Here is a 72,089-nt window from a genome sequence, read left to right on the forward strand (position 1 = left end):
CAGGCTTATCTGCATTAGGCGTTGATAAAATCTGTTCCCTGCCAAGCAATTTGCACATTATTTCCCATATATCTTTGGCCAAATTTGGATTATTTCTAATCTGCTGCATACGTATGGCTCTACAGCTGATAATTTTTTTTTTATTTCGATTAGAGCTGGCCGTGTTGGATTAGCTGAGCGGTCCGGTCTCAGGCGCGGCAGTCCTGAACTTTGAGGCTGTTCCCGGCGGAGGTTCGAGTCCTCCCTTGGGCATGGGTGTGTGTGTGTTTGTCCTTAGGCTAATTTAGGTTAAGTAGTGTGTAAGCTTAGGGACTGATTACCTTAGCAGTTAAGTCCCATAAGATTTCACACTCATTTGAACATTTTTGTTTTAATCAGAGCTGACCCAAAAACATATCAGTTAGCAATAGAAATATTCAGCATAGCAACGGAGATTGCATTCGGCCATCTCCTTGTTCTACGTGAACATTAATAATTTCAGCATTTCCAGTCTATGGCGTCAACTCCGCCTTTAGTTTCACTGAAAAAAATCTATAATTTCAGGTGTTTTCGATTTTTGATTCACAGACACTTCGTGATGCATAGAAGATAGTAAAACTACACTTTTATAATTCCTTGGAACGTATTACACCAAGGTCTTGTCTCGTAAAAATCCGAACACTTTCTGAGATACCACCATTTTAACCATTCTGTGACTCCCTGATCCATTGGTTGGATAAGTGTCCCCTTTCGCTAAATCCTCCTCAGCTCGATGAACACTAACAGGAAACTTTTTTTCCAAGTCTTTTTCAACATATCGGACGAACTCGTCCAAAAACCAGGATCAGAAAAGATTGCAGATTTTTGATTGCAGCAATAAACCGGGAAGTGAGACAAGTTACTAATGTCTTTTACTGTCATGGGCTCCTTACATTTGCCAGTAACGAACAGCGAAAGCTTGTGTTGCTGCAATAATCAACGTTTAGCCTAGCTTTTTTAAGTTTCGTTCCTGCCACGGTTTCATTTGACACTGCGAGCGTGTTGTTTGGCAGCATTTTATATTTTATACCTGTCTCGTCTAGGTTATAGCCGTGGCCATGTAGCAGTTTACTTTTTTCGATAATTTCCCGAAACTTCGCAGAAAACTCCTTAGCCGCCTCGGCATCAGCAGATAGTTTTTCACCATCAATTGACACAAACCGTTAGCCATGACTGGTTTTCCAGCGATGAATCCAGCCTTCACTAGCTGCGAATTCACTTCCAGCTTCTAGTTTTTTGTGCAACCCTATTTCCTTTTCTTTTATAATGGGCCTTTCCATATTGCTTGCTGGAACCACAGCCACAGTGTGTTCTCAAGCAGTACAAGTTTAGGTTTTTGAAAGTTTTGCGATTAAGAGCGTCTTAACCATCTATCGTCACTGTACATGATTCATTTGGAACCACAGCCATAATGTGTTCTCAAGCAGTTCAAGTTTAGGCTTTTTCAAAGTTTTGCGATTTAGAGCGTCTTAATCATCTATCGTCACTGAACATGATTCATTGTCTTTCATATTTTTTCTACGATCTTTTACTGTCGTAACTCCAACATTGAATTCCCAAGCAATTTTATGGAGTGATTTTCTTTGGACCAGTCTTCGTAGCACTGCTAATTTTTCATTTAATGACAGACGCAACTGTACATGACACACGATGTAAAACACATACTTAGAATAACGTAAAGTAAAATCACCGAACAACAGTCTCTAAAAACTTCACAGTGCGGTACAACGATCAGGTCAACCGGAGTGGCGGACCATCTGAGGTCAGGCGAGAGGGATTTTACCGTACGTCAGTTTGGTGATTCAACCTGTTGTTCTCCAATTAATGAAAAGCATTCCAAGAGTTGTTCTCCAACAGGATAACGCTTGTCCACATACCGCTGTTGTAACGCTGAATGTTCTACATGCTCTACAGAGTGTTGACATGTTGCCCTGGTCTGCTCCCATCGACCTCATATCTGACATCATCGGGGCGACAATCCCAGTATCAGCCACATCCACAAACAGCATTAACCAACCGTTGGTTCGATTCCCAGCCGGTTCGGAGGTTTCATCTGCCTGGGGGGCTGGGTGTTGTATTGTCCTAGTCATCATTTCATCATCATGGACGTGTAACTCGCCGGAGTGGCGTCAAGTAGAAAGACTTGCATCAGGCGGCGGAACAATCCAAGTTCAAATTCCATTTGAATTGGTGTTAAGGAAACCGCGAGTTTTGTAGAATTCATTGCATCTTTAAAAGAATTACAAGGTCATTTTCTAAACGATTTGAATGCACTAACAATCTTACATCTGTTTCCGAATTCTTTCCGATGCCGCTTGCCATTTCAGTTTAAAGCGCTCCTGTGCATCTACAGGTGAAACTGGTTGATGTTCAATGTAATTCCCACTTTAAACACTAATCCATTTACTTTAAGACCCAAATCCCTTTACTTTAAAACTGCATAGGGCGTCTACATTGTTTTCCTCAGGTAGGATTTCCAAGTCTCCATAATGAGGTTGCAAAAGTGTTACAACATTTCGATAAAAATGGCTGTGTTGGAGACCTTTTCCGATTGTGGAACCAAATAAGTCACAAGTAGATTGCAACTTGAGTCCAAAAATCTGTGAAATTGTCCGCATCTGTCCGTATGCTGACAGTTTATACCAGAAAAAGCTGACATTGTCTCTAACACAATAAAAATAATTCAGTAGTACTGAAAATGGTTTTGTATGTGGTCTATGTTATTGAGAAATATGGAATATAAAAGCAAGTATTGCTCACCACACTTGCATTGCCATGTAAATACAGTGCGTTGGCAGTTTCTCCCTCTCCCCCCTCCTTAAGCTCTGACAATGCAGCGCGGCGGTGGGAGAAGTCTGCTATGACATGTATGCCGAATTTTTGCCTGCCTCTGAACTAGTAATGTGGAGTCATTGTGCGATGTCCTAAAACACGTTCTATCGTCGTGTTCCTTCTTACTGTCAGTGTTTTCAATGTGTTCCTTTCTCCAACGATTCTTTGGAGAACCTACGTATTTCTTATCGCTTCACCAAATTTTCTACGTGTTTCTATAACATTACATTTTAACGCTAGGATTCGCTTCTTTTCCGGTATTTCCAATGTTGATGATTTACTTCCATAAAATGCTGTACTACATACCTTCATTGTCAGAAATTTCTTCCTCAAATTAAGAGAGAGATCTCCGATACTAATAGACTTCTTTTGGCTATGAATGCCATCTTTGCCTGTTCTAGTCCGCTTTTTGCGTCATTCTTGTTTCTTCCGTCACGGTAGAATGATTCCTTCACATTGTCTACTTCGTCGTCGCTAATTTTCAAGTTGAAGTTTATCGTTATTCTCACTTCTGCCACTCCTCATTACATTCGTCTGTCTTCGGTTCATTATTGGTCCATAGTGTTGTATCGGACTTTTGATAAAACCACAGAAGGAGATTTCAGTCGTCGCCACCACCAGCTAATATTTATTGTGCGATGAGGGAAACACTATGGGACGAGAAAGAGGAGAACACTGAAACACAGATAATGATTAGTGACAAGAACACATACATTTATTGACGAACACTCAACCTTGTACAGATCGGCTCAGGCAGCAGATTCTGAAGTCCAACTACTATTCCAGAAGCTAAGGGTAGATGGTAAACAGTTCTTGTCCCACTAGAATGTCCGCTATGGGACGAGAAACAGGAGAACACTGAAACACAGATAATGATTAGTGACAAGAACACATACATTTATTGACGAACACTCAACCTTGTACAGATCGGCTCAGGCAGCAGATTCTAAAGTTCAACTACTATTCCAGAAGCTAAGGGTAGATGGTAAACAGTTCTTGTCCCACTAGAATGTCCGCTATGGGACGAGAAACAGGAGAACACTGAAACACAGATAATGATTAGTGACAAGAACACATACATTTATTGACGAACACTCAACCTTGTACAGATCGGCTCAGGCAGCAGATTCTGAAGTTCAACTACTATTCCAGAAGCTAAGGGTGGATGGTAAACAGTTCTTGTCCCACTAGAATGTCCGCTATGGGACGAGAAAGAGGAGAACACTGAAACACAGATAATGATTAGTGACAAGAACACATACATTTATTGACGAACACTCAACCTTGTACAGATCGGCTCAGGCAGCAGATTCTGAAGTCCAACTACTATTCCAGAAGCTAAGGGTAGATGGTAAACAGTTCTTGTCCCACTAGAATGTCCGCTATGGGACGAGAAACAGGAGAACACTGAAACACAGATAATGATTAGTGACAAGAACACATACATTTATTTACGAACACTCAACCTTGTACAGATCGGCTCAGGCAGCAGATTCTGAAGTCCAACTACTATTCCAGAAGCTAAGGGTAGATGGTAAACAGTTCTTGTCCCACTAGAATGTCCGCTATGGGACGAGAAAGAGGAGAACACTGAAACACAGATAATGATTAGTGACAAGAACACATACATTTATTGACGAACACTCAACCTTGTACAGATCGGCTCAGGCAGCAGATTCTGAAGTTTAACTACTATTCCAGAAGCTAAGGGTAGATGGTAAACAGTTCTTGTCCCACTAGAATGTCCGCTATGGGACGAGAAACAGGAGAACACTGAAACACAGATAATGATTAGTGACAAGAATACATACATTTATTGACGAACACTCAACCTTGTACAGATCGGCTCAGGCAGCAGATTCTGAAGTTCAACTACTATTCCAGAAGCTAAGGGTGGATGGTAAACAGTTCTTGTCCCACTAGAATGTCCGCTATGGGACGAGAAAGAGGAGAACACTGAAACACAGATAATGATTAGTGACAAGAACACATACATTTATTGACGAACACTCAACCTTGTACAGATCGGCTCAGGCAGCAGATTCTGAAGTCCAACTACTATTCCAGAAGCTAAGGGTAGATGGTAAACAGTTCTTGTCCCACTAGAATGTCCGCTATGGGACGAGAAAGAGGAGAACACTGAAACACAGATAATGATTAGTGACAAGAACACATACATTTATTGACGAACACTCAACCTTGTACAGATCGGCTCAGGCAGCAGATTCTGAAGTCCAACTACTATTCCAGAAGCTAAGGGTAGATGGTAAACAGTTCTTGTCCCACTAGAATGTCCGCTATGGGACGAGAAACAGGAGAACACTGAAACACAGATAATGATTAGTGACAAGAACACATACATTTATTGACGAACACTCAACCTTGTACAGATCGGCTCAGGCAGCAGATTCTGAAGTTCAACTACTATTCCAGAAGCTAAGGGTAGATGGTAAACAGTTCTTGTCCCACTAGAATGTCCGCTATGGGACGAGAAACAGGAGAACACTGAAACACAGATAATGATTAGTGACAAGAACACATACATTTATTGACGAACACTCAACCTTGTACAGATCGGCTCAGGCAGCAGATTCTGAAGTTCAACTACTATTCCAGAAGCTAAGGGTAGATGGTAAACAGTTCTTGTCCCACTAGAATGTCCGCTATGGGACGAGAAACAGGAGAACACTGAAACACAGATAATGATTAGTGACAAGAACACATACATTTATTGACGAACACTCAACCTTGTACAGATCGGCTCAGGCAGCAGATTCTGAAGTTCAACTACTATTCCAGAAGCTAAGGGTGGATGGTAAACAGTTCTTGTCCCACTAGAATGTCCGCTATGGGACGAGAAAGAGGAGAACACTGAAACACAGATAATGATTAGTGACAAGAACACATACATTTATTGACGAACACTCAACCTTGTACAGATCGGCTCAGGCAGCAGATTCTGAAGTCCAACTACTATTCCAGAATCTAAGGGTAGATGGTAAACAGTTCTTGTCCCACTAGAATGTCCGCTATGGGACGAGAAAGAGGAGAACCCTGAAACACAGATAATGATTAGTGACAAGAACACATACATTTATTGACGAACACTCAACCTTGTACAGATCGGCTCAGGCAGCAGATTCTGAAGTCCAACTACTATTCCAGAAGCTAAGGGTAGATGGTAAACAGTTCTTGTCCCACTAGAATGTCCGCTATGGGACGAGATACAGGAGAACACTGAAACACAGATAATGATTAGTGACAAGAACACATACATTTATTGACGAACACTCAACCTTGTACAGATCGGCTCAGGCAGCAGATTCTGAAGTTCAACTACTATTCCAGAAGCTAAGGGTAGATGGTAAACAGTTCTTGTCCCACTAGAATGTCCGCTATGGGACGAGAAACAGAAGAACACTGAAACACAGATAATGATTAGTGACAAGAACACATACATTTATTGACGAACACTCAACCTTGTACAGATCGGCTCAGGCAGCAGATTCTGAAGTTCAACTACTATTCCAGAAGCTAAGGGTAGATGGTAAACAGTTCTTGTCCCACTAGAATGTCCGCTATGGGACGAGAAACAGGAGAACACTGAAACACAGATAATGATTAGTGACAAGAACACATACATTTATTGACGAACACTCAACCTTGTACAGATCGGCTCAGGCAGCAGATTCTGAAGTTCAACTACTATTCCAGAAGCTAAGGGTGGATGGTAAACAGTTCTTGTCCCACTAGAATGTCCGCTATGGGACGAGAAAGAGGAGAACACTGAAACACAGATAATGATTAGTGACAAGAACACATACATTTATTGACGAACACTCAACCTTGTACAGATCGGCTCAGGCAGCAGATTCTGAAGTCCAACTACTATTCCAGAAGCTAAGGGTAGATGGTAAACAGTTCTTGTCCCACTAGAATGTCCGCTATGGGACGAGAAACAGGAGAACACTGAAACACAGATAATGATTAGTGACAAGAACACATACATTTATTTACGAACACTCAACCTTGTACAGATCGGCTCAGGCAGCAGATTCTGAAGTCCAACTACTATTCCAGAAGCTAAGGGTAGATGGTAAACAGTTCTTGTCCCACTAGAATGTCCGCTATGGGACGAGAAAGAGGAGAACACTGAAACACAGATAATGATTAGTGACAAGAACACATACATTTATTGACGAACACTCAACCTTGTACAGATCGGCTCAGGCAGCAGATTCTGAAGTTTAACTACTATTCCAGAAGCTAAGGGTAGATGGTAAACAGTTCTTGTCCCACTAGAATGTCCGCTATGGGACGAGAAACAGGAGAACACTGAAACACAGATAATGATTAGTGACAAGAATACATACATTTATTGACGAACACTCAACCTTGTACAGATCGGCTCAGGCAGCAGATTCTGAAGTTCAACTACTATTCCAGAAGCTAAGGGTGGATGGTAAACAGTTCTTGTCCCACTAGAATGTCCGCTATGGGACGAGAAAGAGGAGAACACTGAAACACAGATAATGATTAGTGACAAGAACACATACATTTATTGACGAACACTCAACCTTGTACAGATCGGCTCAGGCAGCAGATTCTGAAGTCCAACTACTATTCCAGAAGCTAAGGGTAGATGGTAAACAGTTCTTGTCCCACTAGAATGTCCGCTATGGGACGAGAAAGAGGAGAACACTGAAACACAGATAATGATTAGTGACAAGAACACATACATTTATTGACGAACACTCAACCTTGTACAGATCGGCTCAGGCAGCAGATTCTGAAGTCCAACTACTATTCCAGAAGCTAAGGGTAGATGGTAAACAGTTCTTGTCCCACTAGAATGTCCGCTATGGGACGAGAAACAGGAGAACACTGAAACACAGATAATGATTAGTGACAAGAACACATACATTTATTGACGAACACTCAACCTTGTACAGATCGGCTCAGGCAGCAGATTCTGAAGTTCAACTACTATTCCAGAAGCTAAGGGTAGATGGTAAACAGTTCTTGTCCCACTAGAATGTCCGCTATGGGACGAGAAACAGGAGAACACTGAAACACAGATAATGATTAGTGACAAGAACACATACATTTATTGACGAACACTCAACCTTGTACAGATCGGCTCAGGCAGCAGATTCTGAAGTTCAACTACTATTCCAGAAGCTAAGGGTAGATGGTAAACAGTTCTTGTCCCACTAGAATGTCCGCTATGGGACGAGAAACAGGAGAACACTGAAACACAGATAATGATTAGTGACAAGAACACATACATTTATTGACGAACACTCAACCTTGTACAGATCGGCTCAGGCAGCAGATTCTGAAGTTCAACTACTATTCCAGAAGCTAAGGGTGGATGGTAAACAGTTCTTGTCCCACTAGAATGTCCGCTATGGGACGAGAAAGAGGAGAACACTGAAACACAGATAATGATTAGTGACAAGAACACATACATTTATTGACGAACACTCAACCTTGTACAGATCGGCTCAGGCAGCAGATTCTGAAGTCCAACTACTATTCCAGAATCTAAGGGTAGATGGTAAACAGTTCTTGTCCCACTAGAATGTCCGCTATGGGACGAGAAAGAGGAGAACCCTGAAACACAGATAATGATTAGTGACAAGAACACATACATTTATTGACGAACACTCAACCTTGTACAGATCGGCTCAGGCAGCAGATTCTGAAGTCCAACTACTATTCCAGAAGCTAAGGGTAGATGGTAAACAGTTCTTGTCCCACTAGAATGTCCGCTATGGGACGAGATACAGGAGAACACTGAAACACAGATAATGATTAGTGACAAGAACACATACATTTATTGACGAACACTCAACCTTGTACAGATCGGCTCAGGCAGCAGATTCTGAAGTTCAACTACTATTCCAGAAGCTAAGGGTAGATGGTAAACAGTTCTTGTCCCACTAGAATGTCCGCTATGGGACGAGAAACAGAAGAACACTGAAACACAGATAATGATTAGTGACAAGAACACATACATTTATTGACGAACACTCAACCTTGTACAGATCGGCTCAGGCAGCAGATTCTGAAGTTCAACTACTATTCCAGAAGCTAACGGTAGATGGTAAACAGTTCTTGTTCCACTAGAATGTCCGCTATGGGACGAGAAACAGGAGAACACTGAAACACAGATAATGATTAGTGACAAGAACACATACATTTATTGACGAACACTCAACCTTGTACAGATCGGCTCAGGCAGCAGATTCTGAAGTTCAACTACTATTCCAGAAGCTAAGGGTAGATGGTAAACAGTTCTTGTCCCACTAGAATGTCCGCTATGGGACGAGAAACAGGAGAACACTGAAACACAGATAATGATTAGTGACAAGAACACATACATTTATTTACGAACACTCAACCTTGTACAGATCGGCTCAGGCAGCAGATTCTGAAGTCCAACTACTATTCCAGAAGCTAAGGGTAGATGGTAAACAGTTCTTGTCCCACTAGAATGTCCGCTGTGGGACGAGAAAGAGGAGAACAGTGAAACACAGATAATGATTAGTGACAAGAACACATACATTTATTGACGAACACTCAACCTTGTACAGATCGGCTCAGGCAGCAGATTCTGAAGTCCAACTACTATTCCAGAAGCTAAGGGTAGATGGTAAACAGTTCTTGTCCCACTAGAATGTCCGCTATGGGACGAGAAAGAGGAGAACACTGAAACACAGATAATGATTAGTGACAAGAACACATACATTTATTGACGAACACTCAACCTTGTACAGATCGGCTCAGGCAGCAGATTCTGAAGTTCAACTACTATTCCAGAAGCTAAGGGTAGATGGTAAACAGTTCTTGTCCCACTAGAATGTCCGCTGTGGGACGAGAAATAGGAGAACACTGAAACACAGATAATGATTAGTGACAAGAACACATACATTTATTGACGAACACTCAACCTTGTACAGATCGGCTCAGGCAGCAGATTCTGCAGTCCAACTACTATTCCAGAAGCTAAGGGTAGATGGTAAACAGTTCTTGTCCCACTAGAATGTCCGCTATGGGACGAGAAAGAGGAGAACACTGAAACACAGATAATGATTAGTGACAAGAACACATACATTTATTGACGAACACTCAACCTTGTACAGATCGGCTCAGGCAGCAGATTCTGAAGTTCAACTACTATTCCAGAAGCTAAGGGTAGATGGTAAACAGTTCTTGTCCCACTAGAATGTCCGCTATGGGACGAGAAAGAGGAGAACACTGAAACACAGATAATGATTAGTGACAAGAACACATACATTTATTGACGAACACTCAACCTTGTACAGATCGGCTCAGGCAGCAGATTCTGAAGTCCAACTACTATTCCAGAAGCTAAGGGTAGATGGTAAACAGTTCTTGTCCCACTAGAATGTCCGCTATGGGACGAGAAAGAGGAGAACACTGAAACACAGATAATGATTAGTGACAAGAACACATACATTTATTGACGAACACTCAACCTTGTACAGATCGGCTCAGGCAGCAGATTCTGAAGTTCAACTACTATTCCAGAAGCTAAGGGTAGATGGTAAACAGTTCTTGTCCCACTAGAATGTCCGCTGTGGGACGAGAAATAGGAGAACACTGAAACACAGATAATGATTAGTGACAAGAACACATACATTTATTGACGAACACTCAACCTTGTACAGATCGGCTCAGGCAGCAGATTCTGAAGTCCAACTACTATTCCAGAAGCTAAGGGTAGATGGTAAACAGTTCTTGTCCCACTAGAATGTCCGCTATGGGACGAGAAAGAGGAGAACACTGAAACACAGATAATGATTAGTGACAAGAACACATACATTTATTGACGAACACTCAACCTTGTACAGATCGGCTCAGGCAGCAGATTCTGAAGTCCAACTACTATTCCAGAAGCTAAGGGTAGATGGTAAACAGTTCTTGTCCCACTAGAATGTCCGCTATGGGACGAGAAACAGGAGAACACTGAAACACAGATAATGATTAGTGACAAGAACACATACATTTATTGACGAACACTCAATCTTGTACAGATCGGCTCAGGCAGCAGATTCTGAAGTTCAACTACTATTCCAGAAGCTAAGGGTAGATGGTAAACAGTTCATGTCCCACTAGAATGTCCGCTATGGGACGAGAAACAGGAGAACACTGAAACACAGATAATGATTAGTGACAAGAACACATACATTTATTGACGAACATTCAACCTTGTACAGATCGGCTCAGGCAGCAGATTCTGAAGTTCAACTACTATTCCAGAAGCTAAGGGTAGATGGTAAACAGTTCTTGTCCCACTAGAATGTCCGCTATGGGACGAGAAAGAGGAGAACACTGAAACACAGATAATGATTAGTGACAAGAACACATACATTTATTGACGAACACTCAACCTTGTACAGATCGGCTCAGGCAGCAGATTCTGAAGTTCAACTACTATTCCAGAAGCTAAGGGTAGATGGTAAACAGTTCTTGTCCCACTAGAATGTCCGCTATGGGACGAGAAAGAGGAGAACACTGAAACACAGATAATGATTAGTGACAAGAACACATACATTTATTGACGAACACTCAACCTTGTACAGATCGGCTCAGGCAGCAGATTCTGAAGTTCAACTACTATTCCAGAAGCTAAGGGTAGATGGTAAACAGTTCTTGTCCCACTAGAATGTCCGCTATGGGACGAGAAAGAGAACACTGAAACACAGATAATGATTAGTGACAAGAACACATACATTCATTGACGAACACTCAACCTTGTACAGATCGGCTCAGGCAGCAGATTCTGAAGTTCAACTACTATTCCAGAAGCTAAGGGTAGATGGTAAACAGTTCTTGTCCCACTAGAATGTCCGCTATGGGACGAGAAAGAGGAGAACACTGAAACACAGATAATGATTAGTGACAAGAACACATACATTTATTGACGAACACTCAACCTTGTACAGATCGGCTCAGGCAGCAAATTCTGAAGTTCAACTGCTATTCCAGAAGCTAAGGGTAGATGGTAAACAGTTCTTGTCCCACTAGAATGTCCGCTATGGGACGAGAAAGAGGAGAACACTGAAACACAGATAATGATTAGTGACAAGAACACATACATTTATTGACGAACACTCAACCTTGTACAGATCGGCTCAGGCAGCAGATTCTGAAGTTCAACTACTATTCCAGAAGCTAAGGGTAGATGGTAAACAGTTCTTGTCCCACTAGAATGTCCGCTATGGGACGAGAAAGAGGAGAACACTGAAACACAGATAATGATTAGTGACAAGAACACATACATTTATTGACGAACACTCAACCTTGTACAGATCGGCTCCATCAGCAGATTCTGAAGTTCAACTACTATTCCAGAAGCTAAGGGTAGATGGTAAACAGTTCTTGTCCCACTAGAATGTCCGCTATGGGACGAGAAAGAGGAGAACACTGAAACACAGATAATGATTAGTGACAAGAACACATACATTTATTGACGAACACTCAACCTTGTACAGATCGGCTCAGGCAGCAGATTCTGAAGTTCAACTACTATTCCAGAAGCTAAGGGTAGATGGTAAACAGTTCTTGTCCCACTAGAACGTCCGCTATGGGACGAGAAAGAGGAGAACACTGAAACACAGATAATGATTAGTGACAAGAACACATACATTTATTGACGAACACTCAACCTTGTACAGATCGGCTCAGGCAGCAAATTCTGAAGTTCAACTGCTATTCCAGAAGCTAAGGGTAGATGGTAAACAGTTCATGTCCCACTAGAATGTCCGCTATGGGACGAGAATGAGGAGAACACTGAAACAGAGATAATGATTAGTGACAAGAACACATACATTTATTGACGAACACTCAACCTTGTACAGATCGGCTCAGGCAGCAGATTCTGAAGTTCAACTACTATTCCAGAAGCTAAGGGTAGATGGTAAACAGTTCTTGTCCCACTAGAATGTCCGCTGAAGATGGTCTGGTGTCGCTAGAAGTCCGGTGCTGCTGCCTGGTGATGCGTTCTCTGCTTACGACACGACACATGCTACGTGCTGATAGGAGTGTTAATTTCACTCTACAAGTCCTGCAAATTAATTATCACGTTGAAAAATTATCATTGTGTAATTATTATTTTTTTGTTTACTTGCCTGTCTACTGACGTGGCACACATGTAAGTCCTCCACAGAACCGCAGCACGACGCTAGGGGACTAGCAACGTTGTGGCACCATCGGTAAAGGAATGAAGACATGAACAGAATGATGATTTCTTGCAGCCGCGTGTCTGCATGCGTGTGGGCTTGTCGTGGTAATGGAACGAACGCTGCTACAGCAGGACAGTAGGACCACCTGTTACGGCGCTTTCGCCGGCTGCAGTGGCGAGTAGCCTGTCGGGAGCGTGCATTATTGACGACGCCGGCGTCCGAGCAGGCAGCTGTCGGCGCCGCCGCGCCGCTTACGCTAATTGCGCGCTGATGTGTGATTACTGACTGGCCCGTGTGCGGGTGCCTGCGTGACGTGTAAATGGTTATTGCTGAACCGACGGAGGTGATGAACCCGCCACTAGCAGCACTGCGGTAGAAGCGACTGTTTACTCTGACGCTCTATTACGTACGAAATGAACAACAGTGGCCGCTTTTGGCTAACGGCGATATATAGGAGAGAATGTTGTACTTAGAGGATAATGTACCTCTACATTGAGGAATGTGCATAAGAACAGTGTCGCGCATTTCCTACAGCGTTTATTTTTGCCAGTCATGAGCGTGTGCTTTGTTCGGTATTTGTATATGTTTCAAATTCTACATATTTAAATGCGGTATAATATATGAAAGCTATTTTAAATACATTGTTAACTTTTCAGTTACAGAATTTTGTGGCTATTAGAATTATATATGCATTGAAGAGAAAAAAAAGTAAGCGCAACACCAAGAAGCAGTAATGCGACATGAACGAAAGTTCCTTGAAATGTATTCGCAGTTGTTAATATGGATAACCATTAGCTGTATAATGGAATGACGACATTGTCCGAGCACGTCTCACTGCCAGACCCAAACTTCTATACGTCGTCAACCATGTGTCTACAACCTGCACTCGGCCGAAGGACCATTGCACCCTATCTCTGAAAAAATGGACAATACACATTAGATTCAACACAATGAGTAACCGCCGTGGCTCCTTGAGAACGAAAATTACTCCACGGGTTACAAATTGCAAATACTTAGGGTCATTCATTAAAACTCTGTTAAATGTTATATGCAGGGTGATTACTATTAAACTTTCGCTAACTGAGAGAGCCACCATGAGAAACGAGTCATCGTACGACAATGAAACTTTGTGGAAACATTGATGCTTCGGGGTGGCCGCGCTGGTTTTAGGCGTCATGTCATGGATTGCGTGGCCCCTCCAGCCGGGGTTTCGGCTCCACCTTCGCGCTTGTGTGTGTGTGTGTGTGTGTGTTGTTCTTAGCACAAGTTAGTTTAAATAGTGTATAACTCTATGGACCGATGACCTCAGCAGTTTGGTCCCACAGGAATTAAAACATTTTGAAACATTGATAAATAAAAAACTGGTTCAAATGATTATGAGCGCTATCGGACATAACAGCTAAGGTCATTAGTCCTCTAGAACTTAGAACTACTTAAACCTAACTAACCTAAGGACATCACACACAGCCATACCCGAGGCACGATTCGAATCTACGACCGCAGCGGTCGCGCCGTTCCGACTGAAGCTCCTAGAACCCCTCGGCCACTCCGGCCGGCATTGATAACTACATGCGGAAGACAAATAGCGAATAAACCACCGAAAGAAACATATTTTAAATTCCAGACAGAGACAGAGATTTAGGAACCAGGTATTAAATTACATTTCCAGGGGCAGATGTGAACTCTGCCCACAATCTATCGGTTATTAGCTGTAGATTAAAACTGCAGCAACTGCAAAAAGGTGGGAAGTTAAGGAGATGGGATCTGGACAAACTGATTAAACGAGAGGTTGTACATAGTTTCAGGGAGAGCATAAGGGAACAATAGTCACAAATGGGGGAAAGAAATACAGTAGCAGAACAATGGGTAGCTCTGAGGGATCAAGTAGTGATGGCAGCAGAGGATCAAGTAGGTAAAAAGACGAGGGCTAGAAGAAATCATTGGGTAACAGACGAAATATTGAATTTAATTGATGAAAGGAGAAAATATGAACATTCAGTAAATGAAGTAGGCAAAAAAGGAATACAAACGTCTCAAAAAAGAGATCGACAGGAAGTGCAAAATGGCTAAGCAGGGATGGCTAAGGGACAAATGTAAGGATGTAGAGGCTTATCTCACTAGGGGTAAGACAGATACTGCCCACAGGAAAATTAAAGAGACCTTTGGAGATAAGGGAACCACTTGCATGAATATCAAGAGTTCAGATGGAAACCCAGTTCTAAGCAAAGAAGGAAAGGCAGAAAGGTGGAAGGAGTATGTAGAGGGTCTATACAAGGGCGATGTACTTCAGGACAATATTATGGAAATGGAAGAGAATGTAGATGAAGACGAAATGGGAGATATGATACTGCGTGAAGAGTTTGACAGAGCACTGAAGACCTGAGTCGAATCAAGGCCCCGGCTAAGCAGTAGACAACGTTCCATTAGAACTACTGACGGCCTTGGGAGATCCAGTCCTGACAAAGCTCGACCATCTGGTGAGCAAGATGTATGAGACAGGCGAAATACCCTCAGACTTCAAGAAGAATATAATAATTCCAATCCCAAAGAATGCAGGTGTTGACAGATGTGAAAATTACCGAACAATCAGTTAAATAAGCCACAGCTGCAAAACACTAACGCCAATTCTTTAGAGACAAATGGAAAAACTAGTAGAAGCCAATCTTGGGGAAAACAAGTTTGGATTCCGTAGAAATATTAGAACACGTGAGACAATACTGACCTTACGTCTTGTCTTAGTGGAAAGATTAAGGAAAGGGAAACTTTCGTTTCTAGCATTTGTAGACTTAGAGAAAGCTTTTGTCAATGGTGACTGGAATACTCTCTTCCAAAATCTGAAGGTGGCAGGGGTTAAAAACAGGGAGCGAAAGGCTATTTACAGTTTGTGCTGAAACCAGATGGTAGTTATAAGAGTCCGGAGTAGGTATTAAAATCCATGGAGAAGATATAATAACTTTGAGGTTCGCCGATGACATTGTAATTCTGTCAGAGACTGTAAAGGACTTGGAAGAGCAGTTGAATCGAATGAGCCGTGTCTTGAAGGGAGGATATAAGATGAACATCTACAAAGCAAAACGAGGATATTTTGAAATCCATCCCATGTTACAATGTTTGTCCCCAATGGTGATGATTTATTCCAAGTTAACAGGTACCTGTTCATACAACACGCTATTGTGAGCAAGAGAATGAATTGGCGCATCTCGGTTGGGTACCACATTCAACAGGTCTCAATGTTATTGAGCTTTTGTGTTCTACTCTGGAGAGGAGGGTACATGATCGCTATCTACCTCCAACGTTTTGCGGGACCTGTGTTTATCGAGTCCGGGATGACTGGAAGCAGTTTTGAATGCCAACGGTTTTCCTTCACTTTGTTAAGCATGGTAATGTGTTGTGTTTTCATATTTTTGTCCATCCCCTGCGCCTGGCTAGCCTGATTTAGATTTTCCGTGATTACCCTAAATCGCTTCTGGTTGATGCCAGGATGTTTCCTTTGAAAGGGCACGGCCGATTTTCATGACCTCGTTACGTACGGCACGTTAGCACTTATCTCCTCCTCCTACGACAGACCGCAGACTGAGATTCATTGGAAGAATCCTCAGGAAGCGTGGTCACTCCTCGAAGGAGACAGCTTACAGATCCATCGTTTGACCGATACTTGAATATTTATCATCAGTCTGGAATAAGTTGCAGATAGGACTTGTAAAGGAACTGAAAATATTGTGATTTAATCGCAGAGGTGCTGAAAAATTGTTCCAGTGACACACCAGAGAAATATCTGGTAAACTTTTTATCTTTGAGAGACATAGGAACAATTTCGCCCTTCGTTTTTTATTTCTTGTATGAACGACTACTTTTTGTTCTGATGGGCTGGTGGGATGTCGTACTGTCTAATTACTAGTGTGTGTGTGTGTGGTAAATGAATGAGTTAAAAGACGCAAGATGTGTTTTATATTGTTTTCATCGCACAACAAGCCTTATTCCCATGCCTATGGAGTATTTATGTTAAGCAGAGAAGGCGAGTTTTAGATGGAACCGAAGATCTTCAAAACGGCGCTGCTCAACAATAGAGGTACGTGATTGTGCTCTCTACTTTCCTCTCGTGGCCGCTAAAATTGCTTCCGATTCGTTTTGCCGAGACATTCAGAACCTGCAATCTTCTTTTTCTTATAAAAATACTAGTCCGATGCAAAAGAAATACTCTTAGATTTAAATAATTGCCATTCTTTTACCCAGGCCACGGGGAATGATAGAACGTACGTGCCTCTACTCTGAATGTACGTTCGCAATCTCCGAGTGTGTTACGACGAAATTATTTCACAATGAAAATTTCTCATCAGACCGCAACCACTCGCACGCGAATGTACGTACCCTCTGAATGTATCTAGTCAGTCACGCGCGTTGTTCAAAAGCTTTACTTTTAATATTCAGTGGATTACATTTCCGAAATTAATTTTTGTTTACGCTGCAAATCGTACTTCACGCGAAGTATTTATTACGTAAGTTTCACGCTCAATTTAATAAAAAAAAAGATTCCGAATAATAGAAATAAAGAATAACAATCAAACAAATCAAACCTAAATAAACAGAAAGAGGGAACGTTACAGACTGGGAGAGGAAGTGGAGAAGATCCATAGAAGGATATCGCCTTTCGTCAAAGATTGATACAGTGAGAGCAAAAGCTTCACGGATATGTTCATCCAACTCCAGTGCAGACGCTGCATGAGAGCAAACGTTAAATCCTGCGCGCCTTCTCCCACTCCTCCACCCTTGTAGCAGCCACTGTGGGAAGTGACATCATACTGACGTGGCACTCAATGCGACATCTGTGATACTGGTTTCGTGGCATCTAACATTCTGCGTGGTGCCTGATTGTTATTAGTCGTGTCTCCATACCACTTTCGCGCAACGACGCTCTGAGCGTGTTTTTTAGGGAATTGACTAGTTTGAACCTGGGACCTGTTGCTGGTAAGGAGACGCCAGACCACACATGACATGTAGAGTTCAGAAGAGTTCAATGAGACTAGCGATGATATAACCAAATACTTAATGATTTCAGCTTCAGCTCCACTGCACTCCCTGTAAAAGAATCTTAATACTAACTAAATTTAGTGGAAGGAGTTCAAGGCTTTCCTATTTTTAGTTAGCTGGTAAAATAACGTCGAAAAAGCAGTTAAGTTTACCATTGGAAATTTTATTCTACTCACAAAACATTTTTTATAAGTTGCACTATTGATAAAAGGAAGTGTTTTAATACAGGATGACAAAAACCAACTGCGTTCCACAAAAATGTGAACGAATATTCCCTGAATGGGTTTCCAAGTTCTACAATGGATCGAAGGATGGCCTATGCCATGTCACATCTATAATCTAGGTTTAAATTAAGTTTCACAAAAGAGAAAACTATCAAAATGATCTACAGTGACCCTCGATTATCTTTAGTTACTTATCTAACTTGTCGTAAATTACAGTGGCCGATGTGGCTTCTCAATAATTATATAACAGAAAAATCATCGCGTTTCAGATTTTAACTTATGTAGCAAATGTGAATACCATGAGCTTTGACGATCGACACTAGTATTACGCAAAACGGGGGTGTAACAGATGAGACTTCTGCAGTTCTGAGTGAACCCTTAGGCGCTTAAAAATGCGGCATCGCGTGCTTTCGTTACCTTGTCGGTGTTTAGGCAGCGTCAGGGGGCGGCGGGCGACGCAGCTCCAGTAAGTAGGCTGTTTAGGTTTTCTTATTGGTAACGCCACGTAGCGCTCTGTATGAAAATCACTGGCTGTGCTGTGTGTAGTCTGTGGCTGGTTTGTATTGTTGTTTGCTATTGTAGTGTTGGGCAGCTGGCTGTTAACAGCATGTAGCATTGCGAAGTTGGCCCGCATCTCGTGGTCGTGCAGCAGCGTCCTCGCTTTCCACGCTCGGATTCCCGGGTTCGATTCCCGGCGGGGTCAGGGATTTTCTCTGCATCGCGATGGCTGGGTGTTGTGTGCTGTCCTTAGGTTAGTTAGGTTTAAGTAGTTCTAAGTTCTAGAGGACTGATGACCATAGATGTTAGGGCTAAGTGCTCAGAGCTATTTGAACCATTTCAACCATTACGAAGTTGGAGGTGAGCTGCCAACAGTGGTGGATGTGGGGAGTGAGATGGCGGTGTTTTGAGAGATGATGATCAGGACAGAGACAGTAAATTTGTAAGGCTAGATGTCATGAACTGATATATATAATATGACTTTTGAACAATATTAATGTAAATACATTGTTTTATCTCTGTCAAAATGTTTCATTTGCTAACTATGCCTATCAGTAGTTAGTGCCTTCAGTAGTTTGAATCTTCTATTAGCTGGCAGTAGTGGCGCTTGCTGTATTGCAGTAGCTTGAGTAACGAAGATTTTTGTGAGGTAAGTGATTTGTGAATGGTATAGTTTAATGTTAGTCGGGACCATTCTTTTGTTCTGCTTAGCTGTTTGAAAATCAAATAATGTAACAGGTTAATCAGCACAGTAATTCATTAATTTTCCTAAGGTGACGTTACATATGTCGACCCTTAGCCGAGGATACCTCACTGGAATCTTTTGATTTTTTCTTGTAGTTTGTGTAATTAGTGTAGCTTTTGTTTATTGCTAGCGCGTAATTGTAGAGAGAATCTCCTTTGTAGTTGCAATCTTTCATTGTTTTACAGTAAAACACTTGTGGCTTGCATGTAGATTTGCACCTAGTATTTTTCAGCTGCGCTTGCAATTAATTAGATATTATTTTCTGTGCTATGTTAATGTGTTTTCTTATTTTACTCTTCCAATTGTGCTTTTCTGTGTTATCGTGTGAAACATTGTGAAAAATTATGGCGTGTGAAAAACGAAATACTAGCTTCAAAAGTAAACTGAGAAATGACAGTGAAGACGAAAGCACTGTGTTACCGCCAGCGAGTAATGAATTAACTAATGTTCAAAGTAGTAATGTGGTAGTTGTGCATAGGGAAATGAAGCGGGCGGCAAATAATGGTGTAGACCGTGAAACAATTAGTGAACAGGGAAGCGTTACCGATCGATCGGTCGGCAACAGTTCGCCTCAGGAATCCAAAATGACAGGACACAATATTGCAAATACTGTAGATTTAGGTTTTGCGTCCTTACCGTTTTCTCAAATAAGTCAAGACACATTTTCTGCTCGTCAAAATGTGAATGTTGCTGGTGCAAATGCACTGCCGAAAAGCATAGAGGAACAAATTCCAGACACTAATACTTTATTATTGCAATTAATGCAAAAAATGAAACAAAATCAGCAACAGCTTCAAACGTTAGACACCACACTTGAACAAACACGTGAAGGTTTAACTGCTGAGTTACATAACATCGAATCGAAATGTCAAAAAGTCTGTAACGATGTAGAAACACAAATTTGTGAGCATTTCCAACCTATTTTTTCTCATCATGAAAATGCATTACAGAATCACGAAGCAGCCATAAAAGAACTGCAAACTATAGTTCGTGAAAATCACGACACCTTGCAAGCTAAAATTGACTGAGTTGCATCAACCGATTCGGTTACGCAACTTGGAAAAACTCAGGAAAACTTAAAGGACACAGTAGATACGATTTCAACAGAAATTGACACTCTGAAACTTGGTTCAGAAAATCACACTGAGGAAATCCACTATCGGAGAAAGTAGCCGAATATTCGGATCAGTTCACTAACTTATCTAGAAAGGTAAATGATGATCTTAATGAGACAAGACCAGTAGTCTTCACTGACACAGAAGATTATGAACAAATTAGAAAATTCAAACAACATCAAAATCAAATCAATACAGAGTACAAAAGAGAAATCCGGGAAGTTCAAGATCAGTTGACAGAGGTAATACAAGAATTACATATTTTAGAGGAGACTCGCGCTCCAGCACGGGAAGAGGGACTTAGAAATACGGGAAAGTCACAAAATAATAACACAGGGCATTTCGAAAATCATGAAAGAAGTTGGCAAAGCGCATTGAATTTTGAGATTGAACCGCCGAAACGGAGTAACGATGACCGATATGCGACTCACCGACACGATGATTTTGACTATAAGCTGTTCATTACTACATGTAAATTCAAAACATTTAAGAATTCTGGCAACGACATTCATCCACAAGCATTGCTTCATCAATTGTCTCATTGTTTTCCTCCCAACTGGTCACTGGAGCACAGGTTAGAATTTATGTGTGGCTACTTGAAGAATAAAACAGCTGCAAGAATGCGATCGGTCATTCACGATTGTCACAGTGAAGGAGAATTTTATCATGCCTTCCTCTCAGCATATTGGTCTCAAGCCACACAAGACCGATTAAAACACAGCATCATAATGTTGAAACATTTCGACCAATCGGAATTTTCTAGTCTTGTCAAATATTTCGAAGACATGTTACATAAGAATCAGTATCTTTCAAACCCATACAGCTCCTCAGAACTCATCCGCATTTGCTTAATCAAATTGCCTGAACGTTTACGACATATTATTTTGGCAGGACGTTGCAAAGACGACACTGAAGCTTTTCAGGGACTGTTACAAGAACTGGAAATTGACACTGACAATCGCGGAACGCGAAAACAGGAGCACAACAATTACAGGTCACACCTGTCACAATTCCGCGATGAATGTAATAATAACTGGACACGACAAGGCTATTCTCACAATACAAATCGTGACCAAAACAGACACCATCCGTATGACAACCGTTGGCAGAGTAGTAATAATTACAGGGAAAGATCACCTCTCCGCGGTAATGACTATTACAGAGACAATAAGAGAAACAGACAATATGGGAACCAAAATAGTTATTATCAAGGGAGACAGAATAACAACAGTCGCAACGGTCTAGCGCGCAGTTACGATTCAGGGAGAAATTCTCCACCACATGACCGACAAACAAGAAAGTATGTAAACTACCGACATGACGACAGACGATATAACCCTACCGACAGACCTGAATTTCATCAGAACTGGCGATATTCAAACAGGACAGGGCCCTCTCGACAAGGTGAATTTGTAGAAGTTAGGTCTCCTAATCCTAACGTTGCGTGCCAACAAAGAGACAGACAATGACTTGCACCGCAGGCAGCCACGTGCGCCGGCTGGCTCAGATAAAAATAACATAGACGAAACCCTGAGAAAAATTCCAGTATTCCTTACCGACGCATACCGCATGATAATTGCTTTCAAGTTGATTTGCTGCGTACTGAGGACAGGTAAAGGATTACTCCACATTTCACATGTAAAACCGCTTATTGAGGGATAATCTGCTTTTTAACTTAGTCTTTGCTATAAAATTTTTCACGTCACGTTACAAGTATGTTTTGTCACACATAGAAACTATTAACATGTAACAATGATTTAAAGTTAACTATCCAGCCAAGAAACTGGGCAACTTATTTAGAGAATTATTACAAATGCATTGTTATAGTGAACTGACGACACAGCGTTATTGTGTGTGTACATCCTTGCTTGTTAGTTGTATGATTACGTAACGACTATAGGGCTCACATACCTAGAGCATATACCAGTACTGTTAATGAGATTTTAATGCAACATTTTGGTTTACTTGAGAATACATTCTGGAGTTAAAGTATTTTCTGTGAGATTAAAGATGACTTAGCATTTGGCTTCTTTGACAGCTACACGATTATATCACGACGATTCTGATATGTGACACAATTTACATTGTTGCTTTTGCGCTGTATCTGTTTTATATCTGCACAGTTTTTCTGAATTATTCTGGAAAGTAAAACATGTTTTAGTAGCAACTTTTGTGGTATAGCTACAATGAGACAGCCTTTTCTGTAGCACAACAATACGTTACAGGACAGTACTTACTTCATCACGGCAATAAGCGTAGTAACTACGATATCTATACGCATAGCAGTTCACTTTGTTTATCATGAGGTGAGTGCATTGACTTCTGCAGAACTTAGCTTTCGGAGGACGATAACTCCGACACTACCACAGAATTATCTTACAGTAAGACTCACAGTTTAACGCTACAGGACGCGCATTTGAGTGATTAATTTTCTACTTAAAACTTTTATTTTTAAAGATTTTTGAATTACAAAGATACAAAGATTTTCTGTGATACATTTGATTCCATTACTGTAATCTGTAACACCTGAGGGCATAATTACATTAATCCTCAGGGGGGTACACGCTTACTTTGTGTACCATATGTTTGGCAAGCACAAGGAGCCCTAGCTAATGTGGTATTTGCTTATACAACTTTACACATCGGTACCATATTTCTCTAACACAGAATTACACAGATATCTGATTATTTAACAGAGAAAGAAACAATTTTTTTTTTACTACGTCAGTGACACATGTTTACGCAATTACACACACTTAAGATATTGTATTTTGTCTGTACTTTGTGAACTGTTCATATTCTTTTGGAACCGTTGTGATGCTATGAGAGCTTTGAATGCTCTATTTGGTATGGAATCATGATTTTTAAAGTACGTTTGAGGTAGGTGACACTATTGTAATGAGCGCTGAATTTTTTTAGGTTTTGAAATTACTGGAGGAAGCTACGACGATTTTGAGATTTGACTGAGGTGTTATGATGTTATTATTACGACGACGATATGTATTATGCTGTTGAGGTATGATTATGATCAATAAGCTGATGCTATATGAGGAATTTGATTATGCAACACATTTATAATGATGAAATATTGAAGAATGTCGACGACTATGTATATGTGTAATAAGGTAAGGAATAATGAGTAGTGGTTCAGGATGCTGATTTGCGAAAAAGGATGTTGGAAACCAAGAATCGTACTTTAACAGTTATGAAATGTGTGTAAATGTGTGAATGTATTACAATGGCGACGAAAATTTTTGGACACTGTTATATTTATAGGATTTTGTTTCTACACATTTGTAACGCAAATTCTCGACCTGTGAAATTTTTTATATGAGACTGTCACTGTAGCTCAAACTGCTGCCATAAACATTTTGGTAAGGAAGCTAAGTAACCCAGGTGGCGCCCAGGTGTGCCAGTCGCCTGGAGAAAAAGCCGTTAGGTAAAAAAAGGCAATTTTCCTAGCTATTGACATTTCTTTGTAGAAAAAATCGCAAATACGACACTCTCAAACTTGAAAACATATGCTAACTTATATATATATTGCTGCTTGCTTTGCCATTTTGAATTTTTTTCATTGCTGTTTGTGTTGTCTTGTGCTGCTGCATTGCCTTGTCCCTTAGTTTAGCATTTGAGCTCAATAGATTTAAGTTAGCTTAAGATGGGGTAGGCTGTATGAGAGAACGAGTTGTGATGAATTGGAAGAAAAGGATTGAGAAGCTATAAGAAAATTGTTTGGCAAAATAAGTATTTTGAAAGAGGATATGAACAAAAAAGTAGGGTTTAGGAACAAAAAGTTTAGGTAGGATTTTCTTGGAAATAAATGATGAGGTAAGATAATGGAAAATAAATAATGAGGTAAGAAATATGTGAACATGTAAATACAGAAAGCATGCTTGGCTTGGATTTTTTTGGTGGAAACAAATGTTGAAATAAAACGAAAGATCTATGGAATGAAGGTTTGGGTGGGACTGCAGTACCAAATGTTACACTGAAAACAAACCCTGCAATTTCCTCTTGTGTTATTCTGCGATGTGTTTGTGTACCCTTGTGTATTTGTGTTTTTCCTGTCTTTATGTGTTTAGCTGATGAGAGTTAAGTTGTAGAATTTTTCTAATACTATGTTATTTACTTTGTAAAGATGTTTAGACGTTATTTATCTGCTCTGTTTTGTTGCTCATGTGTAAAGTTGATGTTTCAAAAGTTATTCTGATCTTTTATGTATCTACTTATGTTATAATTCCTGTAATACTGATGTACATTTTATTTAGATTCATTTGTAAACCCCGTATTACTACAAATGTTATCTGTGTTGTAATAATTTTTAATGATGTATTTTCTGCCTTTGTTATTGTATTCTCATGTTATAAAATTGTAACTGACACCAGTTCAACAAATTAAGTAACTTGTAAGCATTCATTTCACTGCAAATATTTCTGTTGGTCATAGTATATGCACTATGTGTGAAAAAAGAGTACTGTTAGTGTTTGGACATGTGTTAATAATTCAGCAAGGGACTGATTAACAGCATTGCTGGTTCTAAGGACAATTCAGAAAACTCTACTACTGCACATGTGGTGGTTTATGGACTTACTATATTGTCTGCAAGACTTCTTAGGACAATTCCAAAAACGTTGTGCGTGCACAAGTGGTGGTTTATGGACTTGCTATATTTTCCGCAAAACTCTTTGATGGTGATTGCGCACATGCACAGTCGCAACGGATGGCTGCTGGCCGTCTCTACGAGGATTACAGTGGGACTGCTTTTTGATGGCCCACCAATACCATTATTTCTACAAGGGCTGCACTGGGACTGCACCTCTGGTGGCCCACCAATACCGTAAACTCTATCAGGACTACAGTGGGTCGAGTGGGTCGACTCTGTGATGACCTACCTACCAATATTCTTCAAAATTTCGACTGACTCTGCAGTGGGTTTGCTCTGTTGTGGCCCATTACCTGCCTTCGTGTCAAGAGTCAGCACTGTCTTTCCGTTGGAAGGACAACACTACTTCTTCAAGACGGCATGGGAATCCACTACTTCTGTGTGCATTTTCTTTTGCTGCTCAGACTTTGAGAAAAACACTGCTATTTTACTGTGATGAACCATCAGGACTGTCTTTATGGACTGTGAGAAAATTTTAGCTTTTGACCATCATTGTATCAATAAGTGTGTGCATTTGATTTCTTTGTTATTGTAGTTGCGAAAAAATTTTAACAAATATGTATTGGCCAGTGCCCAAAACAATTTGTAAAATTTTTTGTGGGGAGCATGGGGGCTATGTAAGTAGACTGTTTAGGTTTTATTATTGGTAACGCCACATAGTGCTCTGTATGAAAATCACTGGCTGTGCTGTGTGCAATATATGGCTTGTTTGCATTGTTGTGTGTTATTCTAGTGTTGGGCAGCTGGCTGTTAACAGCATGTAGTGTTATGCAGTTGGAGGTGGGCCGCCCACAGTGGTGGATGTGGGGAGTGAGATGGAGGAGTTTTGAGAGTGGATGATCTGGACACAGATCAGTAAATTTGTAAGACTATATGTCATCAACTGATATATATAATACGACTTTTGAACAATATTAAGGTAAATACATTGTTTTTTCTGTATCAAAACGTTTCATTCGCTAACTATGCCTATCAGTAGTTAGTGCCTCCAGTAGTTTGAATCTTTTATTTGGCTGGCAGTAGTGGCACTCGTTGTATTGCAGTAGCTTGAGTAACGAAGATTTTTGTGAGGTAAGTGATTTGTGAAACGTATATTTTAATGTTAGTCAGGGCCATTCTTTTGTAGGGATTATTGAGAGTCAGATTGCGTTGCGCTAAAAATATTGTGTGTCAGTTTAGTGAAGATCAGAATAGGTAAAGAGCGAAAAGACTGAGGACGTTCAATTCTGCTCAGCTGTTTGAAAATCAAATAATGTAAGAGGTTAATCAGCACAGTAATTCATTAATTTTTCTAAGGGGATGTTACACTACTCACATCTCGCCTTCTCGGAAGGTAATCTCCCCTAAGTTCTCCTTACTACAGTTTACCAAAGTTGATTTAAAAAAAGCTATCTGGCTGTGTTCTCAACGGACCAATCAGGGTCTCAATGTTAACCTTAAGCTCCGCCTACAAAATTCTATCCAATGATAAACGTTATAATTTTCGTAGTGGGGCAATGTTTTTAACGTTTGCAAGGTAACAGAGACGTGAAAAAGTCTCACGCTAAAACTTACAACTGGTCTGACCCTTTTTGTGTTATCGTAAGATCTGTACAGTTTTTCTGGAGGGCTCTATCGTTTAACATGGGCTGGCGGCTGATTTTGTCGGTCAGCTGGCGACGTGGGTATCCGTCCCTTATCGTAGGGCCTCCTAGCCTACACGATTCTGCTCTCGGCTTCTGTTCTCGTTTCTCCACTCGGAACTGCGTCTGTTACACGGTGGGAAGGTATAACATGCATTTAGGCGTTCTTGTGTTAGTCTGTGGTATTCCATTTGCTCACTCATCGATCGTGTTACTTTGGTTAATACACTCCTGGAAATGGAAAAAAGAACACATTGACACCGCTGTGTCATACCCACCATACTTGCTCCAGACACTGCGAGAGGGCTGTACAAGCAATGATCACACGCACGGCACAGCGGACACACCAGGAACCGCGGTGTTGGCCGTCGAATGGCGCTAGCTGCGCAGCATTTGTGCACCGCCGCCGTTAGTGTCAGCCAGTTTGCCGTGGCATACGGAGCTCCATCGCAGTCTTTAACACTGGTAGCATGCCGCGACAGCGTGGACGTGAACCGTATGTGCAGTTGACGGACTTTGAGCGAGGGCGTATAGTGGGCATGCGGGAGGCCGGGTGGACGTACCGCCGAATTGCTCAACACGTGGGGCGTGAGGTCTCCACAGTACATCGATGTTGTCGCCAGTGGTCGGCGGAAGGTGCACGTGCCCGTCGACCTGGGACCGGACCGCAGCGACGAACGGATTCACGCCAAGATCGTAGGATCCTACGCAGTGCTGTAGGGGACCGCACCGCCACTTCCCAGCAAATTAGGGACACTGTTGCTCCTGGGCTATCGGCGAGGACCATTCGCAACCGTCTCCATGAAGCTGGGCTACGGTCCCGCACACCGTTAGGCCGTCTTCCGCTCACGCCCCAACATCGTGCAGCCCGCCTCCAGTGGTGTCACGACAGGCGTGAATGGAGGGACGAATGGAGACGTGTCGTCTTCAGCGATGAGAGTCGCTTCTGACTTTGTGCCAATGATGGTCGTATGCGTGTTTGGCGCCGTGCAGGTGAGCGCCACAATCAGGACTGCATACGACCGAGGCACACAGGGCAAACACCCGGCATCATGGTGTGGGGAGCGATCTCCTACACTGGCCGTACACCTCTGGTGATCGTCGAGGGGACACTGAATAGTGCACGGTACATCCAAACCGTCATCGAACCCATCGTTCTACCATTCCTAGACCGGCAAGGAACTTGCTGTTCCAACAGGACAATGCACGTCCGCATGTATCCCGTGCCACCCAACGTGCTCTAGAAGGTGTAAGTCAACTACCCTGGCCAGCAAGATCTCCGGATCTGTCCCCCATTGAGCATGTTTGGGACTGGATGAAGCGTCGTCTCACGCGGTCTGCACGTCCAGCACGAACGAGGGTCCAACTGAGGCGCCAGGTGGAAATGGCATGGCAAGCCGTTCCACAGGACTACATCCAGTATCTCTACGATCGTCTCCATGGGAGAATAGCACCCTGCATTGCTGCGAAAGGTGGATATACACTGTACTAGTGCCGACATTGTGCATGCTCTGTTGCCTGTGTCTATGTGCCTGTGGTTCTGTCATTGTGATCATGTGATGTATCTGACGCCAGGAAAGTGTCAATAAAGTTTTCCCTCCCTGGGACAATGAATTCACGGTGTTCTTATTTCAATTTCAAGGAGTGTATAATGTCAGGATTTATTTGGAACTAAGTGACATACTGCCGGATTTGCTATCATGTCAGGGTTTTCATGGAAGGTGTTGGATTTGCCTGACACCTTGCATATCACCACCCTTCGAACTTAATTTTTGCACTGAAGTTAGGCAATGATTGAATCGTTGTCTAATTCAGTCAAAAATTATTCTTTTTTTATATAAATTTTGTTGTCTACTGTTCAGCCACTTTATTCTGGTTCTATGCTAGTTTGTATTACTAATATATATAATTATATTCTTCCACATTATTCTCAAAAATAAGTTTATATTGTCAAGGGAAGAATATTTTTATGCTATTATTCATTAATAACTTTTAATTATTTTCTTTCTTTATGTAAGTGTGAAGTCAGTTTTTTAAGAAGTTTGTTATCGAAAGTGGGGAGTCTTTCACATCGATTTTCTTAGAAATATTTTTTTATAAATGTAGTAATTAAGTAAAATCTATTCCTAACACATTTTCTAAATATCATGTACAAGTAGAATGTTTTTGTTTCTAGACACTCATTTCAGCATTTTTATCTAACAAATAAGAATTATTTCCAAGAACTGCTTTGACAAAGAAATATACATACACAAGTATTGAGATATTATCCTAACAAATGGTACAAATGTTAAAAAAAGGGAAAATATCCAACAAGATAATTTTTTATTCTTTGTTTTTATAAGGAGAAAATAAGTAAAATATAGTTATTCTTTTGTTTTTATGAGGAGAAAATAAGTGGCATATAGTTTTAGTGTGTATTGTGTCTTGCTTTTGTTTTTTATATGCTGTCCATTTCAGAACTAATGGCTTATTTTTATCGATAGTCTATTTTTTCACTTAAGTCTATAGTCAATGACTGTTATTTTGTATTTTATTAGCTGTCTGGTGTGCTAAACTTTTTTAGTTTTTCATAAGTTTCTTTTGCACAATTCCTGCATCACATAATATGATTTCACACATTGACAGAGTGCTATTAATGTTTAAGCATGAGGTTGGCGAATGTTTTTGCATGAAGGTGATGGTTTTCAGCGAGATGGATGTGGGCAAGTATTTGATGTACAGCTTCGTGTATCGTTTCTTGTTGGCTTTGCAAGTGTGTGTTGCTGTTGTGGAGGTCCCATAATGGAATGGCGCTATGAGTGCAGAATCTCATGGTTTACTGGCTTTGTATGTGTGAAAGTCATCATATATCACAGAAAGTGGTCGTTTTTCATTGTAATACTTCGCAGACGACTAGATTAGAATAGGATAGAGATTTGGGAAGGTATGTCGTCTGTTCTTCACCCATCTTCTTTCTTGGTCTCAATCTTGCGAATCTTCAACTTCTCTGCTTCTTACTTGATTCTTGGTTCTTCTCTGGGCAGGATGTGGGAATATTTATGGATAACTAGTCGTTTTGAAGTTCTCCTCTTAGTATCAGCTTGATACATTGTTTGGACGTGTCATTTTTACTTTGTGGAAGTTTTCTTCAGTTTCATGCAACAGCGTGCTGTTTAACAATAGTAGTGTGACTTTTACACATATTTTTTTTGCCAGTGGTGGCTTGCCCAAGCGGTCTTCTCGTCGGGCCGTTTTTTGCTCGCTCCGCTTAGTCTGGGCATCCCAGGACCCTCCTGGCCTTCCATGTTTCTCTGCAGGGTTCCGCTTAGCAGCAGATTTACTGCCCACTTTGGATACAAGGGCGATCTGTTGGTCTCGCTGTCCTTTCACTTCTATCGCCGCTTCTGCCTTGTCGGAATCTTGTCTTGCTATTACGTCATTTTCTTTCTTGATACTTCTCGCGTTGCAACTTGTGGGTCGTTGCATCTGGTTTTTTACAACGGTTCTTACAAAAAGTTTTACTTATATTCATCTAACTTATGTCTCGTACCTACATTGTTTTACGCCTTTTTAAAAAGCTTACAAATTTTCGTGCCCTTTCCACATTACAATTCTAGGATATAGTGAGTCTTAACTTCTACAAGAATCCTCAAATTCGTTTTTTATTTTTGTGTAGTGTCGTTGTGTATAACATTTTAGTATTTCATGCTATTAGACTATCTATGCCTTATCCCTTCAACTTAATCTATGCTACTATTTTAGTTATTTTTGTTTTTGTTTTTATTGAAACTACTTTCTTTTTTCCATCTTCCTCTCTCTTCATTCTCCTTTCTCCTGACCATCTTATCTGCAACATAAACTTCAAATATTGTGTTGATTATTTATCTGAACTTTTAGCAATTTTTCGTCGCTTTCTTTATCGACTTCTAACATGAGTTGAGGCGATTCCCCCTTTTGTGCATACCATTCTTATTATTCATCCTCTTTATCTTGCATCAGTCTCAATTGTTTGTTTATAACTGGTATTTCTTCTAATTTTAGCTTTTGCTCAAAGAGAAGTGTGACATTCCCGAATGTTACCCTACCTTTCCCCATATCTATTATCGCTCGTCTCTCATTTAAAAAATCTGCACCTATAATCAAATCTACAGTTAGTTTAGGTATAATCACGAAGTTGGCTTTGATCTTTTGACCTTGGCACGAAAAAGTTAACCTTGTTTGTCTCGTAACTTCCGCAGCATTGTTTCAAATAGGACCTCTTACTTTAATTTTATGTGTTTTCAGAACTGGCAATTCCTCATTGGCATTACACTGCATGAATAAATTTTCTGAGATCGCAGTCAGTTCACTTCCGCTATCAATTACAATATTGACTGGGATATGCTTTACCATGGCCTTCACAACTGGTTGAATTTGAAAGGTTTGTTCTGTTCTTCTTCCTCTTGCATCAACGACTCCTCAACTGAATCATACATGAGTCTTTTTAGGAATTTTTCTTGTGAATTCGAACTTTTTGTAGGACAAGCTTCGACTACTACTTCTCTCTCTTTTATTTCCTCTTCTCTATTTCTTCCTTCATTTACGCTTTCTTCTACATCCTCTACTTATTCCTCATCCTCGTCTATCTTCTCCTTCTTCGTCGCTACTTCCACATAATCTTATCTAAATGCTCTAATTATCGCCTCATAACTTCCTTCATTATATACTTTGGGTTGTGTGCCCACTTGTAACTTATTTTCAACTTCTGTCGACTGTGCATTATCTTCATTGAATTCGCTTTCCCTGGTTTCCATCTCAAATAGCTCTGCAATACTCATTACTTCGTCCTTTCCTCCTACATTCGTTGTGTATGCCTCTGGTAATTCATCTTCCTCATCAGTACTCTCCAAATTAATTTTGTCCCAACACGATATTGTTGTTTTCCTGTCTTTGTTTTCATCTGGTCCCTGCAGTTTTGTTTCTTCCTTCTTCTCTTCTCGTGATAAGGTATTTACTTCTCTGTTGAAGGTGCTGCAATTATCCTGGGTCAGTGCGTCATTATCTTTGGGCTGGGTGCTGAGCTGTCAATTCGAATGTTTTACGGGGTTCGGTGGTCTTACCCCCACCTCTTCTTCATGTATTCTCTTTTCTTGCTCCACTTGGTTTCTTTGTTGATAATTAGTATGTCTATTGGTTCTCCAGTACCCGTTCCGGTTGTCATTGTTCCCTCTGTAATAGTTGTTGCCGTTCCTGGGTGAATTATAGTTATTGCCATATTCTCTTCTAAATTTTTTGTTGAAATCTGTTGTCATTTCTTGGTGCGAAGTTATCACGTGGTTCGTAATTATTGTTGCTTCATACTGTGTCTTGTGGATTCCACTGCTTTTTGCTTTCATTTTCAAGTGCGCTTCGTCTTTTTCGTGCGTCATCTTCCGAAAATATGAACTCTAGTTCCCTTAGAATTCCTTTAAATGCTTCGACGTCATTGCCTCCACGATCTACTAATGATTGCTGGTATTTCAATGGTAACTTCATCGCGCATATTTTAATCAACTCTCCGTCACTGTATGGTACATATAAGCATTAATTATTGTTTGTCATTACTTCGAAAAATTTCACAGGACTCTTCTCTCCTGAATTTTCAAAATATGGGTTCTGTAAGAATTGGTACTTCACTCTGTTCTGTGCTTCGCTGGACCAAAATCGTTAGAGAAACTTCTCTTTGAAATCTTCGTTCGATCGGCATGGCGCTGCAACATTCTGCATGGTTTCTGCGACTGTTCCTTACATGTGTGCACATATAAAGTCTAATTTGTGTGCTAGCGTGCAGTATTCTGTTAATCCTACTCGGAATCGATCAATAAAAGTTCATGGATGTAATGAGTTTCCTTCTCAAAGGTACTGAAATTTTCTGACTGTGAGGAAATGATCGTTGTCGTACTTGGTCATAGTTCTTCGCCACTTTTGTTTCTGATCATTTCTCCCGTCGTTCTTTCCGGTTGTGTTAAATCCATTGGGTACTGTCCGCTGTAACTTTCGCCTACCCTTACGCAGTATCATTGGAGTGGTACGCAATAATTTTCTTCCATCGGTTGTGAACGTGTAGCTGAATGCATTGCACTGTACTCTTCGCGACCTGGCTTTCCATTGTCAGGTATTGGTTTGGTATGTTGTCTGGCTAACCTTGCTGCTTCATTGCACGATCCAAACTGTCTTGAAACAAACATTTGTGGTTCCGCATGTGTTTGTGACGACGTTTGTTCATCAAGAATTTCGAATCATGTTTGTTGCTGTGCAGGCTGTCTGATTTCACGTATGTTACTTTCCGCCTGTGACTGGAATCGCAAATGCGTAATATCTTCGTTAATTGCTTGTTTTTCCGGTGCTGTTACAGATACGGACGTGGTTGCAGACTCTGTGCTTGTTCGATCCTGTTTACTACGCTCTTCAATGGTTTGCAACAACTCTGTTCGCAATTTCCGAAGTTGTTGCTTCGTTTGCGCTTCTATTTTGACCCTGCGATTATCATACCTTTTCAGCGCTGCTTTTGTGATACGTTTGTGTAACACAATGTTTTCAACAATTTCAACGCTGTACCTGCTGCTTGTCTACTAATTACGTTTACCTGTTTCTCTAGTTTCTTGACTTCTCCTTGGGTGTTGTTACGTATGTTTTGATCTCGTCCTGAATGTCATTACGCAATGTTTGTACGTCCTCTTGTACCTTGTCAATGTCTGTTCTCAATTGATTGTGACCTGTTATTAAGTTTCCTATCACTTCTCGAGATTCTTTTGCCTTATCTTCAATATGACATTGGTGTAAATGATTTTTTTTTGTTTTGTTCTTTAATCTCACGCGTTTGTCTCGTGGTTTCTGCTATATGTTTCGTCGTTTCTGCATTCTGAATTTTAATTTGGTTCTCAATTTCTTTATTTTGTCTTGTCATGGTTTCCGTAATTTGTTGTAATAATTCTGCCAGATTGGTGGGTCCTATTGCGTTTTCTTCCGACGTCCTACGCTCTGTGTTTTCGCCCAAGTGTTGGCTCGCAAACCGATTGCATTGAACTGTGTGGTAACACGTTTCTGCTCGAATTCCTTGTACTCTGTTGTGAGGAAGCTCTGATTACATGTACTCTGGCTTCTACGTATTCAAGACGCAAGTTAGGATCCTCATCGACTGTCTCTCTACTTTCCTAGTCCTCTGTCGTATGCTGACCTACGTTTTCTATGGCTTGGCGTACATTATCCTCGTTATGGTGCGTTTATCTGTCCTATTTCTCACGATACTGCATCGACTGCTGTACTGTCCTCTATTCTCTGTCCGTCTTCATGCTGGGTCTCTGCCTCAATTCGGTCAACGTATCGTTCTGCCATTGCTAATTTTTCTGATGCCCTTATTTTCTGTTTTAAAAGCAATTCACGCGCCCTACTTCGCGTCAGCATACGCTCATACGATCTCACGCGTTTCATAAACTTTTTGCTCACACGACTTGACATTTATTATGCCCAAGAATGACAATTAATTCACTTAGTTGTTGGGTCAGAACCAACTTGTCAACGATGTATCCGCCATCTGTGTGCTTGCATTGGAGAGAAAACTTAATTCTAACAATATTAAAATTCATAGCTTTATTATGCTATTGTCTCTGCTAGAATGTCTCACTTTCTATTGAATACTTTCTTACTATCTGTTTTCAAATATTTATGCCTTTCAAAAACAATTTTATTACGAAAAATTTTTAACTGGATATTTTTCTGACCTGGTTGGGCATCTGGTTGACCTTCAAACATGGTATTTTACCATCCTGGCAGGGTCGTCATTCTCTAACTTTCTGCGTGGTATCTGTTTGTTCTAAGTCATGTCTGGCGACGTGGGTGTCCGTCCCTTATCGTAGGGCCTCCTATCCTACACGATTCTGCTCTCGGCTTCTGTTCTCGTTTCTCTCCTTGGAACTGCGACTGTTTCACGGTGGGAAGGTATGACATGCATTTAGGCGTTCTTGTGTTAGTCTGTGGCATTCCATTTGCTCACTTATTGATCGTAATACTTTGGTTAATTTAATGTCAGGATTTATTTGGAGCTATGTGACATACTGCCGGATTTGCTATCATGTCAAGGTTTTCATGGAAGGTGTTGGATTTGCCTGACACCTTACATATCACCACCCTTCGAACTTAATTTTTGCACTGAAGTTAGGCAAGGATTGAATCGTTGTCAAAGTCAGTCAAAAATTATTCCTTTATCTAAATTTTTTTGCCTACTGTTCAGCCACTTTATTATGGTTCTATGATAGTTTGTATCACTAATTTATATTTTTATATTCTTCCACATTATTCTCAAAAATATGTTTATATTGTCAACAGAAGAATATTTTTATGCTATTATCATTATTAATTTTTAATTATTTTCTTTCTTTATGTAAGTGTGAAGTTAGATTTTTAAGAAGTTTGTTATCGAAAGTGGGGAGTCTTTCACATCGATTTTCTTAGAAATATTTTTTTATAAATGTAGTAATTAAGTAAAATCTATTCCTAACACATTTTCTAAATATCATGTACAAGTAAAATGTTTTTGTTTCTAGAGACTCATTGCAGCATTGTTATCTAACAAATAAGAATTATTTCCAAGAACTGCTTTGACAAAGAAATATACATACATTGAGATATTATCCTAACAAATGGTACAAATTAAAAAAAAGGGAAAACATCCAACAAGATAATTTTTTATTTTTTGTTTTTATAAGGAGAAAATAATTTAAAATATATTTATTCTTTTGTTTTTATGAGGAGAAAATAAGTGGCATATAGTTTTAGTGTCTATTGTGTCTTACTTTTGTTCTTTAAATGCTGTCCATTTCAGAACTAATGACTTATTTTTATCGATAGTCTATTTTTTACTTAAGTCCATCATGTCAGGGTTTCCATGGAAGGTGTTGGATTTGCCTGACGCCTTACAGGCGTCTTGCTTCTTTGTAATTTAATTTGCGGTATGTTGTTTCAGGGGAGTGGGGCATTGAAGATTTATCACAAACACGTCACCCTTGGTACGAATTCTTGAAATCAAATGCCAGTTAATGACGCATTGAGAATGACAACCTTCAGGACATCCCAACATCTGTAATAATAACACTGATGATGTCATGTCCTCGACGTGGCTATGTGGATAAAGACACCATGTTAACGATGCAAAGGACACTATGTTGCAATGAAACTGGTTATGGTGAGATGGAATGCAGTAACCAATCTTGAGTAGTATGGAATGCCTGATTCCCAAGTTAAAGACTCAAAACCCAGACTCCACTATCAAACACCTAGATGAAAATGTGTAAACATCTACACATATAAACACTATATGTAATTAATATGATTATTATGGGGTACTTAAAAAGATATACAATGATGAACAATTATTTATACTTTGCTTTTATAATGTATGCTCTAAAGACGATTTTGCATGAATAGATCGACAAATGATTGTATTTTCTTTGCTACATGTTATTAGAGGTAAATCTTTGTCGTTATGCAGTAGAAGTATGGACTACGAATGCTGAGTTAGCATGGAGATTGAACTTAATTGTACTGTGAAATGAAATAACTAAAAACGTAACTATTTCACAACAGAAACTCAACCAGTGTTCCTATCATTTAAGAAAATGAATCCAAGTATCCCCTAGACTAGTTGCATTTCAGAATCTAGCATGGACATGGATTTCGAGCCTACAACTTTGAACAGTAACAGAGTACAATGACATATGAGTAGTATGAAAACTGTTTATTTAAATTATACCGTCGCTACACCTCTCTGCAGTGTGTGACCATCTTAGCGTACTAATTACTGTGAAATTATGACTATTCGCCCAGATTTAAGCTTACATCAAAGTTTATGAATCGACTTTGTGTTATAATGGGGTGGTGACGGTTAGAGAGTCCGTTGTATGATTTTTTTGTCATCTTCGCATTTAGTAACAGATTCTGGGACCAACACTCACTCTGTATTCCTCTTTGTGAGAAGGTAACATCCCATAATTGGTGCTTTCCGTATTTAAACTTGCGTATTACGGAAATGCACTGTTTTAGTGATGCACCACATTAAAGATTACTCCAAAACTTGACATTTTTGTATGGTTTGTTCTACTAAATTTCCTGGAAATGTTCGTAAACGTGAAATGTGTGGAGGTGGTGCACTGAGCACTCAATTGTAGTTAGAGGTCAGCGTTGGAGATATGTAGGGCGACACTTTCTACTGGATTCACATTACAGCTGAGGAGGATATTTAAAAGTAAAACCGTGAATACTGGCGATCAACATAACCTCAAGAATGACTTGCATTATTAGCAACCATACACATTTTTGAAAGCTATTGTTTTGCATTTCAGTACTAGTATACATGAGGTAGTTTGTGATGTCTGAAGTGGCATATCCGAAGCAATTCAAGAATTTTATTAAAGTAACTTATATATCAGGAAGATAATGTCAAAAAAGTTCAAATGAGTATAAAATCTTATGGGACTTAACTGTTAAGGTCATCAGTCACTAAGCTTACACACTACTTAAGTTAAATTATCCTAACGACAAGCACACACACCCATACTCGAGGAAGGACTCGAACCTCCGCCGGGACCAGCCGCTAAGATATGCCAATAAAATATGAATAATTACATGTGAAATGGACAAACGACGTGTCACATAGGTTCTTTAATAAAATCTGCTTTATGTTTGTCAGAGGCCAGATAGCGGGATCTTTGATAAACCTATTTTATTTATCATTAAAAATCTCGAATACGACAGTGATCCTTCAGCCTGGTAATTACAGATAGTGTCAACATACGCAACGAGAATGACCACGTTTTTCGCATATTTTTAATTTTAATTAGCATAATATAAGGGACGTTCAAAAAGAAACGAGCCGGAAGCATAATTACATGTATGTTACACGTATTGATCCTGGCTGTTGAGACACTAGTGCCACTGTGACACAGGGCGGTGCTGAATGTCTGTCTCATAAAATTCCCGGAGCTGCGATGACGTTTTAAGGAGACCAAAAATAGCGTGATCACGAGGAGAGAGGTCCCGAAATTCCCGGAGCTGCGATGACGTTTTAAGGAGACCAAAAATAGCGTGATCACGAGGAGAGAGGTCCCGACTGTATGGAGGGTGGCCGAGAATCTTCCATTTGAATTTCCGCAGGAGTGCCGCGACTGTGTTGGCCGTATGGGGCTTTGCATTGTCTTTGACCAGAATAACTCCACGGGTGCGATTGCCTGGTCGTTTTGATTTGATCGCTTGGCGAAGAGTGGTCAAGATTTACGAGTAGCGCTGGGCATTCACTGTTCTCCCGTACTGCAGGAAGTGAATCAAAAGGGGGCCATCTTGGTAGAAGAACAAAGTCAGCATAACCTTCTCTACACTCGTGTGGATGGCCTTGGCTTTTTTTGGCGGTGGTGACTCTGGATGCTTCCACTGGAGACTGTCGTTTCTGCTTCGAAGTGATGACACCATGACTCACCCCCAGCCACCATTTGTGCCAGGAACGCATTTTCTTCCTGAACATAGCGCTGCAGATGAGCAAGACAGTGGGCTATTCGACAAGTTTTCTGGTGTAATTGAAGACTGTGGGGCACCCATTGGGCACACACTTTTGCGCATGTGCAGTCTTTCCTTCATGATGGTGTGAACACTTCATAAGCTAAATCCATCCACAGTGCCTATGATTTTAGTTGTCACTCGGCGGTTCTGTGTAATAAGTCAATCCACCAGCTGGACGATGTCATCAATAGTGCAGTGTGGTGCTCCAGACCGTGCATCGTCGGCTAACGATACCCGTCCTTCCCTGAAACGCTTGTACCACGCTTGGCCCTTGCAAGCTACATGCAGTGGTCAACTCACACTTGTGACATTCGTCGATGAATGTCCGTTGCTCCTACTCCTTCCGCTGTCAGAAAACGAACAACACCTCTTTGCTCTTCTTTTGACGCCTCCATGTCACTGTTTGCAATGCGACTGGCAGCATTGGACGATTGATGCATGCTGCTCCTAGCTCTGTGTAGTCACGTGACGTGCACGGGTGCCCTCTACCGACGGGCTGTGAACTTCCACGCTCTGGTCGGAGCCACACCTCGTTACACACACCACAATATTACCCTCCTGTCACCAGTTTGCGCATTCGAGACTCCGGTTCGTTTCTTTTTGAACGCTCTTTATGGATATATATTCGCGGAAATTTTTTGTTCTTTTCCTTTCCAATAAAAGCTAGTGCTTATTTACTCCGTGTATGCCTGTTGCAATCAGATGTAATAAAACTTACCGTCTTTCGTACTTCGCCACTTGGACCAAATAACTGCAACGGGACGAGATGGTGTCAGTGTCACGCTCAGCTCACTCGAAATGCACTGCTGGACGCGAACGTGATATTTTGACGTCTCTTCCAGGTCTGCGGAGACATGCAGGCAAAAGCTCATGCCTGTGTGAGAAGCGTTGTGCATCCCGATGACGTTTACTATTAAAATTACTGGAATATAGTTCCTAGAAGTGTCAAGCGATTCGCTGCTTCCCGCCGCGTATAGGTCTCGAACAGACCAAGAAGTTAAGATTAAAGACCGTCTAGCTCACTCGGACATTTATCAACAGTTGTTGTGTCTGTGGGCATTTCGCAACTGAAGCACGAGAATGAAGTAGTGATATTGGTGCACATAGTGCCCTCCGCCACATGCACCAAAGGTGGCTTGCAGAGTGTAGGGGGGAAAAAGTTGAAAGGAAAAGACCGGCATCCACCCTCACAGCGACAACGCTGCAGCGCAGCAGCTTTCTCTGAAAAGTTCTGGAAGTTGCGAGGCGCCGTGCGGAAGTGAAAATAAACAGTTTGAGCTGTGAACCAACAGAACCTATGTCAAAGTTCTGGTGGGCGCGTTTCGAATGGACAGTCTCGAGCCCGTAGTTGTTGACATGGTCGCTGTTTGTAATGCGCCAAATGCCTTCTGTTCGAAAAAGTGCATCACTTGTTAATATAACGTCAAATTATTAGCGACTTTAATGTTTTGAGTCAATGAAGAGTTTATCAAGAGGTTTCTAAAGTTTTTTGTATTTTTTGTTTTAAAATGTCGCAGATATGTGATACCTAATGTTCGAGTGAAGGTGTCAACGAGTCTGCAACGCCCAGCCGACTTCTGAGTCGCTGCGTGCGGCAAGGATTACAACTACAGAGCAGCTGGCCAAGAGAAACCTTTTCGGCGACTGCTAAGAAGAAACACTTATTTTTAAAGAGAGAATTAGCGTGATACGTTTGTTCGCAGAGAATGGTTCTTCGCTTGCCCTGTTAGAATTTGACTTGAGTATCCGAGTATTGTTCGAGTAGTGAGCGTCGAGAGAGATAATCTCAAGACAGTGATGAGATCGACCCACTTATACTATACCTGAATTAGTCCACAACTGGGATAGAACTCAAGTGTGTTCAAAGCAGTTCTAAGTCGTTTATAAAGATATTTTGAGAATATTATCGACTTGTGTAGAAAGTAATTATATCACAAATTTTGGTAGAGAGTAGATTAGCCAGGGATGGGGAAAGCTCCGATTTATTGGAGTGTCGGATTAGTTTCCCCTTTTGTGACTGATGGTGCATTGTACTGCTTAATAGCCTCGTGTTTGTAGGCGAACCGTGTTTCAATAGTTTTTGGAGATTTTCCGTCACAAAGAGAGATGTTCACACGTTGTCTTTTAGTTATTTTGTGTTTGAGGACTGAAGTACGCACCAACGTATAGCAGTGATGCATTGCATTATTGAGGTTGACTAGGTGTATGCAAGCACTGAGGATTAGTGACCTACCGTTATTGGTTAGGATTTCCTAAGTGACCTCATAGTCAGCGTCGAAATGTAGTAAATTACGGAAGTTTCTTTGGATCCACTTAATGTGTAGTCTATATTAAAGAGAACAGCCGTCCTACGTAACAGTTATTTACAGTTATTTATTAACAAACGATCTGGAGTTTATTGAGAATTAGATAGTTTTGCTCTTGTCCCTGAACGACAAATCAAGAGCCGTTTATTGGAGAACACACTAATTCTCTATAAAAGAGATCTTCGGGTGCTGTGTTTTGAGTTTTAAATATTAGTGGGTCGCGGAAGTCAACTCCTGAAGTACATTCATGCTAATAAATTAAGGATAATCCTAATACAATGCTCCGGTGGGCGGTTTGCAGGTTTAAAACACAATGCGGTGCATTTGACCTGCGGTCGTCGCACGGTGGCGCTGGCAGCAGTCCACATAACGCTGAGGTGTGTTGGTGCATGTACGGTTCAGCGAGTAAGTATGCAGACGTTTTCAGACGTGCTAATGGTAACTATATGTTGAAAATGGCTCAAAGAGCACATATTGAAAATGGCTCAAAGAGCACATATTGATGACGTTATGAGGGGTAGAATACTACGGCGACAGGAGGCTGGTGAAACAGTGTGATCTCAATATTATGGCAACGATTCCAGCAGATAGAAGACGTGTCCAGGCGCTATAGTACGGGACGTCCAAAGTGCACAACACCACAGGAAGACCGATATCTCACCATCAGTGCCCGCAGATGACCACGGAGTACAGCAGGTAGTCTTGCTCGGGACCTTACCGCAACCACTGGAACCGTTGTCTCCAGACACAAAGTCTACAGACGACTGAAGAGACAGGGTTTCTTCGTGCGGAGACTTGAAAGGTGTATTCCGCTGACCCCTGGTCACAGGAGAGCCCGTATGGCCTCGTGTCAAGAATACAGTGTATGGTCATTGCAGCAGTAGCCCCAGGTTATGTTCACGGACGAGTCCAGGTATAATCTGAAGAGTGATTCTCGCTGTGTTTTCATCTGGCGTGAACGAGGAGCCAGATACCAACCCCTTAATGTCCTTGAAAGGAACTTGTATGGAGGTAGTGGCTTCATGGTGTGGGGTGGGATTACGACTGGTGCACGTACACCCCTGCATGTCTTTGACTCCCGCATCTCGTGGTCGTGCGGTAGCGTTCTCGCTTCCCACGCCCGGGTTCCCGGGTTCGATTCCCGGCGGGGTCAGGGATTTTCTCTGCCTCGTGATGGCTGGTTGTTGTGTGATGTCGTTAGGTTTAAGTAGTTCTATGTTCTAGGGGACTGATGACATAAGATGTTAAGTCCCATAGTGCTCAGAGCCATTTGAACCATTTTTGATGTCTTTGACAGAGGAACTGTAACAGTTCAGGTGTACCGAGATGTCATTTTGCACTAATATGTCCGTCTTTTCATGGGTGCAGTGGGTCCCACCTTCCTCCCGATGGATGATACCGCATGGCCCCACCGAGCTGCGATCGTGGAGGAGTACCTTGAAACAGAATATATCAGGCGAATGGAGTGGCCTGCCTGTTCTCCAGACCTAAACCCAACCGAGCATGTGTGGGATGCTCTCGGTAGACGTATTGATGCACGTCTTCACACCCCTAGGACACTTCGAGAGCCCCGACAGGCACTGGTGCAAGAACAGGAGGCTATACTCGGGCAGCTGCTCGACCACCTGATCCAGAATAGGCACTGTGTACATGTGCGTGGTGGTCACATCCCACATCGATGTCGGGGTACATGCGCGGGAAACAGTGGCGTTTTGTAGCACACGTGTTTCGGTACGGTTTTCTCAACTTATCACCAATACCGTAGACTTACTGATGTGTGTCGCGTGTGTTCCCTATATGCCTATGCTATTAGCGCCTGTTTTGTGTAGTGCCACGTTGTGTGTCAGCACATTCGGCCATTATCCTTAATTTATGAGCATTGGCTTTGTTTGCTTATTTGAAGTTCATATCGTTGAAAAGTGGTGGTTGTTTTATTTTTTATTACATTTCCGTTTGAGGGTGTTTTGAATAGAGAACCAGCATTCGTAAAGTAACACGCTGATTTATACCTGTAAGCAAATTAACCGCAGGAAATAATTAAATAACTGTTTTAAGCTGAAGAAGTCAATGCCGGACTTGTCCTTTATGCTTAAACTACTACAACAAAATTATTCAGAAGTTTATTTCGAAGAAGAACATTATCACAAATATATCTTTTCGTATCAAAGTAAATCCAAAGGCCAATAAAGTAAAAGACGGGCATATGGGTAAACGCAAATTTCAACGAAATGAAAACCCCAAAGAGAAGGAATAGTATTTTTTAGTTAATAACTTGCAACGAAAAGAAAGATAATTAATCTCTATTTAGAGAAAGAAAGCAAGTTTACGTTTTATTGAAAAGTGATTAAAAATGAAGTTATTCCACTTCATTCTGAAAGACGAGGAGATACTATTGGAAACCCCTCTGTTTATCTGGGAGGTCACCTGCCCTCAATAGCTGCACGTCTACTCGCCCTACATATCTCTACAGCCGTCGTTCACCCCTGTCATCTATGGACAGTAGTTGTTGTGGATAGCGCTCTTTTGCAATAGGAAAAGAAACGAAAATAAAAGGGAAAATAAAGAACAACTGGTCTCCCCTGCGTTCGTATTCTCTGAATAAGCTCTAGCCAGTATTCTGCAGACAGTGTTATGGGTCAAAATATTCTCTTTCGAGGCTCGATGCGATAATGACAACCTTCATTACCTTACTCGCTCGACAGCTTAATGGAATCTTACACTCGTATGGATATAGTGTCTGTTCTTTCGGAGATGTCCGAAAGCACAGACACCGTTGATGACCTGCAGCTCTCTAGAACGAAATTAGAATTATATTAATACCATCAGTTTCTAACGGGCGTTGATCTATTTCAACGGGTACAGGTGAAAATGTGTGCCCAGACCGGGACTCGAACCCGGGATCTCCTGCTTATATGGCAGACGCTCTATATACATCAACGCCCGTCAGCAGCTGAAGTTATTAATATAATTCTAGTTTCGTTCTAGACAGCTGCAGGTCATCAACGGTGTCTGTTCTTTCGGGTATATCCTTACAAGTACACTACTGGCCATTAAAATTGCTACATCAAGAAGAAATGCAGATGATAAACGGGTATTCATTGGACAAATATATTGTACTAGAACTGTCATGTGATTACATTTTCACGTAATTTGAGTACAGAGATCCTGAGAAATTAGTACCCAGAGCAACCACCTCTGGCCGTAATAACGGCCTTGATACGCCTGGGCATTGAGTCAAACAGAGCTTGGGTAGCGGGTATAGGTAGAGCAGCCCATGTACCTTCAACACGATACCACAGTTCATCTAGAGTAGTGACTAGCGTATTGTGACGAGCCAGTTGCTCGGCCACCATTGACCAGACGTTTTCAGCTGGTGAGAGATCTGGAGAATGTGCTGGTCAGGACAGCAGTCTAACATTTTCTCTATCCAGAAAGGCCCGTATAGGACCAACAACATGCGGTCGTGCATTATCCTGGTGAAATGAAATGTCGTGTGGCTAGGGCCTCTCGTAGGGTAAACCGTTTGCCTGGTGCAGGTCTTTCGAGTTGACGACACTTCGGCGACCTGCGCGTCGATGGGGATGGAATCATGATGATTAGGACAACACAACACCCAGTCCCTGAGCGGAGAAAATCTCCGACCCGGCCGGGAATCGAACCCGGGCTCTTAGCATTGACAGTCAGTCACGCTGACCACTCAGCTACCGGGGGCGGACATTATCCTGGTGAAATGTAGGGTTTTGCCGGGATCGAATGAAAGGTAGAGCCACGGGTCGTAACAAATCTGAAATGTAACGTCCACTGTTCAAAGTGCCGTCAATGGAACAAGAGGCGACCGAGACGTGTAACCAATGGCACCCCATACCATCACGGCAGGTGGTACGCCAGTATGATGATGACGAATACACGTTTCCAATGTGTGTTCACCGCGGTGTCGCCAAACACTGATGCGACCATCATGATTCTGTTAAAAAAACCTGGATTCATCCGAAAAAATGCCGTTTTGCCATTCGTGCAACGAGGTTCGTCGTTGACTACAGCATCGCAGGCGCTCTTGTCTGTGATGCAACGTCAAGGGTAACCGCAGCCATGGTCTCCGAGCTGATAGTCCATGGGCTGCAAACGTCGTCGAACTGTTCGTGCAGAAGGTTGTTGTCTTGCAGACGTCCCTATCTGTTGACTCAGGGATCGAGACGTGGCTGCACTATGAGTTACAGCCATGTGAATAAGATGCCTGTCATCTCGACTGCTAGTGATACGAGGCCGTTGGGATCTAGCACGGAGTTCCGTATTACCCTCCTGAACCCACCGATTCCATATTCTGCTAACAGTCATTGGATCTCGACCAGCGCGAGAAGCGATGTCGCGATATGATAAACTGCAATAGCGATAGGCTACAATTCGACCTTTATCAAAGTCGGAAACGTGATGGTACGCATTTCTCCTCCTTACACGAGGCATCACAACAACGTTTTGGTCTCGCGGTTCTAGGCGCGCAGTCCGGAACCGTGCGACTGCTACGGTCGCAGGTTCGAATCCTGCCTCGGGCATGGATGTGTATGATGTCCTTAGGTTAGTTAGGTTTAAGTAGTTCTAAGTTCTAGGGGACTAATGACCACAGCAGTTGAGTCCCACAGTGCTCAGAGCCATTTGAACCAACAACGTTTCACCAGGCAGCGCCGGTCAACTTCTGTTTGTGTATGAGAAATCGGTTGGAAACTTTCTTCAACGTTGTAGGTGTCGCCACCGGCGCCAACCTTGTGTGAATGCTCTGAAGAACTAATCATTTGCATATCACAGCATCTTCTTCCTGTCGGTTAAATTTCGTGTCTGTAGCACGTCATCTTCGTGGTGTAGCAATTTTAATGGCCAGTAGTGCATATACAGGGTGTTTCAAAAATGACCGGTATATTTGAAACGGCAATAGAAACTAAACGAGTAGCGATAGAAATACATCATTTGTTGCAATATGCTTGGGACAACAGTACATTTTCAGGCAGACAAACTTTCGAAATTACAGTAGTTACAATTGTCAACAACAGATGGCGCTGCGGTCTGGGAAACTTTATAGTACGATATTTTCCACATATCCACCATGCGTAGCAATAATATGGCGTAGTCTCTGAATGAAATTACCCGAAACCTTTGACAACGTGTCTGGCGGAATGGCTTCACATGCAGATGAGATGTACTGCTTCAGCTGTTCAATTGTTTCTGGATTCTGGCGGTACACCTGGTCTTTCAAGTGTCCCCACAGAAAGAAGTCACAGGGGTTCATGTCTGGAGAATAGGGAGGCCAATCCACGCCGCCCCCTGTATGTTTTGGATAGCCCAAAGCAATCACACGATCATCGACATATTCATTCAGGAAATTAAAGACGTCGGCCATGCGATGTGGCCGGGCACAATCTTGCATAAACCACGAGGTGTTCGCAGTGTCGTCTAAGGCAATTTGTACCGCCACAAATTCACGAAGAATGTCCAGATAGCGTGATGCAGTAATCGTTTCGGATCTGAAAAATGGGCCAATGATTCCTTTGGAAGAAATGGTGGCCCAGACCAGTACTTTTTGAGGATGCAGGGACGATGGGACTGCAACATGGGGCTTTTCGGTTCCCCATATGCTCCAGTTCTGTTTATTGACGAAGCTGTCCAGGTAAAAATAAGCTTCGTCAGTAAACGAAATGTTGCCCACATGCATATCGCCGTCATTAATCCTGTGCACTATATCGTTAGCGAATGTCTCTCGTGCAGCAATGGTAGCGGCGCTGAAGGGTTGCTGCGTTTGAATTTTGTATGGATAGAGGTGTAAACTCTGGCGCATGAGATGATACGTGGACGTTGGCGTCATTTGGACCGCAGCTGCAACGCGGCGAACGGAAACCCGAGGCCGCTGTTGGAACACCTGCTGCACTAGCTGCGCGTTGCGCTCTGTGGTTGCCGTACGCGGTCGCCCTACCTTTCCAGCATGTTCATCCGTCACGTTCCCAGTCCGTTGAAATTTTCATACAGATCCTTTATTGTATCGCTTTTCGGTCCTTTGGTTACATTAAACCTCCGTTGAAAACTTCGTCTTGTTGCAACAACACTGTGTTCTAGGCGGTGGAATTTCAACACCAGAAAAATCCTCTGTTCTAAGGAATAAACCATGTTGTCCACAGCACACTTGCACGTTGTGAACAGCACACGCTTACAGCAGAAAGACGACGTACAGAATGGCACACCCACAGACTGCGTTGTCTTCTATATCTTTTACATCACTTGCAGCGCCATCTGTTGTTGAAAATTGAAACTAATGTAATTTCGAAAATTTGTCCGCCTGAAAATGTAGTGTTGTCCCAAGCATATTGCAACAAACGGTGTATTTCTATCGCTGTTGGTTTAGTTTTTATTGCCGTTTCAAATATACCGGTCATTTTTGAAACACCCTGTAGTTCCGGTAATACGGGCCGTGACCTTCTTCTTTTGTGCGGATACTCACATATTCCCCGACATCTTATGGGACTTGGTAAGAATGTCTTCCACGAGTAATGAGTGTTTTGTGGTGGGACACTACGAATGTAGTCTGTGGACATACAAGGTGAGAATGTGGGTCTCGCTGGAGGCGTGCGCGAGGTAGTCCCTGCAGTCGCGCTATCCTCTGTGCCCTCGGTGATTCAGATGGTTAGAGAGTCTGCCATGTAGGCAGGAGATCCCGGATTCGAGTCCCGGTCGGGGCACACATTTTTATCTGTCCCCGTTGATATATATCAACCACCGTAAGCAGCTGAAGGTATTAATATAATTTTAATAATGGAATCTTATCTCGCGCCTGGAGTAGCTTCGCAGCGGATAATGGTGTGTAGATTTGTTCCATTGCACGATGAGAGCTAAATCAGTGAACCTCATGATGAATGCTGCAGAACTGCTCCCGGGAAAAAGAACTGCGCGAGTATAATCCAGCCAGTGCGCGACAGAAAGTAGTTACCATACATTTACTCTTTTTTGGTAAGCGTAGCTGTAATGAAGCGCAACAAATTATCCTATTGAAATAAGACGCGCTACAATCTAAGTCATAACTCATGACAAATTTTAAAAAATCCATAGCTATTTATTATAACCGGATACCCGAACTTTGGCAGAATCCCTTTTTAAATGTGTTAATGTTTTCTTCAATCTGATCGTAAACATATACGATTTACATCTTTGTGACTGAAACGCTATAGTTTTATTTTGCCTTTCTCTTGCTTTTTTATATAAATGCCTAATTGATGATATAAATTCCTGCCTTTAACATTATAATTTATTCCTCCATTGTTAATAACAAGACTGAGTGTCCCCGTAAACAGAAAAACAGTAAGAGTTTTAATTATCGCTTGTATTTACTCGACCTCCTATTGTATCATAATGTCATCTTAATAAACGATAAGTACCGGAAATAAAAAGTAGTTTCGTTATTGTTCTAAATTTATCTTTCTTTCAGTTTTTATTGAGACGTTGTTGTGCATAGAAAAATTCAGTTTTCCTTTATGCGATAAAGTTAAATTAACACTTACAGATCCAACGTATTTTTGTACCGACGGTAAAACTCTTCTGCGTCAAAATATGAGCAGACACTGAACTACGAAAATTTCATTTTTCAACGTATGAGTACAAGAAAACATAAAAACGCATTTTGCAAGGGTAATGAGAAGATTTATTTGCTTCCAATGGCAACTGCAACATCGATTCGAAAATAGCATTTTCTATTCGAGTTATGCAAATCTTTTATTGATGCCGGAATCCCTTCGTGGAAAAGTACAGCATCCTACATTAAGAATTACACGGACGAATGTGTGCTCCTTGAGCCAAGTTTGCAGAAACGTTAGTTAAAAGTACGTTACAATGAAGTAATGAAAACCAATAAAGATGCAATAAAAAAAGTCTGGTTTTCAATCAGCTGTATTCTACGGGTTGTTGATCGTCAAAGTCGTTGTTGAACCATCAGATTCTTCAGAAGGTGAATAAACAAAAATATTCCTGCTTACAGCAGATTGTCTCGAAAAAGTTAACAATTTAACTATCTCACAGTTATTTACAGTTACTGTGATACAAATAAATTCATTACGACAATATACTACTTTTCATGTCAGACATTGCACTATTCATGAAAACGGCGTTGATGACTTTAAAACTGCTAGTTCCGAATGTCCTCCACGTGATATGTTCAGCACGTAAGTTTTGCAGACTCACAGAAGAGAAAAGAAGCTTGTTTCTGAATGTCGACAAACTCAGACATTTAAAGACGTTGCACCAGATATACATCTGCCTCCTCAGTGCATTATAACTATTGACATAGATTTCAGCAGCTGTCCGCTACCCTACAAATTCCTGTAAACAACGAAGGTGGCTATCGCTCCTTAGGATGAAGCATCTTCAACCGCAGCAGCAAAGAAAATTCTCAAATCTTTACAAGTGAGAAATGACTTAACTGTCATTGCTGCTGAGTTAGTTTCTTGCCACAATGGCCTGTCTACTTCAAGAAATGGGGTGGCATCTGACGAACTCCGCGAAAATTGTGGGTGATACAGTGCAAAAATTGAAGAGCGTGCTATGGAAATGGAATTCATTAGTTTGGGAAAAGTCGACAATGGAACTTTGAAAGTTAACCCTGACGGACTGTTAGAAATGATTGAGAATGAAGCAAAATTACTAGAGTACTAACAACACTTATTATTCAAAAGAAAAAAAACAGACATTACTTATGCTAAAAAAGTTATTGATTGAAAACCGTAAACAACTAACAGATGGTTTAAGAGAACAATGGACAAGGATCCTCGGTGACAGAAGTGAGTGGCACTAAAAATGTGGATAATGCAATCTGAATTGATCTGACGCTGAGCAGACTTTGATTGTTCAAATCTACAGAAGTATCTCTATATAGGTGCAGCTGAGAGCAAGTGGCGATTGAGATCTGTGGGCTCTGAAAATGCCGGATCGGCAGTACGTTACCCTGTTTGCTTCGTGCGGCAATGTAGATTGCAGCTGGCTAGATGTGTGCGGCGGAGGCAAGAAATGAGGCGGCACCTGTGAATCGATCGCGGCCACGAAAGAAATAAAAAATCTCACGGTGTAGCGATCAGGCAGACGGCTCGGAATTTACTCTCTACTAGAGCCCTGAAATCACAGTAGATTTCAGTATGGCACACACCCGTTCGCTGGTCGTACCAAGGACCGATGTGGCTCAGTTATACAACAGAGCACACAAGGATACCAAACGTAAAGGCTGGCGAAGCAAAAACGAATAAGTGTGCCCTCGGCAAACTATTAGTCTGAGACATTTGAAGTCATACTGTCAGTACAGTAAGAACTTCACCACAGGCTCCTCAGTCTAAACTCAGTCGCAAGTGAAGTCATTCTTAGGACAGGTCCCTAGTACCAACCACACATGACAGAGCATCGATCAGAAGTCCTCTTACCAGACCAAAGTCCAGCACCCAAGTGCCTTTCATCTCTCGACTAAAAGTCCGTTTTATCACAAAGTGCACGAACGACACCGCCTTCACGCCATCTTGAGCCAATTGCAGGGCTCTAGAGGTGCTAAATCTTTCCTCCCTCACGACAGCACAAACCCCTGTCGAACCAGAGCAAGAGTTAAAAAACCTGCAGCACTGAAAAAAAGAAACTACCAATTACCGGCTTTTTTAAGTTTTCATGGAGGGGGAAGATGATTTTCTCTGAAGGTGTGTAACTTCTCATGGAAACAACCAAACAGAAACAATCTTAAAAATCTTTATTTAAATCGCCAGTACTTTGGAGCTTGTTAGTGGTGTAATAAAGATTATATCTCCAAACGTTTCTCAGATGCTGGAGTTTCTTATACAACTGAGGTGTCTGATGGAAGTAGTTAACAGGCCCATCTGCAGTATCGGTGAACATGAAAACATATGAATTTTGCTATGTGTGGCTCTGTACACAAAGCCTGGTTTACAACTCTAGTGTGTAGAAGCATTCCTTCAGTCCATTGCCCACAGCCCAGGCTTTGGCTGACGCCAATACAGGTATTGTGGCATTGTTCTGCTGGAGACCTGTCTCGGATAGGGGCTACTCCATCTGCTCTGGCTGTGGCCTGTCCAGCAAAATTTACTAAGGTATTGGCTCACAGCCAATTGCGTCCAACTCCCAACATGCCATTTCTACAAGCTAAGAACCATAAAAATACCTGATGATTTTTGCGCCCTAGCACACACCATCAACATCTGCTCAGGCCGTTAACTTTCTAGAGTCTCGCTCAAGGTGCAACATGTTGTAACAAAATCTTTAATAATTTTCTGTATACGAAAAGAAGGTGAGAGAGTAACTTGTCCTCTCTCAATTTCAGGAAGATCCTGATTTTAACATTTAAAAAATTCTACAATGTGACTATTATATTGCAGTAGAAATCTATCCTGCAAAAGTCTAGTGGTTTAGATTGGTTCTAATTACTTTGTAGATGTTGACTGATCATTTTCTCAGGTGAAAAACGTGTTATCTGACAGGCGACTTAACATGACTCCGGAAAGTTTTAAAAAGGCATTTAGTAGTCATGTTTAAAGATTAAGATGATAATACATTGTAATGGATGGGATTGGCTTTCAAGAAATACAAGTATTTTCAATTTTCCATCAGATATAATTGTCACTTGGTTTAAAACTTGAAAGTTACTTTGGAAATATAATACAGCACGATCTTAACATATATATCTGACTGTGTGAGTGTGCAAGTAGTGCAATCTAATAAATAATAGGCATAACGGAAGATTTCTCTACATTCTAAACTTCCACACGTTATAACGTTACACATCCATTGTAAAAGACAGGTGCCTAACATTCTGTGGGGCCATCACAATTCGGGTTTTCCTTGGTTTACCTAAACCAGTAACAGGAAATGCTGGGAAAGTGCAAGTTATGAGAGAGAGCATGGGCAACATCCTTCCACTCCCCTCCTCAGTCAGAGCTTTTGCTCTCAGGAGTTTATCATCAACGAGGTACATATCTTCCTCTTTCTGCTCCAAAATATTACGGTGAAATATTACAGTAGGAAGTATCCAACAGTATTTCTCGTTCGTAGTATATCGATTGTGGCGATTTCAATGTTTCACTTCCATAAATCTAATCATTTTATTTTAATTTAATCTTATTTTTTTTCTGTCTGTCATTAGCACTGACTCGTCAGAATCGAGTTACAAGCGATGCAGTTCAACAGTTGTTTTAGCAGTTGTGGAGTCAGTGCAGATCGATAATTTCTGAAGAGTACTTCGTTGACAATTCTGTAGAAGTACTAGGGATCCCAAAACAACGCAAACATGAATACCAATACTAACTATTTGTGAAGTGTTGTTAGAAACTCAATTGGAATTTTCAAGATATCTCAGAAAAGATTTAGTCTCTCTCTCTCTCTCTCTCTCTCTCTCTCTCTCTCTCTAACTCAGTAAAGGAAAACAGATACGTGGCGCTAAGAACCATAAGGAAATAACGCACACCTTCAAGACTGTAGCGCTTATGCATGCTTCTGACATCAGTGCTCTACCTTTCCATTCAGTATACGAACATTTGCGAAAAAATGTCTCTCCATTCCCATTAGGGCCCAAAGCACATATCTCACTGCCCACACTGACTCCCATTTCTTCATAAAAACTGGAAGTTCATTAGTCCGCAAAACGGACAAGATTTCAGAACCATTAAGAGTGTTACAGACCTCACTACCAGATCAAAGCTGGAATTCGTGGTGAAAATGGTAATTTTAGGAATTTTGCAATGCTGAAGTTATCAGCAAGTTGCCATCAAATGTAGTTTAAACGTGATATTTTCTTCATTGATCAGTGACATCGAGGGAGCCTACAATTTGTTATTTCTCTTCAATTTGTAGAAGCCTCCAAAAATCCAGTGCCGAAATAAATAAACTGAAGACAAATATCAACCTTGAAACACAAAGACTAATAAAACTACTAGATCAAATTTGAAACACACGGAGTTTACAAAACCATTACATTTCTTGCACGAAGTGAGCAGACAGTTTTATCTGAACCTCAAACTAGATGATGTGCTTAATGAGAATGATAACAGGGAGGACCTTGTACTGTTGTGACATGTCATAGTTCTGTGTGTGGTGTATTTAGTACGTGTTCTTTATGTTCTCATTTTAGTTTCACATTAATCACAAATTACACAAGTCAAAAAGACACTATTACCACCAGCTCATGTGTTTCAGAAAATGTAGCTACATTTTTCACCGTTGAGGTCAAAGAGAAGCTATCCGAAATAGTTAGAAATTAAATGTGTGTGCAGATGAATGCGTGAAGACGTATAATTGCTCCACATCGTTATATACAGTAGTTCATGGCTAGGTTTCCAATACATGAAACGTAGGAGGACTTTTTTCGCTGCAGTTGTATAATGCCACTTTTTTTTTTTTTTTTGGTCATCAGTCTACTGACTGGTTTGATGCGGCCCGCCACGAATTCCTTTCCTGTGCTAACCTTTTCATCTCATAGTAGCCCTTGCAACCTATGTGCTCAGTTATTTGCTTGACGTATTCCAATCTCTCTCTTCCTCTACAGTTTTTGCCCTCTACAGCTTCCTCTAGTACCATGGAAGTCATTCCCTCATGTCTTAGCAGGTGTCCTATCATCCTGTCCCTTCTCGTTATCAGTGTTTTCCACATATTCCTTTCCTCTCCGATTCTGCGTAGAACCTCCTCATTCCTTACCTTATCAGTCCACATAATTTTCAACATTTGTCTATAGCACCACATCTCAAATAATTCGATTCTCTTCTGTTCCGGTTTTCCCACAGTCCATGTAGTCCAGACGTACATCCTCAGAAATTTCTTCCTCAAATTAAGGCCGGTATTTCATATTAGTAGACTTCTCTTGGCCAGAAATGCCTTTTTTGCCATAGCGAGTCTGCTTTTGATGTCCTCCTTGCTCCGTCCGTCATTGGTTATTTTACTCCCTAGGTAGAAGAATTCCTTAACTTCATCGACTTCGTGACCATCAATCCTGATGTTAAGTTTCTCGCTGTTCTCGTTTCTACTACTTCTCATTATCTTCGTCTTTCTCCGATTTACTTTCAAACCATACTGTGTACTCATTAGACTGTTCATTCCGTTCAGCAGATCATTTAATTCTTCTTCAGTTTCACTCAGGATAGCAATGTCGTTAGCAAATCGTATCATTGATATCCTTTCACCTTGTATTTTAATTCCACTCCTGAACCTTTCTTTTATTTCCATCGTTGCTTCCTCGATGTACAGATTGAAGAGTAGGGGCGAAAGGCTACAGCCTTGTCTTACTCCCTTCTTAATACGAGCACTTCGTTCTTGATCGTCCACTCTTTTTATTCCCTCTTGGTTGTTGTACATATTGTATATGACCCGTCTCTCCCTATAGCTGACCCCTACTTTTTTTCAGAATCTCGAACAGTTTGCACCATTTTATACTGTCGAACGCTTTTCCCAGATCGTCAAATCCTATGAACGTGTCTTGATTTTTCTTTAGCCTTGCTTCCATTATTAGCCGTAACGTCAGAATTGCCTCTCTCGTGCCTTTACTTTTCCTAAAGCCGAACTGATCGTCACCTAGCACATTCTCAATTTTCTTTTCCATTCTTCTGTATATTATTCTTGTAAGCAGCTTCGATGCATGAGCTGTTAAGCTTATCGGAAATCTGAAGACAGCAAATATGTGCCAAACAGGCAATCGAGAATAATCAAAAGTTACTGTGGATGACTGTCGTTAAAAGCATTACCAACAGCCTGGCTCAACTGGAATATCATATGGACTGGATTTTTAAACGTTCTGCGGACGGAAGTGATGCTCGTTCAACGTGATGGATAATAATACCCTCCAATTACACTAAGCTCTAACATATACCTTCCTTATAGTTTTACTTCAAACAGTCAACACATTTTGTTGCTTGTTGATAGTCATTATTTCTTTTTAATTACTTTTCTATGCCGGTGGAGCAGTAAACGACGTGACTCATTACTGCAAACAGTGTGACAGTATTGTGTCACACCAAGCACACAGTTCGCGCTTCCAACTGAAAAAAAAAGAGTGCGACCCGCTATTATCCATTCATTTAACTGGAACTCACGTAGTAGAGATAAAAAGGAGAATAGGAGACGCCAAAAATAGAAAAGTGAGACGTACATGTCCTCCCCACCCCCTCGCTACCAAATACCACCTCTCTCTCTCTCTCTGTCACACGCACACACACACACACACACACACACACACACACACACACACGTCGCCCTAATTGATCAGTAAGCTGTGGGGCCGGGCGCACTACGCCGGCGAATTTAAAACGCGCTTATCGGAAAAACACTCATCGCTCTAATACGTCGCTCACCGCAGCCAGATGGCAGGACAGTCGCGGGCGACAATTTTCCACGGATATATGCGAATATACCCCACTCCATCGCGCTCTGCCCCCCTACTTGCACACGCTTACCTTTTTTTTTCTCATCGTACGCTAGCCCCGACTCATTTTTTTTCGCTTCCTCTTTTGAGCAGCAGCTTCAACATAATCAGTGAATCACGGCCTTTGCCGGTCGCTGATCGACGATTAGCGCCGACGAGCCTGCCGCTATCCTGCGAACTCTCCCCCCACAACCCCGGCCAACTCCATCCCTCTTCCCGCTGTTAAACTGTAATTTATTTTCAATCGCCGCAGGCCGTTCTGGCCGAAGTCACGAATTGCGATATAAACTGCCGGTTGTGTGGTGGAGCGGAAAAGGGGTGGGGTGGGGGGGAGGCAAAAAAAACTTATGAGGCCAGAATTGCAGCCCTGTCCTCTCGGCGAGACTGTTTCCGACAGCAGCGGACGTTTGTATGTGTTTGCAGCTTCCTTGCAGCTGGCGCTACGCCATTGTTCGGCGATACTGCCAACGAAAAAAAAAGTCACATCTGTACTGCTACGGGAAGCTCTGCTTCAATACATTTGCATCTTTCTCTCATTGTTTGCACTAGTAAACTTGATAATTAATTTTTAACAGTGAAATTTAGCTATAAAGAGGTTGAGATACTTCAGTTTCTCTCAATGTATCGTATAACAAATTCATCCACGGGTATGATGCTGTTTGTGGATGACGAAACAGCATAATATTTAGGCAATCGATGTTGTCGCCATCAACAGGTGCAGTGATGAACCAACTGTCTTGTGACTCTGGGGTCGCTTTTATTCTGAAAGTTAATCTCGCAGAATTTCCACCTGGCTATCACCAATTGTTTCAGGTGTAACATAACTAGGAAGATAAAATTAAATTTTTCCTTGATACTTTTGTTCTTGTGTCATACTGTGATGTACCTGTGCTAATGTAACGTAGAAGCGTTTATGATCTTCTAAATAAGTGATACCAAAGATGAATTACGTTAATAAAACGTATTTGAATAGTTGTATCGATGTGTAACAAGAAACCATTATAGTTCTTTTTATTTTTATTTTTTTAAACTGTAGCAATCTTCTGATGGAAGAGGATCGTTGCGTTTCACTTACTTTCGTCTTCGCCTCTGGCTATCAACGTTCAAGGTATGCAGCCAATCTTGTTATGTGATATATTCTGGATAATAGCTAATTATACCCATAAAAAGGAGATTGCAGTTATGTAGTCCCCTATACATATCTCATATGTATTTTCAAGGGATGTTTTCTCTGTTCCGAAGATGTTTCAAGAAGAATAACGTACACTGTTCGAAAGCGAACAGCCTCATCGCATATCGTCTCCTGCTGTTTAAGAATTTTCGGTTCAAATAGCATCTGCATTCTTTTTAAGAAGTTCGAATCAGTTTTTGCTACCACTGTTTAAGCTGGAAAATACACTCCTGGAAATGGAAAAAAAGAACACATCGACACCGGTGTGTCAGACCCGCCATACTTGCTCCGGACACTGCGAGAGGGCTGTAGAAGCAATGATCACACGCACGGCACACCGGACACCCCAGGAACCGCGGTATTTGCCGTCGAATGGCGCTAGCTGCGCAGCATTTGTGCACCGCCGCCGTCAGTGTCAGCCAGTTTGCCGTGGCATATGGAGCTCCATCGCAGTCTTTAACACTGGTAGCATGCCGCGACAGCGTGGACGTGAACCTTATGTGCAGTTGACGGACTTTGAGCGAGGGCGTATAGTGGGCATGCGGGAGGCCGGGTGGACGTACCGCCGAATTGCTCAACACGTGGGGCGTGAGGTCTCCACAGTACATCGATGTTGTCGCCAGTGGTCGGCGGAAGGTGCACGTGCCCCTCGACCTGGGACCGGACCGCAGCGACGCACGGATGCACGCCAAGACCGTAGGATCCTACGCAGTGCCGTAGGGGACCGCACCGCCACTTCCCAGCAAATTAGGGACACTGTTGCTCCTGGGGTATCGGCGATATCGGCGAGGACCATTCACAACCGTCTCCATGAAGCTGGGCTACGGTCCCGCACACCGTTAGGCCGTCTTCCGCTCACGCCCCAACATCGTGCAGCCCGCCTCCAGTGGTGTCGCGACAGGCGTGAATGGAGGGATGAATGGAGACGTGTCGTCTTCAGCGATGAGAGTCGCTTCTGCCTTGGTGCCAATGATGGTCGTATGCGTGTTTGGCGCCGTGCAGGTGAGCGCCACAATCAGGACTGCACACGACCGAGGCACACAGGGCCAACACCCGGCATCATGGTGTGGGGAGCTATCTCCTACACTGGCCGTACACCTCTGGTTATCGTCGAGGGGACACTGAATAGTGCACGGTACATCTAAACCGTCATCGTACCCATCGTTCTACCATTCCTAGACAGGCAAGGGAACTTGCTGTTCCAACAGGACTATGCACGTCCGCATGTATCCCGTGCCACCCAACGTGCTCTAGAAGGTGTAAGTCAACTACCCTGGCCAGCAAGATCTCTGGATCTGTCCCCCATTGAGCATGTTTGGGACTGGATGAAGCGTCGTCTCACGCGGTCTGCACGTCCAGCACGAACGCTGGTCCAACTGAGGCGCCAGGTGGAAATGGCATGGCAAGCCGTTCCACAGGACTACATCCAGCATCTCTACGATCGTCTCCATGGGAGAATAGCAGCCTGCATTGCTGCGAAAGGTGGATATACACTGTACTAGTGCCGACATTGTGCATGCTCTGTTGCCTGTGTCTATGTGCCTGTGGTTCTGTCAGTGTGATCATGTGATGTATCTGACCCCAGGAATGTGTCAATAAAGTTTCCCCTTCCTGGGACAATGAATTCACGGTGTTCTCATTTCAATTTCCAGGAGTGTAAGTTCAAGCTTTTGCAATAATTCTGCTTATCGAACAACGGTACGTTTATCATCACACACGGGCTGATACTCTCATCAATCAATAAGCAATAATGACTTCACGGTCCTTTTAGGAAGTTAAATTAGTGCTGAACTGGATAATTAATATTTTCAACTGTTTGGATTTAAATTCAGTACGTCATAAACGCAGAAGTGGCGCGACACGACATTGCATGGACTCGACTGAAGTAGTGCTGGAGGAAACTGACACCGTGAATCCTGCAGAGCTATCCGTAAGTTCGCAAGCGTTCTACGGGAGGAGGGGGGAGGGGAGAGGGGGGGGGAAGTGGTTTCTCCTGAACAGCACGTTGCAAGGCGTCCCAGATATGCTCAATTGTATTCATGTCTGGGGAGTCCGGTGGCCAGTAGAAGTATTTAAACTCATAAGTGTTTTCCTGGAGCTACTCTGTAGCAATTCTGGACGTGTGGGGTGTCGCATTGTCCTGCTGGAATTGAACAAGTCCGTCGGAATGCACAATGGACATGAATGGATGCAGGTGATCAGACAGGATGCTGATGTCCATGTCACGTGTCAGAATCCTATGTAGAGCTCTCAGGGGTCCCATGTCACTCCAACTGCACACTCCCCACACCATTACAGAGCCTTCACCAGCTTGAACAGTCCCCTGCTGACATGCAGGGTCGATGGATTCATGAGGTTGTCTCCATAACCGTGCACATCCATCCGTTCAATAGAATTTGAAACGTTACTCGTGCGACCAGGCAACATTTTTCCAGTCATCAACTGTCCAATGTCGGTGGTTCAAATGGTTCAACTGCCTCTGAGCACTATGGGACTTAACATCTGAGGTCATGAGTCCCCTAGAACTTAGAACTACCTAAACCTAACTAACCTAAGGACATCACACACATCCATGCCCGAGGCAGGATTCGAACCTGCGGCCGTAGCGGTCGCTCGGTCCAAACTGACGCGCCCAGAACCGCTCGGCCACAACGACCGGCCCAATGTCGGTGTAGACAGGTCCAGGCTAGGCGTAAAGCTATGTGTCGTTCAGTCATTAAGGATACACGGGTGGGCCTTCTTCTCCAAAAGCACTTATCAATGATGATCGTTGAATGGTTCGCATGCTGATGTTTGTTGATGGCTCAACACTGAAATCAGCATCAATTTGCGGAAAGCTTGCATTTCTGTCACGTTGAAAGATTCTCTTCAGTCGTCGTTGGTCCCGTTCTTGCAGGATCTTTTTCCGGCCGCAGCGATGTCGGAGATTTGATGTTTTATCGGATTCCTGATATTCACGGTACACTCATTAAATGGTCGTCCGGGAAAATCCCCATTTCATTGCTACTTCGGAGATGCTGTGTCCCATCCCTTGTGCACCGACTGTAGCAACACGTTCAAACACACGTTATCTTGACACCCTGCCATTGTAGCAGCAGTAACCGATCTAACTGCGCCAGACATTTTTCGTCTTATGTAGATGTTGCCGACCGCAGTGCCGCCTTCTGCCCTTTTACATGTCTCTGTAATTGAATACGCACGCCTATAGGAGTTTCCTTGGCGCTTCAGTATACTATCGCTATACATTACAAAAGCCATCCTTTCGATAGCCAGTCTTTGATTTATGCACTGTATACCGTTGAGAAGATTTAACTATCTGTGCTATCTGTATTTGCTTCTGACTGCCAAAGGATTCGTGCCATAGGCTTGCTCTTATCTCCAGCTGTGGTGAGTAACACGACTATAGTTCTTATCGTTTTCAGGTTGGCTGTACGACTTAGTTCGTTCGCCGTCGCCTGATGGCACCGTTCTCTTAGACTGTGGCAAGTTTCAGCGTTATCACATCGGTTTGCTCAGTCGAATGCGCGGTGCCATTCAGGGCGTACAGACACGGAGGCAGCAGCCTCCGCCGCAGCGTAGTTCCCCCGCCACCGGCCCCGACTGGCGCTCCACTTACGACGAACCTGACAACGGCAGACGGACAACGGCGACAATGACGAATCAGGCAACTGACACGGTATTAGAAGGAACAGCTCGCACAGAGGATAACGGACCGCCAGGACCCCGCTTTAGGGAGGTCAGCCCCCACCCTCTGAGACACAGGACGCGGTCGGGAACACAGCAGGTGGAATCATGCAGAAGAGTTACAATAGAACCACACGCTCTTGCTTCCCAGACAATTTAACAGCTGTCGTCGGCACCTAACCACCGTATCACCGCAGAGGACAGAAAGAGATTTACAAGGACTCAGGACCAGACGTGAAATTATACTGCATATTATTGATAACAGAGAGAGCAGCACACCTAATGCAGCGGAATCGAGCGAGTTAACCAGCTCTTTAGATTCTGAGCCAATGAACATGTCGGAGAACGAAGATATTGAGCCACCAAACCACGACGAGGACCAAACGGTTCAACTTGTAGTCCATCAACTATGGGGAAGAAAACGCAAAAACTGACATGAGGCGAACATCGCGAAGCGAGACCGCCCTGTGAACACGTAAAAAAAAAAAAATAGCCACAGTCTGACGATGATGAGATGGAGGTGTCAACAGAAGAGAGCGCAGCTGGATCAAGCAACGATACTAAAAGCTCCGACGCCACTAGCGAGGATACCACCTATTACCATTGCTTCACCACGAAGATGACGAGGAATTAAACGACAGGAAGAAGATGCTGTGATATGCAAATGGTTAGCTTTTCAGAGCATTCACACAAGGTTGGCGCCTGTGACGACACCTACAACGTGCTGACATGAGGAAAGTTTCCAACCGATTTCTCATACACAAACAGCAGTTGACCGGCGCTGCCTGGTGAAACGTTGTTGTAATGTCTCGTGTAAGGAGGAGAAATGCGCACCATCACGTTCCCGACTTTGATAATGGTCGGATTGTAGCCTGTCGCGATTGCGGTTTATCGTATCGCGACATTGCTGCTCGTGTTGGTCGAGATCCAATGACTGTTAGAAGAATATGGAATCAGTGGGTTCAGGAGGGTAATACGGAACGCCGTGCTGGATCCCAACGGCCTCGTATCACTAGCAGTCGAGATGACAGGCATCTTATCTTCATGGCTGTAACGGATCGTGCAGCCACGTCTCGATCCCTGATTCAACAGATGGGGACGTCTGCAAGACAACAGCCATCTGCACGAACAGTTCGACGACGTTTGCAGCAGTAAGGACTATCAGGTCGGAGACCATGGCTGCGGTTACCCTTGACGTTGCATCACACACAGCAGCGCCTGCGATGGTGTAGTCAACGACGAACCTGGGTGCTCGAATGGCAAAACGTCATGTTTTCGGATGAATCCAGGTTATGTTTACATCATCATGATGGTCGCATCCGTGTTTGGAGACATCGCGGTAAACATTGGAAGCTTGGACGTTACATTTCATATGTGTTACGACCCGTGGCTCTACCCTTCATTCGATCCCTGCGAAACCCTACATTTCTGCAGGATAATGCACAACCGCATGTCGCAGGTCCTGTACTGAACAATCGAGTCAGACTCTTGGTGATATTTAAAGACCTCATCAAGTGTACAAAATATGTGTCTAGCGTCTGTTCACAAATAAGTGTAACCGAAGTTCAGATCGTTCGTAATGAACAAACTGCGTATCAGCAAACGACAAACGTAACAGTGGAAACAGACAACAAACAACAATCGACTTTCTGGATACAGAAAATGTTCGACTGCTGACCTTGGGAGCACATTCTCCAGATCTCCCACCAATTGAAAACGTCTGGTCATTGATGACAGAGCAACTGGCTCTTCACAATACGCCTGACACTACTCTTGATGAACTGTAGTATCGTGTTGAAGCTGCATGGGCAGCTGTACCTGTACACGCCATCCAAGCTCTGTTTGACTCAATGCCCAGGAGTACCAAGGCCGTTATTACGGCCAGAGGTGGTTTTTCTGGGTACACAAACACATAGTGGGATAACACAAGGAAAGGGCAGGGTTTGTTTTACTGCAGTATTTTGCAAACAAAACTTTCTTTACTTCTCGGAGATCTCCCTTCGTTCTTCATTATTTCCAAAAAGTCCTATCTATACCTGCTTTCTGTACTTTTCTCATATAACCTCTCAGTGCATTTCTTAAAATCCATCGCCACTCATTCTCTTATATAGGCTACCCTCTCTTAAGCTAACTTAAATCTACTGAGCTCAGATGCTTAACTAAGGGACGAGGCAATGCACCAGCACAAAACAATTAATACAAACAGCAATGAAAAAAAAGGTGCAGGTAAGCAAAGCAAGCAGCAATAAATGTAATAACTTATATCTAAACATGACAAACCCACAAGCAGAAAAAATAGTACACTGAAGACAACAACGCAGATAAGGGAAATGTATATTCCCATCTTAATGTCTATGTAATTAAAATGGTGCACCACTACTTATTCAATGAAATAAATTACCAAGTACTTGAAAAGAAAATTATGTATGCAGTTCCTGTGAAGGGCAATGTCTTTTTGTGCTCCCTCATTTTTTTGGAAGTATATCACGAAGTTATTCTTTACTGGGTCTGTAGGCATAAAATATTTATATTAGTACATCTATAAAATTTTACTTTAACCAATGCTGCAGGGCAGCTAGAAACTAGATATTCAACAAAATAGGCAAAGCATGCGTGAAACGTCATTCAGAATACTGGCAAGTGACCTTTCAAAGAACACAAATTCTGGTCATATGTAAAGGCTGTTAGTGGCACCACAATTAGTGTTCAGTCCATAATGAATGAGAAAGGAACTTAAATTGAAGGGATCAAAGCAAAAGCTGAAACGTCATTCGCTAGCCATAAGGCATTTCATAATGCAGTAAACAATCCTCCAACTAGCAAGACAATAGGCGTGAAATGTTTCTCATCATTTCATTTCAGTAAATATCATAAATTAAGAGCTCCACAGTGTAATCATATGTTTTCAAGATTGGGCGTGTCGTATTTGCGATGCTTTCTACAAAGGAATGAATGTCAATAGCGAGGATAATGGCTTTTTTTTTACCTGTCTCTCTGAAAGGCACACACTAATGGCTTTCTTTTTGTCAGGTGGTTGTCGCGCAGCTGGGTGCCCACGACGCATTACGTGCAGGTGGTCACTTAACTGTCTTATCGAAATATTTACGACACGAGTTTCCGCTATAGTGGCAGTCTCATATAAAAAAATTCACAGGTCAAGAATTTGCGTTACATATCAGTAGAAACAAAATCCTATTGATATAACAGTGTCCGAAAAATTTTCGTCGGCATTGTAATACATTCACGCATTTACATACATTTCATAACTCTTAAAGTGCGATTCTTGGTTTCCAACAACCTTTTTCACAAACCAGAGTCCCTAACCTCTACTCATTATTTCTTACCTTATTCGTCGACACTTCTTCAATATTCCATCATAACAGATAAGTAGCATAATCAAATAACTCATATAACATCAGCTTATTGATAATAAACATACCGCAACAGTATAATACACATAGTCATCCTAATAATGACATCATAACACCTCAGACAACTCTCTAAATCGTCGTAGCTTCCTCCAATAATTTCAAAACCTAAAAAAAAAAAAAATTCTCTGCTCATGTCAAAAGTGTCAACTACCTCAAACGTACTTTAAAAATCATGATCCCATACCAAATACATCATTCAAAGCTCTCATAGTATAACAATGGTTCCGAAAAAATATGAACAGTTCACAAAGTACAGACAAATACAATTTCATAAGTGTGACGTTATCCAACTGTGTAATTACGTAAACATCTGTCACTGATGAAGTAAAATAAATGTTTATCTCTCTCAGTTAAATGACCAGATAGCAGTGTCATTTATGTTTTAGAGAAATATGGTACCGATGTGTAAAGTTGTATAAGTAAATACCACATTATCTAGAGCTCCTTGCGCTTGCCAAACACATGGTACACAAAGTAAGCGTGTACCCCCCTGAGGATTAATGTAATTGTATCCTCAGATGTTACAGATTACAGCACTGGAATGAAACGTATCACGGAAAACCTTTGTATCATTGTATTTCAAATATCTTTAAAAATAAATGTTTTAAGTACAAAATTAATCACTCAAACACTTGTACTGTAGCGCTAAACTGTGCGTCATGTTGTAAGATAATCTCTGTGGAAGTGTCGTAGTTATCGTCCTCCGATAGCTAAGTTCTGCAGAAGTCAATGTACTGACCACATGATAAACAAAAGTGAAATACTTTGGGTACAGATATCTTAGTTATTACGCTTATTGCCGTGATGAAGAAAGTACTGTGCTGTAACGTATTGTAGTGCTACGGAAGAGACTGTCTCCTTGTAGCTATACCACAAAAGTTACTACTAAAACATGTTTTACTTTCCAGAAGAATTCAGAAAAACTGTGCAGATATAAAACAGATAAACTACAAAAGCAACATTGTAAATTGTCACTCATTAGTAGCGTCGTGATAAAATCGTGTAGCTGTCACATAAACTAACCACTGCAGTGAGTCATCACAGAAAGAACTTTAAATCCAGAATGTATTTTCAAGTAAACCAAAATGTTCCATTAAAATCTCATTAGCAATACTGGTAAATGTTCTAAGTATGTGAGCCTTACAGTCGTTACGTAATCGTGCAACTAACAAGCAAGAATGTACAAATAACAACACTGTGTCGTCTGTTCACTATAACAATGCACTCCTAAATACTCTCTAAATATGTTCCGTAGGTTCTAGACTGGATAGTAAACTTCAAACATTGTTGCATGTTAACAGTTTCTCAGTGTGACAAAGCATACTAGAAATGTGAAGTGAATTGTTTTATGGCAAAAACAAAGTTAAAAAGCAGATTATCTTTCAATAAACGGTTTTACATGTGAAATGTGGTGTAAATCTATACTTTTCCTAGTACGCAGAGTTTCAACTTGAACGCAATTATCAAGCGGGATACGTCAGTAAAGAATACTGGAAATTTTCTCAAGGTTAGCATCTATGTTATTTTTCTCTGAGCCAGCCGGCGCACGCGGCTGCCTGCGGTGCGAGTCATTGTCTCTTTCTTTGTTGGCGCGCGTCGTTATTGGGATTAGGAGACCTAACTTCTACAAATTCACCTTCTCGAGAGGGCCCTGCTCTGTTTGAATCCCGCCATTTCTGATGGAATTCAGGTCTGTCGTTTTGTCGGTAGGTTACATAGTTTCTTGTTTGTCGGTGATGTGGTGGAGAATTTCTCCCTGAATCGTAACTGCGTGGTGGACCCTTGCGTCTGAAATTATTCTGTCTCCCGTGATAATAATAGTTCTGGTTGCCATATTGTCTGTTTCTCTGATTGTCTCTGCGATATTCATTACTACGGAAATCCGATCTTTCTCTGTAACTACACTCCTGGAAATGGAAAAAAGAACACATTGACACCGGTGTGTCAGACCCACCATACTTGCTCCGGACACTGCGAGAGGGCTGCACAAGCAATGATCACACGCACGGCACAGCGGACACACCAGGAACCGCGGTGTTGGCCGTCGAATGGCGCTAGCTGCGCAGCATTTGTGCACCGCCGCCGTCAGTGTCAGCCAGTTTGCCGTGGCATACGGAGCTCCATCGCAGTCTTTAACACTGGTAGCATGCCGCGACAGCGTGGACGTGAACCGTATGTGCAGTTGACGGACTTTGAGCGAGGGCGTATAGTGGGCATGCGGGAGGCCGGGTGGACGTACCGCCGAATTGCTCAACACGTGGGGCGTGAGGTCTCCACAGTACATCGATGTTGTCGCCAGTGGTCGGTGGAAGGTGCACGTGCCCGTCGACCTGGGACCGGACCGCAGCGACGCACGAATGCAAGCCAAGACTGTAGGATTCTACGCAGTGCCGTAGGGGACCGCACCGCCACTTCCCAGCAAATTAGGGACACTGTTGCTCCTGGGGTATCGGCGAGGACCATTCGCAACCGTCTCCATGAAGCTGGGCTACGGTCCCGCACACCGTTAGGCCGTCTTCCGCTCACGCCCCAACATCGTGCAGCCCGCCTCCAGTGGTGTCGCGACAGGCGTGAATGGAGGGACGAATGGAGACGTGTCGTCTTCAGCGATGAGAGTCGCTTCTGCCTTGGTGCCAATGATGGTCGTATGCGTGTTTGGCGCCGTGCAGGTGAGCGCCACAATCAGCACTGCATACGACCGAGGCACACAGGGCCAACACCTGGCATCATGGTGTGGGGAGCGATCTCCTACATTGGCCGTACACCTCTGGTGATCGTCGAGGGGACAATGAATAGTGCACGGTACATCCAAACCGTCATCGAACCCATCGTTCTACCATTCCTAGACCGGCAAGGGATCTGGCTGTTCCAACAGGACAATGCACGTCCACATGTATCCCGTGCCACCCAACGTGCTCTAGAAAGTGTAAGTCAACTACCCTGGCCAGCAAGATCTCCGGATCTGTCCCCCATTGAGCATGTTTGGGACTGGATGAAACGTCGTCTCGCGCGGTCTCCACGTCCAGCACGAACGCTGGTCCAACTGAGGCGCCAGGTGGAAATGGCATGGCAAGCCGTTCCACAGGACTACATCCAGCATCTCTACGATCGTCTGCATGGGAGAATAGCAGCCTGCATTGCTGCGAAAGGTGGATATACACTGTACTAGTGCCGACATTGTGCATGCTCTGTTGCCTGTGTCTATGTGTCTGTGGTTCTGTCAGTGTGATCATGTGATGTATCTGACCGCAGGAATGTGTCAATAAAGTTTCCCCTTCCTGGGACAATGAATTCACGGTGTTCTTATTTCAATTTCCAGGAGTGTATTATTACTCCGCCAGTGGTTGTCATATGGATGGTGTCTGTTTTGGACACGATTTGCGTTGTAAGAATAGCCTTGTCGGGTCCAGTTATGTCTTACATCGTGGAATTGCGACGGATATGACCTGTAATTGTTGTGCTTCTGTTTTCGCATTCCGCGATTGTCAGTGTTAATTTCCAGTTCTTGTAACAGTCGCTGAAAAGCTTCAGTGTCGTCTTTGCAACGTCCTACCAAAATAATATTCCTTAAATGTTCCGGCAATTTCATTAAACAAATGCGGATGAGTTCAGAGGGGCTGTAAGGGTTTGACAGGTACTGATTGTTGTGCAACATGTCTTCAAAATATTTTACAAGATTGGAAAGTTCAGATTGTTCGAAATGTTTCATCATCATGATGCCATGCTTTACTCGGTCTTGTGTGGCTTGGGACCAATATGCTGAGAAGAAGGCATTGTAAAATTCTCCCTCACTGTGGCAATCGTGAATGACCGATCGCATTCTTACAGCTGGTTCATTCTCTAAGTAGCCACACATAAATTCTAATCTGTGCTCTAATGACCAGTTGGGAGGAAAACAATAAGAGAATTGATGAAGCCATGCTTGTGGATGAATTTCGTTGCCAGAATTCTTAAATGTTTTGAATTTACGTGTAGTAATGAACAGCTTATAGTCAAAATCATCGTGTCGGCGGGTCGCATGTCGGTCATTGTTACGTCGTTTCGGCGGTTCCATCTCAAAATTCGGTGTACTTTGCCAATTTCTTTCATAATCTCCAAAGTGCTCTGTGTTATTTTTTGTGGCAGTTCCATATTTTTATGTCCCTCTTCCCATATTGGAGTGCGACTGTCCTCTGAAATACGTAATTCTTGTATTACCTGTGTCAGTTGATCTTGTACTTCCCGGATTTCTCTTTGGTGTTGCGTATTAATTTGATTCTGATTTTGTTTGAATTTCCTAATTTGTTCGAACTCTTTTGTGTCATTAAAGACTACCGGTTTTGTGTCATTCAGATTATCATCTACTTTTGTAGATAAATTATTTAGCTGATCCGAAAGTTCAACTACTTTCTCTGATAATGAACTAATGTCCTCCATGTGTCTTTCTGAACCAATTTTCAGAGTATCTACTGTGTCCTTTAAGTTCGCTTGAGTTTTTGCAAGTTGCGTAACCGAATCGGTAGATGCAACTGAGTCAGTTTTAGCTTGCAAGGTCTCATGATTTTCATGAACAATAGTTTCAGTTCTTTTATGGCTGCTTGGTGATTCTGTAATGCATTTTCATGCCGCGAAAAAATAGGTTGGAAATGCTCACAAATTTGTGTTTTTACGTCATTACAGACTTTTTGACATTTCGATTCGATTTTATGTAATTCAGTAGTTAAATCTTCACGTGTTTGTTCAAGTGTATGTTCCACTGAGTCAATCTTTTGAAGCTTTTGTTCCATTGCGTCTAACTTTTGAAGCTTTTGCTGTGTTTGTCTCTGATTTTGTTCCATTGTGTCTAACATTTGAAGCTTTTGCTGTGTTTGTCTCTGATTTTGTTGCATTGTGTCTAACTTTTGAAGCTTTTGTCCCATTTGTTGCTTTAATTGTAATAACAATGCACTGGTGTCTGAAACATATTCCTTAGTGCTATTCGGCAATGCATTTGAACCGGCAATATTCGCAGTTTGAAAAACAGAAAATGTGTCTTCACTTATTTGAGAAAACGGTGAGGACGGAAAACCTGAATCTACAGTATTTGCAAGAATGTGTCCTGTCATTTCGGAATCCTGAGGCGAGCTGTTGCCGACTGATCGATCGATAATTGTTCCCTGTTCACTACTTATTTCACTGTCTACACCATTGTTTGCAGCCCGCTCCATTTCCCTATGTACAATTACCAAATTACTACTTTGAACATTAGTTAATTCATTACTCGGTGGCGCTAACACACTGCTTTCGTCTTCACTGTCATTTCTCAGTTTACTTTGGAGCCTAGTATTACGTTTTTCACACGCCATTATTGTCACAATATTTCACACGATAACACAGAAAAAAACAATTTGAAGAGCAAAAATAAGAGAATACATTAACATAGAAAATAATATCTAGTTAATTGCAAGCGCAGCTGCGAAATACTTGGTGCAACTCTACATGCATGCTACAACTGTTGTACTGTACAACAATGAAAGACTACAACTACAAAGGAGATTCTCTCTACAATTACGTGCTAGCTATAAACAAAACCTACACTAATTACACAAACTACAAGAAAAAAATCAGAAGATTCCAGTGAGGTATCCTCGGATAAGGGTCGACATATGAAACGTCCCCTTAGAAAAATTTATACAAGACTGGTCTATATGAAACGTCCCCTTAGAAAAATTATACACGACTGTGCTTAAACTGACACACAATATTTTTTTTAGTGCAACACAATGTGACTTCCAACAATCGCTATGAAAGAATGGCCCTCACTAACATTAACCTATATGTTTCACAAATCACTTACCTCAGAAAAATCTTCGTTACTCGAACTACTGCAATGCAGGGAGCGCCACTACTGCCAGCCAACTAAAAGATTCAAACTACGGAAGTCACTAACTACTGATAAACACAGTTAGCAAATGAAAGATTTTAATAGAGAACAAACAACGTATTTACCTTTATAGTCATAGTATATATATCAGTTCATGACACCAATTTTACAAATTTCAAAACTCCGCCATCTCTCTCCCCACATCCACCACTGCTGGCGGCTCACCTCCAACTGCGCAACGCTAAGCGCTGTTAGCATCCAACTGCCGCTGCCCAACACTACAATGGCAGACAACAATGCAAACCAGCCACAGACCGCACACGGCACAGCCAGTGATTTTTATACAGAGGGCTACGTGGAGGCGGCGTTACCAACAAAAAAACCTAAACAGTGATCTTACAGCATATCTGAGTGTGTGTGTGTGCGTGTGCGTGTGTGTGTGTGTGTGGTTAAAATGGCTCTGAGCACTATGGGACTTAACATCTGTGGTCATCAGCCACCTAGAACTTAGACCTACTCAAACCCAACTAACCTAAGTACGTCACACACATCCATGCCCGGGGCAGGATTCGAATCTGTGGTTCCAGACTGAAGCGTCTAGGACAGCACGGCCACACCGGCCGGCTGTGTGTGTGTGTGTCTGTGTGAGTGTGTTGCGACCGTAGGGGTCCCGCGGTTCCAGACTGAAGCGCCTAGAACCGCACGGCCACACCGGCCGGCTGTGTGTGTGTGTGTGTGTGTGTGTGTGTGTGTTGCGACTGTAGCGGTCACACGGTTCCAGACTGAAGCGCCTAAACCGCACGGCCACACCAGCCAGCTGTGTGTGTGTGTGTGTGTGTGTGTGTGTGTGTGTGTGTGTGTGTGTGTGTGTGTTGCGACCGTAGCGGTCACGTGGTTCCAGACTGAAGCGCCTACAACCGCACGGCCACACCGGCTGGCTGTGTGTTTGTGTGTGTGTGTTGCGACTGTAGCGGTCACGCGGTTCCAGACTGAAGCACCTAGAAACGCACGGCCACACCGTCCGTCTGTGTCTGTGTGTGTGTGTGTGTGTGTGTGTGTGTGTTGCGACTATAGCGTTCACGCGGTTCCAGACTGAAGCGCCTACAACCGCACGGCCACACCGACCGGCTGTGTGTGTGTGTGTGTGTGTGTGTGTGTGTGTGTGTGTGTGTCTGATTGTAGCGGTCACGCGGTTCAAGACTGAAGCCCCTACATCCGCACGGCCACACCGACCGGCTGTGTGTGTGTGTGTGTCTGATTATAGCGGTCACGCGGTTCAAGACTGAAGCCCCTACAACCGCACGGCCACACCGGCCGGCTGTGTGTGTGTGTGTGTGTGTGTGTGTGTGTGTTTGTGTGTTGCGACTGTAGTGGTCACGCGGTACCAGACTGAAGTGGCTACAACCGCACGGCCACACCGGCCGGCTGTGTGTGTGTGTGTGTGTGTGTGTGTGTGTGTGTGTGTGTTTGTTGCGAACGTAGTTATCACACGGTTCCAGACTGAAGTGCCTACAAGAGCACGGCCGTACCGACCGGCTGTGTGTGTGTGTGTGTGTGTGTGTGTGTGTGTGTGTGTGTGTGTGTGTGTGTGTGAGTGTGTGTGTGTGTTGCGACTGTAGCGGTTACGCGGTTCCAGACTGAAGCGCCTAAAACCAAACGGCCACACCGGCCGGCTGTGTGTGTGTGTGTGTGTGTGTGTGTGTGTGTGTGTGTTGCGACCATAGCCATCATGCAGTTCCAGACTGAATCGCCTAGAACTGCACGGCCACACCAGCCGGCTGTGTGTGTGTGTGTGTGTGTGTGTTGCGACTGTAGCGGTCACGCGGTTCCAGACAGAAGCGCCTAGAACAGCACGGCCACACCGGCCGGCTGCGTGTGTGTGTGTGTGTGTGTGTGTGTGTTGCGACCATAGCGTTCACGGGGTTCCAGACTGAAGCGCCTACAACCGCACGGCCACGCCGGCTGGCTGTGTGTGTGTGTGTGTGTGTGTGTGTGTGTGTGTGTGTTTGTTGCGAACGTAGTTATCACACGGTTCCAGACTGAAGTGCCTACAACCGCACTGCCACAACGGACAGCTGTGTGTGTGTGTGTGTGTTGCGACTGTAGCGGTCACGCGGTTCCAGACTGAAGCGCCTACAACCGCAGGGCCACACCAGCCGGCTGTGTGTGTGTGTGTGTGTGTGTGTGTGTGTGTGTGTGTGTGTGTGTGTGTGTGAGTTTGTTGCGAACGTAGTTATCACACGGTTCCAGACTGAAGTGCCTACAACCGCACTGCCACACCGGACGGCTGTGTTTGTGTGTGTGTGTTGCGACTGTAGCGGTCACGCGGTTCCAGACTGAAACGCCTACAACCGCACGGCCACACCAGCCGGCTGTGCGTGTGTGTGTTGCGACTGTAGCGGTCACGCGGTTCCAGACTGAAGCGCCTAGAACAGCACGGCCACACCGGCCGGCTGTGTGTGTGTGTGTGTGTGTGTGTGTTGCGACTGTAGCGGTCACGCGGTTCCAGACTGAAGCGCCTACAACCGCACGGCCACACCGGCCAGCTGTGTGTGTGTGTGTGTGGTTTGCGACTGTAGCGGTCACGCGGTTCCAGACTGAAGCACCTAGAAACGCACGGCCACACCGTCGGTCTGTGTCTGTGTCTGTGTGTGTGTGTGTGTGTGTGTGTGTGTGTGTGTGTGTGTGTTGCGACCGTAGCGGTCACGCGGTTCCAGACTGAAGCGC

Source organism: Schistocerca gregaria, chromosome 5, assembly GCF_023897955.1.
Source record: "Schistocerca gregaria isolate iqSchGreg1 chromosome 5, iqSchGreg1.2, whole genome shotgun sequence".
NCBI lineage: Eukaryota > Metazoa > Arthropoda > Insecta > Orthoptera > Acrididae > Schistocerca > Schistocerca gregaria.